The 69995-nt window shown below is 38.3% G+C and overlaps 8 protein-coding genes across 11 annotated transcripts in view; 4 read left to right on the top strand and 4 right to left on the bottom strand.

Moving 5' to 3' along the window:
• Nucleotides 1–3039, top strand: part of LOC131326591 (uncharacterized) — a 4073-nt gene extending 1034 nt beyond the window's left edge. Inside the window, exon 2 of the mRNA XM_058359425.1 lies at nt 2572–3039. Coding sequence (XP_058215408.1) covers nt 2572–2809 — 238 coding nt within the window. The 3' untranslated portion in view covers nt 2810–3039. The remainder of the gene's footprint in view (nt 1–2571) is intronic.
• Nucleotides 3040–4389: 1350 nt separating this feature from the next.
• On the bottom strand, nt 4390–10290 carry LOC131326587 (serine/threonine-protein kinase BSK5-like). Of its 2 annotated transcripts, none has more exons than XM_058359421.1 (10): nt 9918–10290; nt 9302–9522; nt 8590–8725; nt 7368–7501; nt 7181–7286; nt 6772–6857; nt 6266–6454; nt 5558–5722; nt 5091–5171; nt 4390–4858 (listed from the first exon to the last, which is right to left on the bottom strand). In XM_058359421.1, the coding sequence occupies exons 1-10, from the start codon at nt 9997–9999 to the stop codon at nt 4616–4618; spliced, it is 1443 nt and encodes a 480-aa protein (XP_058215404.1). In that variant the 5' UTR covers nt 10000–10290; the 3' UTR covers nt 4390–4615. The 2 variants fall into 2 exon arrangements, with proteins under 2 accessions (XP_058215404.1, XP_058215403.1); XM_058359420.1 differs by having other exon boundaries at nt 5091–5204; nt 9918–10267.
• Nucleotides 10291–19669: 9379 nt separating this feature from the next.
• Nucleotides 19670–24259, bottom strand: LOC131326590 (phosphatidylinositol:ceramide inositolphosphotransferase 1). Its single transcript, XM_058359424.1, has 12 exons — nt 23740–24259; nt 23189–23278; nt 22200–22286; nt 22026–22094; nt 21719–21799; nt 21533–21604; nt 21304–21364; nt 21119–21221; nt 20437–20532; nt 20299–20345; nt 20098–20213; nt 19670–20024 (listed from the first exon to the last, which is right to left on the bottom strand). The coding sequence occupies exons 1-12, from the start codon at nt 23770–23772 to the stop codon at nt 19935–19937; spliced, it is 945 nt and encodes a 314-aa protein (XP_058215407.1). The 5' UTR covers nt 23773–24259; the 3' UTR covers nt 19670–19934.
• A 5764-nt stretch (nt 24260–30023) lies between these two features.
• On the top strand, nt 30024–36976 carry LOC131325217 (uncharacterized). 3 transcript variants are annotated; one of them, XM_058357346.1, is made up of 4 exons: nt 30024–30085; nt 30117–30213; nt 31512–31701; nt 36163–36976. In XM_058357346.1, the coding sequence occupies exons 2-4, from the start codon at nt 30118–30120 to the stop codon at nt 36735–36737; spliced, it is 861 nt and encodes a 286-aa protein (XP_058213329.1). In that variant the 5' UTR covers nt 30024–30085; nt 30117; the 3' UTR covers nt 36738–36976. The 3 variants fall into 3 exon arrangements, with proteins under 3 accessions (XP_058213329.1, XP_058213330.1, XP_058213331.1); XM_058357347.1 differs by having other exon boundaries at nt 30050–30071; nt 30113–30213; XM_058357348.1 differs by having other exon boundaries at nt 30059–30075; nt 30113–30213.
• On the bottom strand, nt 36650–42524 carry LOC131325216 (uncharacterized). Its single transcript, XM_058357345.1, has 3 exons — nt 42257–42524; nt 37919–40577; nt 36650–37434 (listed from the first exon to the last, which is right to left on the bottom strand). The coding sequence occupies exons 2-3, from the start codon at nt 40514–40516 to the stop codon at nt 37159–37161; spliced, it is 2874 nt and encodes a 957-aa protein (XP_058213328.1). The 5' UTR covers nt 40517–40577; nt 42257–42524; the 3' UTR covers nt 36650–37158.
• Nucleotides 42525–48913: 6389 nt separating this feature from the next.
• On the top strand, nt 48914–49634 carry LOC131327026 (18.1 kDa class I heat shock protein-like). Its single transcript, XM_058359990.1, has one exon. It carries the CDS (start codon nt 49010–49012, stop codon nt 49487–49489), a length of 480 nt encoding a protein of 159 aa, XP_058215973.1. The 5' UTR covers nt 48914–49009; the 3' UTR covers nt 49490–49634.
• Nucleotides 49635–51224: 1590 nt separating this feature from the next.
• On the top strand, nt 51225–51668 carry LOC131327900 (copper transporter 6-like). Its single transcript, XM_058361021.1, has one exon. It carries the CDS (start codon nt 51225–51227, stop codon nt 51666–51668), a length of 444 nt encoding a protein of 147 aa, XP_058217004.1.
• Nucleotides 51669–51854: 186 nt separating this feature from the next.
• Nucleotides 51855–64597, bottom strand: LOC131326223 (peptidyl-prolyl cis-trans isomerase PASTICCINO1). The gene is made up of 20 exons (XM_058358914.1): nt 64295–64597; nt 63077–63161; nt 62548–62617; nt 62187–62284; nt 61578–61700; nt 60897–60929; nt 60212–60270; nt 60005–60089; nt 59641–59799; nt 58439–58496; nt 57021–57169; nt 56412–56509; nt 56129–56198; nt 54855–54914; nt 54376–54432; nt 53472–53540; nt 53272–53349; nt 52766–52867; nt 52610–52681; nt 51855–52457 (listed from the first exon to the last, which is right to left on the bottom strand). The coding sequence occupies exons 1-20, from the start codon at nt 64360–64362 to the stop codon at nt 52185–52187; spliced, it is 1866 nt and encodes a 621-aa protein (XP_058214897.1). The 5' UTR covers nt 64363–64597; the 3' UTR covers nt 51855–52184.
• Between the last annotated feature and the right edge of the window lie 5398 nt (nt 64598–69995).

Raw genomic sequence — 69995 nt, 5'->3', positions numbered from 1 at the left:
TATAACATTGGTTGCATTTAAACTTTTTTCCTCCCACATCATATGAGAGCAGTAATTCTGTTTCGTATTTTTCTTTCCAACTTTCTTAATGAATGGTGTAGTGAATCTTCTAAGAGGTTTTAGTGTTTGAACTTTGAATACTGATCTAATTTGTGAAATTGGTTAAGTTCAGAGCACAAAGTAGAATGTTGCTCCGTTTAAGGGGATGCATTAGTTTTTATTAGTGGAAGGAAAAGGTAAAGGGGTTGTTCTAATTACTAGAGAAGATAAGGAAAAAAAGGTTAAAGCAAAAGAATAAAGTAATGTAGGAAGTATCTGAATGTATTTTTCCATGTACACATGATTCCTTCCTAGTCTGTCCTCTTTTTGAGGTTCAGAGAAATTTCTGTCATACCTGAGATTCTTTTCTCCTTTATGGAAGTGGGAGATTTGAACCCTTGTGTAAACATTCACTTCTTGACAGGATATTCCTACTTCACTGTCTTAATACTACACCAACTTTCCTTTTGGATAGATCTATATCCGGCCTAATGACCGACTAATCCGTGGGACCAATTTCACCATCCACTAATGAGGTCCAATTAAACCTGGGGCAAAAGCCCCAGCATGGACTAGCCCAATACAGGAATTGACAGCACTTAGGTGGGAATCGAACCCTAGACCAAAGACTCCCCGAGGCCTTTACAAGTCCAAGGATAATGACACCTCAACGATGAGACCTGTGCGATTGATTGGTCACCACCCACGTTTTCTTTTCTATTGATCAAAGAGAGGATGAAAAAGAAAAAAGGAAGATCTACTGAAATCATTGTCTGCATAGGACTCGGATTGTATCAATTGAGAAGCTGGTTTCTACAAGGAAAGATGTGAAAGGTTCTTCAAACCTATCTGACCTCATCCCTTCTTAATTAATATGCACTTTACTCTTGTCCTGTCATGAAATAATGTATTCCTGTTATGTGGTGTTGGAAGATCCTGAGACCTCATTAGATTTTTTTAGCAAAGGATTCATCACCATAAGCTAGAGCATGCAGTTCTACAGTTTCTCAATACAAGCGCTTGAAATTTCTGCCTTCAATTGTGCAGATGGCCTCCCATCTCAAATGACCTTACATGTCGTGCATTTCTAGGGCTGCACTGATGACTAGGGCTGCAAACGAGCCGAGTCGAGCCGAGCCTCAGCATGTTCAAGCTCGGCTCGGTCAATTATAGGGAGGCTCGAGCTCGAATCGAGCTGGAAAATATGGGCTCGAGCTCGGCTCGTCAATCATTAGCAAAGCTCGAGCTCAGCTCGTCTAAACTCGGTAGTATATGAACGAGTCAGCTCGGCTTGAGCTCGAGCTCGTTAAAAGGTTCCACATTCATTTTTTAAAATCCAACTTTCACATTCGATTAAAACCACCACCTAATTCCATCAGTCCATCATTTTTAAGAATCAAAGTAAGAACATACATGAAGCACCATTCACAAAAACAATGGTGCAAGCCTGGAACAAATAAGATCCCCTAATATATCAAAGTTCACCAAAATATGGGATCTTACAAAAAAAAAAAAACAGTCAGTCAACCACCAATTGTCTTTGCTTCCAATCTCTAAACATATAACTACATATCAGTATTCAATAGCATCACAAAATAGAACAATCCTTCAAAAAACCCCAATGCCAAAATGTCGAGTCGATAGTTAGAGAGGTTGAGGCAGAGAAAGAGGTAACAACTAGAAATTGACTCTCACGGGCTCACAGCATGTTTGTGCAGAGAAAGACGTTGAGAGTTCGATCTTGCAGAGAAAGAGGTCGAGATCGAGAGAGAGAGAGAGAGAGAGAGAGAGAGAGAGAGAGAGAGAGAGATCACCCGTGCAGAGAAGGAGGAGGTCCAGGAAGATTGGCGATCGGCGGTGGAAGATCGGCGACGGGTTCGTTGATTTGGGTGGTGCGATCGTCGACCTTGGGGCAGGGTTGTAACGTTTTCCGTCGCATCCTTGTTTATTGTAGAGTGGAAACAGAAAACCCTAAGCATGTGAAAAAAAACCTAAACTTTAAGTAAATATATATAAAACCGGCTCGAGCTCGTTCATTCATCTTCCGAGCCGAGCTTGAACGAGCCAATAACGAGCCGAGCTGCGAGCCGTTGGTTCGTTTGCAGCCCTATTGATGACGTAAACTAAGCTATCAGATCTGCACTGATGACATTCATGTTGCAGATTGACGTTCCTGTCGTAAGTGATTCGTTCCGTCCTACACAGAAGGTTGAACTTCTGGTGTGTGACATAAGCTCCTAATATTCTTTTAGGACCCTCCAGAAACTAACTGAAATCTCAAGGACCTTCTTCGTTTCTGTTTTGAATCAGATGCCATTACAGTATCTACCTGCAATAGAAACCACATAGGTTTCTCAACCGACATTCTTTTACTGTTTCCTTGGTAAACTTCACTTTCTGTCATTGTAAAAGCTGGTAATCTTATTGGCGCATAATCTGGCTTCAGTTCTTGGTTTGATTTTAAAGCCATCCAGGTTTTATGTGCTTTCTTTTTTGGTTCTCTAATTGTCTGAATCATTTTCTATATTTCAGGACCTGCGAAATTTGTAATTCAGTCGCGCGCAACGTACTTAATGCGAGTGAGATTGAGTTAATACAACAGACGAATGAGGCCAATGTCACGTCAACAAATGCTGTATCAGCGCCGAACCCTCCCACTGCAGAGACCCGGAGATGCTTGAATGGTCACCGTCTTGTGAATCTACTTCTTGCTTGCATGGTTTGTGCATTTGTCATATCGTGGCTCTTCCACTTCAACATTCCATCATGAATTCCCGGATGCGAGCTTGTCTCTGAAGATGGTGGAAAACGTTAGATAAACTGACAAGTCACGAGATATTTCAAGCCTGCAGCGTTCATACGTATAGGTCCATATTATGCGATATTGTTGCTCCATACTTGTGTAGAGTTAGTTGGATCCATATTTTCATGTGTTTGTAATCACAAAACTTAGTCCAGGCTTTCTAAATCTATTTTATGAGTATCTCTTGTTGGTTTTCCTGTAGTAGTTTGATTTTTTTTTTTTTGGTTTTCTTTGCTCCAGGGTCTTGAATATGCTAGTGAACGCATCGCGTTGCATGAAGTATTATGCAACAGCATAGTTTGTAATGCAAAATACCTAATTCTCCCTATGCCCTTGAATAAGGTGAAAGGGGAATAGAGGAAAAGGAAATCTATAGTTCTTTTGATGGGATGATTAAGAAACAGATGACACCAACCACAGGAATTTCTTCTATCTGCTGTGTGAATTTGAGAAACTTGGTATGTGTCATGTTTAGTGTCTCATCTTTTACAGAATTGGTCACAAGAATAAAGACGAAAGGTTGTGCATTAGGTTGCCACCATCAACAAGTAATAGATTCTTATGACGAAAGTCGTCAACGCGTAAAAGATTCTTATGACGAGAGTTTACTTCCCCAGGATACCCATAAAGACCATATTGCTACAATGCCAGCAAAATTATACAGTATAAAGTGTTCTGCTACTAAGAAATAATAAGAAATAACATGCGAGTAAGATGAGTATGAGTCAAGATCACAAAAAGAAAATAAGAGTGTAAGTGGAATAAAAATGTTGAAATGAATGTGTGGTAAAGACTTTGCAAAATGTAATGAGAGACAAAAACCTTTGCGAAATGATTGGAGTAATGCCGACAAAAATGTTAGGGGTATTACTGAAAGATGATAAGATGGGAGAAAATAGATTTTAGTAGCTTACATTTATCGGAAAATGAGTAAATATGGTAGCATGGAGGAGTGTAATATTGCAATTGTTACAGATGCGATCGCTGTCTTGAATACCATTGAAGATGAACACCTTCCAGGCTCTCATCCCTTGAGTGCTTTGATATTCGATTGCAGGTACGTCATGGCGTCTTTACCGACTGTGAGGCTCAAGCATGAGCTCCGTGAGGCCAACATTTGCGCAGATAGTTTGGCAAAGAAAGCTCTCACTTAGCCATTTGGATTTGTTTCTTTTCCCCGTCATTCCTTTTGTATTGTCTTTTCAATTGCAACAAGACTTTGTAGGGGTTAAATACCCCAAACTTAATTGTATTTCCTAATTTATGTTAGCTCATTTCTGACAAAAAATAAAAAATAAAAAACACTAAGGAGAGGCGTAGACCAAAATTGATTACAGAAATAATAGTTCAAGTGAGCCAGATTTATTGGATATCACCGGACATGTTCATGCGGTCGGACCCAATTGGTCTAGCCTTATGTCTCGGCCAGATTTGGTATGTTGACGTTAATGGACTTGTAGCTTCGGAAAGTCTCTTCACCATTTCGTAGGCATTGTCTACAGAAATGAAAGGCAACAAATTGCAGCCTTTTTGGGGAGAGGTACAGATGAGAAATATATGGTTCTCATTGCAATAGCACAATTGCATACAAACAGGCCCTCATGTCAAGAGAGCTGAAACAGGAAAAAAATATAAACCAAGGCCGGCAATTGGCATACCCTTTGATCTAGCAAAAGGACCAAAATGGGGAACCAGAAAAACTTTAAAAAGTAGATACAATAAATTATAGCAAAAATTAAGAAAGTAATGAAAAACGAAAACCTATACAAACTTTCAATTTTTGCTCTTTTTGGCTTCCAAGTTTGTGCCATCTTTGAGTGATTCTTGAGCATCAGTCTCCATGCCGAGGCTGAAGAGGGCAGCCGCCTGAAGATAGAACGCAGTGGGCCACTCGGGAGAAACCACCTGGGCTTGCATAGCGTCTCCAAGAGCTTCTTGTGGCAAGTCACTCATCAAGTAAGCCAAACAGCGCCTAGCAAATACGGTCGGTGACACCATTGTCCCTCCATCAATGAACTACAACAGACATGGGATCAACTTATGCCTTGTGTTCAAATTAACCAACTACAGTCTAAAAACCAAAACTATATTGCATAAAGCAAAGACAGTTTTCTTTTATGCATTTTTTCTTGCTTATTCAGATCTTGGGAATATGGTTCTGCATTTAATTCTTCGGAAAAGATGTGGTCCTTAAACTGATTTTCAATTGGTGATGAGTCTTGAAAGAGATTCTAAACAAAGCACTCACTTCTGTGTAGCAATCGATGGCGGTTGCGAAGTCCTTGGCACGGAAAGCAGCATCTCCTTGCTTCTTAGAATTCAAGGTCTCCTGCATTTGATTTGTCCACAATTGAAAAGAAAGCTGCAAAGCCAAAGTACTCACAATTATATCAGCAATGAAGCCATTACCCTCTTTTTTAAGTCATTTTTTTTATTTAACTATAGCATCAAAAAAAATGGTTAACTTAAATTTCTTCAACAAAATTCTGCCATGACGCACCAACCACACTGTACATCCATACACGAGTTGCCTATGAATATTCATTTGTAACTTCTTGTTACATTTTCTGGGCTAATATTTCCTTTTGTTTGCTAAATAAGCTGGTCATCAATAACAATGTCACCATATGCCCACAACAAGAAGGCAGTGGAAACAATAAATAGATCAGAGCAGCAACAGAACACATAATTCAGCACTAATCAGCCGTAACAAACCTCGTTGGCAATCCCTTCATCGTCCTTGTATCCACTCTTGTCAAGCATTTCATGTATTGCAGTGAGATCCGTTCTTAAGCAAGCTTCACCCAATGGTGTCAATAGCAATGGCTGTTTCGAGGATTCATTTCCGTGCGGAATGCCCATCAAAAGATATGACGGAACCTGATCAAAAGCATCGACTGAAAAACCAACTCGTCGAATCTTTTATAACAAACATACTCAATTTGAAAAGGGTATGCAACAAATATATTTGAAGCAAGAAAATACTTCTACATCATCAACCAAACTCTTACAAGACAATTCTGATAAATATCCTGCAAGATGAGTGTGACTTGACCATGCAAATACTTCCTCTCAACTTTGAAAACTATGTTTTGTACAAATATGGGGAACCAAGTAGTAAGTTAGGGCTGTTAGGCATTTGAATATCATTTTTACCCTAATAAACAAATACTCTTAATACCCAACCGCTTTCCTCATGAGCGTAAACCAATTAGGTTAAGTCAACAGGTTCACTTCCCAGGATTAATTAAAGGAAAAGTTGTTATCAATTATGACAGCACAAAATAGGAAAAGGAGGGCGGAAAGGGGCAAATCTTGAAATGTTGCAAGGCATGAGTATCAACCATGGTTATGCTTCCAAACACTTGCAGACCAATCAAAAATAGAACGGGTGAATTCAAGTGTTCGGTGTCTACTGTCTACCTCTGCTTCTTTCTGAAGAGACATAAGAGCAGTTACAAGGGACTTTGCATTTGGCCTCTCGCGAGCTTCATACTGCAAACAACGGGAGGCTAAACGCACCAACTCAGTTCCATCATCATTTGTAAAATGACCCTCCAAACAAGAATCCATCAACATCGGGAAATTCTTGCCACGAATGAGATCAAGTGCCTGCAACAATGCCATAAGGAAAAAGGCATTTCAAAATCATACAATCTCAGAAGTCATTCTCTTCAGGTATAAGTAACGAGAACAAAAGGCCCATACACCTAGCTAGTCCCTCCCAACAAATAGTAAATTAACACTATGAAGAAAAAATATTGGAGTAGGGAAACGGATCATATCCTAAGTGTTAGTTGCAGTGTACCTAGAAGTCCCATTCAATCCAGATGCAGTTACAGTGTTATATCCAATAACATTTACGTATGATGGAATACCAATGGATAATACAACACCCCAAACATAATAATGTGAGGAAATGAAAGTACATGGCTTGGAGGAATATGTTTTCCACTCAGAAGATCTAGCAGCAGGGTCCCGAAGCTGTAAACTACACTTTCTGGCGTCACTCTTCCTGCGAAAAATAGACATGCATCATGTTACTTTGGGCTTAAATCACTCCAGAAGGAATAATGAACCATTTCGACGCATTTTTAAGAAGAGATAATTGGGAGAAAATTTCAATGGATTAGCATAAATGCAAACATAAGTAAGAGGGAAACTAAAACTTAAGAAGTACTGCACCATCCTATGAACAATCTATAGATGTATCAACCCAATCACAGGATGATCAATACAGATCAAATATAGGGGCTTGAGAAGTTGGAAAATGATGATCTAATAGGTATAGAAATGAGTCAAACAAGAATGATCCACAATCAACAACTGAATACTGACCGGTTCTTAGGTACTCCGGAGGGGTGAAAGCCAAGTTCGTACTATAACTCTTGCCATCTCTACTGTTTTTCATGAGGCCAAAGCAAGATAGCCTGGGATTTGCATCCTATAGAGAACCAGCTCAAAGGATGATTCATAAGCTAAAACAACTTTCAAATGAACAAAGTATCCCAGAAAACCAATTCACCTGATCAAACAGGACCCTGTAAGCATTGAGATCGTGATACAGGGCCCGCCCTTTACTACTGCAGTACTCCAAAGCTTGTGCCAAGTACAAGGCCACCCTCAACCTCATTGCCCATTTCATGGGTTGGCTCTCCCCTATGCCAATTCAATACAGTACATAACTAAGACAAAACAATAATCCAAGACGTAGACACATTTTGGAAGAAAAGCATGACGTGATTCATCTCAGAGATAAAACTACTTAAAATGAGGCCACTGTCAATTGATATTGTAGTCAAATTAAGAGCAATCCTATGGGCACTCATCTGGTTCTTCAAAACAAGCCTAAAACGAATTACTAGGGATAAATGTTCCCTATTTTAAGCACGTTGTTTTGTTAGAACGAAGGCAAGAATGTTATACAATGTATGCCAAGAAGTTAGGGCGAGTCAAGTGGGGAGGATAGTCAAGCACCCAAACTACCGAGCCAATTTACATGTTCTTTTTTTTTTTGCTAAATCGGAAATTAACTTACATCCCCAAGTGATTGGGACGTAAGGCTTGGTTTGGTTTGGTTTGGAAATTAACTTACATGTTCTTTAATCATGAAGTAAATGATTTAGTAAACTAACAATTATACACCCAGACCACACAATGAATGTCAGGAAAACAGGTTTAGTCCGAGCCCCAAAATTCCATCACCACAATTAGTATTGTAGAGCTCGATGAGTAGATCATTCTTGCAAAAAATCTAATTCATTGGACATCAATAACTCAGTGATCAAAAAACATTGTTCTCGAAAAAAATGAAGGGCAAACGTGATTTTGGAAATGCACTTTAAAATAAGTTTCATTTGGTCATCATCCAATCAAATAATTTTTTGTAACGATGTTCTACTCGTCGAGCTCTAAAACATGAACAGTACAGCTCAAATTTTTGGGCTCCAGATGAGCTCCGTATTGAATGCATAGCAGGCCTGCTGTCCTTAGCTGGCCCGCGAGTCCGATTTGGTTCATCTTTCCTTTGATCTAGATCCAAATCTTGTTTAATTATGTTGTATGCGTTTCCTTGCTTTTTATGTGTGTTTATAGTACTGCCCATATATGCTATTAGTTGACTAGTGGTTGAACCAAACTAATAAATAAAATTCCTTGTTGTTGTCCTCGGACCTTTACCATAAATAGCATTCAAATTTTCAAATTTTGCATACGAAGATAATCTATGATCCAGCAAAACAACTCACAGTGAAAGAGATGCTTGGCTAGGGTTTCATAAGGCATAAACTCTGCAACAAGCAACCTATTGTCCCCTTCGCAGCAGCATCCAATCAAATTCGCCAACCTTTCACTCCTCAAACTCCCCACAGCTCTTGCTTCCTCCTAAAAACCCAAACCAAATCACACCAATTCAAAACAAACCCGACATCAGAAAAACCTATTACATTAGATTGCTAACCACAAAACCATCAAAACTTAAGCTATTACTTGCACAACGTCACCAAAAACCCAAATCAAATCACACCAATTCAAAACATACCCAACATCTGAAAAACCAATTAGATCAGGTTTCAAGTCACAAAATCATCTAATCTTAGATTTTGGATAGTAAGTTAAAAGATTTTTGGATTATAATTAGAATCTATGATAGTGTTTGAATGACAAAAATATTAAATATATATCTTGCAGAATGAAAGTGTGTGAACTTGTAATGAGAATCTAAAAGGCACCTTCAAACGCGATTATTGGATTCCAGCATTCTCAAGTTCAATTTTTTAGAATGCATGCTCTAATATTGCATTCTATAATCTGCTTCCAAACACCTATAATGCAAAAATGCAGAATGCAAAAATGCAAAATCTGAGCTCCCAAACAGGCTCTTAAGCTATCACTTACACATTTTCAGCAAAACCCAATTGAACAGTAAATGAAGAAGAGAAATTGAGCTGTCAAACTAACAATGAATTGACGAGAATCAGGCCAAGCCGTCTTGTGGAACCGCTTAACGGCGATCCACGTGTCATTTTGAAGCTTCCCTTTGTACACAACGTTGGGGGCTTTTTCTCCGTGTTCTGATACAATGTTGTCCGAAGAAAAGCCGTTTGTGGCTGATTTAAGATCCTCCAAGTTGAACTCGCTGAAAATGGGTATCAAGCTTCGTTCATTTCTGCCTCCGTTTTCTGCAACAATTTCCAATCAAATTAGCAGGAAAACAACTCTTCTTGTATGTGTTAAGAGATGTTTGGGACCCAATTATATTTCAAATTCTTGATTGTAGATAGTAGATTATATAGATAAACAGAATATGTGTAGGTGTTCAGATTTTGCAGGAGACTTATGTGGGTAAAATATGGAGTAATCAGAATCGATGAACTCCTCGAGAAAAAGCTCGATGTGAAATTTTTAAATTTTGCATTTTGCAGATGGTGCAGTTTGACAACAGAACCAATTTTATAATCAATTCCCAAACAACAAAGATTAGAAAAATAAATGCAAGATGAAAATTGGAAAATGGGGCAGCCAAACAGGCCCTTATTAGACATACGGAGAGAGAGAGAGAGAGAGAGAGAGATGCCTGGGTCAGGGGATTCAATAGCAGAGGGTTTGAGGTGAGAGTGTAGCCAGCAGGCGGAGAACTTGGAGCAACGGGCACCCATTGGAGAGAGAGAGAGAGAGAGAGAGGATCAGACGGTGGGCATTGTCCTCTGACACCAAAAATGTGCCAATGCCTGCTAAAACCGAGCTGTCTGAGTTTCAGTTTGGGTGAAGAATGGGTGGAAGGAGAAATTTACACTCACAGAGAGAGAGAGAGAGAGAGAGAGAGAGAGGAGTGCGTGTAAAGAGCCAGGGAGAAAAGATTTTTGGATCCAATGATTTGTAGCCTCCTTTCCTTTCCTCTCCTCACTACACAGACACAGTACACTTGCTATACTATTCAAAATCTCTCTCCCTCTCCCTCTCCCTCTCCCTCTCTCTCTAGATACACATGGGTATGAAATTTCCGGACGAGGTTGAAATCTCATGGTTTTCGGCACTCATTATGGGTATTATTGAGCATTTACTGTAATAATTTGAAGCGTTTATTTTGTAGGATTCGAAAAATTATACGTCTACGTAAAAATCAGTTTTGATCGGACATCAAGAACTATATCAAAATTTAAATTTTGATTTATAAAATGACGGTCATGGATAGTTTAACTTAAAATACTAGTGACAAAATCAGGCCGTCTATTATATAAACCAAAATTCAATTTTTGACATAGCTATTGATATTCGATCAAGCTGATTTTTTGCGTAAAAATATTAATTTGCAGGCGCTATAAGATGAGCGGTTCGGATTATTATAGAAAATGCTCGGTAGGGCCCACAATGGGCCGTGGTAGAAATCGTAGAGTTTCCACCTCATCTGGACACAATGCAGACTCTTTGCAAAAAATTAGGCTTCTCTGCCTTCTCGACTCCGTGAAAAAAAAAAAAAAACACCCTACTTTGTAATCTCATCCGTTTAAAAATGTTTAATGGTGAGATTTTGTTGAAAGTTTCTTCGAGAGAGAAAGCTACTTTTCCCGTGAGTGTTTTGGATTGCAGAGAGCAGTCTATGTAATCTCATCCGCTTGCAAAGAGCACTCTGTGTAATCTCACCCGCCTAAACGTGTGTTTTCAACGGTGAGAGTAAGATTTCGTTGAAAGTTTCTTTTACGGAAGAAACTACTACTTTTTTCGGAAAAACTCTTTTTAAAATCTAAACTAGTAGTAATTTCCAGGATAAATGGTCAAGATAGACGCCTAAGATGGTACTGTAAAGAAGCAGGGTCGTTATTCAATACTCCCAAAGCACAGTGCATCCTCTTACATAAAATAGTGACTCCCACATAAACAGTGTGTGGGTCCGGCATTTTATATGAGAGGGAGCACCGTGCTCCGGGAGTATTGGATAATTAGCCGGAAATTTTGCAAAGGATTTTATTTTAATCAGATAAAATGGTACACGAAGACGACCAGCTTAACAACCTCTTTGGACATGACCATATGAGCTGCTTACCCACCGTGCATATTTTGCAAAGGTGAGGGCCTTTTATCACGCCCCTTCTGGCTTTGCTTTTCTATGCGAATATATCATCATCATCATCATCATCATCATCTCTCTCTCTCTCTCTCTCTCTCTCTCTCTCTCTCTCTCTCTCTCTCTCTCTCTCTCTGTAGTCTGTGCCTGTTTGATTCGGTGATTCCTTCCTGGCGCTCTCTCTCTCTCTCTCTCTCTCTCTCTCTCTCTGTAGTCTGTGCCTGTTTGATTCGGTGATTCCTTCCTGGCGTTCTGGTTGGATGCGGGTACTGAGCCAATAAACAATTGGCACCCATAAGCCTCGTTTCAGCTCTTATTATTTTATTATGATGAGAATCTTTCTTTTTAAAAACCCTGTCTGAGTTTATTATTCATTATATAAATAACTAAAGAAATCTTTCATTGTTAGTTTTTTAATACTATATGAAACGATAAAAAATTACATTATGGCAAGCCTTCTTATAGTAGTAAATCTACAACAGCTTATAAAAATAGTTCCAGTAAAAAGAAGAAATAAACTAACAACGAAATTAGTAACTAATTATCATTATCTCTATTGAAAAATAAAAGCAAATGTCTATCCATATCCAACTAAGCTTAGAGCCCTTTAGACTAAATTTTAGTGTTTTTTGTTGTTGTTGTTTTCTTTTGATTTATGTTTTTATACTTATTGTAATTCTCCTCGTGGACACAAATGATATGCTGTAAAAAATATGACGAAAAACTAACAAAAAGATAAATAAAAGTTTAGTAATAATGACTGTTTTATTCAAAAATTAATTAGTCCAAACTCAATCGTTATTTTTCTCTAAAAACCTAGAAATTAAGATCTGGATGATAAAAGATTCAAATCGTGATAAGCTACACAAGCCCACGAATTCAATTACTCTATTCAATTCATCTCACAAACATGATAGGAGCCTTTCTATTTTTTGCATTTACTCGATTTCTTCATCCTATTTCTATCCCCAACCAATGGAGAGATTGTTTAGCATATCCACCCCTAGCTCTCAAGTCAATAGCAGATTTCTCTTCCTTGATCAAATTGTTACTTAGGGTTGCAAACGAGCCGATCTTTATCGAGTTCGAACTTGGCTCATTTATTAAACGAGCCAAAAAACTTGAGTTTTAGCCTTAACAAGCCAGCTCGTTTTCTAAACGAGACGAAAATTTGAGTCCAAGCTCGGCTCATTTTACTAAACAAGCTGAGCCGAGCGTTAATGAGCTAAGCCAAGCCAAGCTCGCGGGCTGCTTGGTTCATTCACAACCCAAGTCATAACAAAAATCATTCATAATGTTCACTTTTGGGATAGGGCTCTAAAAACAGTCAAACACGTTAGGGGAATGAAGGTCCATGACAAGTTCGTTGGGGTCAAAGTCAAACAAATCAAAGTGTCGTGGATAACAGCCAACTACTCAAAAGTTTAGGTAAGGAATGTCAACGTTCATTTTTTTATAAGGGGGAATTGTGTATAGGTGGGGGGAAAATGGGAAAAGAATTGGGACTTTGGGTTGGTGTTCGTGCTGCACACTTTTGAGCTGTTAAATCGTACATTTAACTGCTTGGATTTTATCTCAGCAACTAACGATCTAGAGCCGTTCATTACCGAGATGAGATTCGAGGCATCGAATGCACGATCGACGGCTTAGATGTGTGCAGCATGGTGCTATGCACACCACTCCACAGCAGCATCCCCAATTGAAAGAATTGCAGCTTGACGGGCAAGTTTTTTGGATTCATCAACTCTCTTGGGAAATTAAACAATATTTGCACATATATGGCTTCTGATTCACTGAGACAACGTTATGTTTTTCAAAAAAAAAAAAAAAAGTACTCATATGTCGTTCTGCTTTCTTTTTAAACCTTATTTTTCAAAAAGAAGATAATTTCAAGTTTAAATATAATAAAAATAAAAAAATAAAAAATAATTTTTTTTTGTACCGTTTAAAAAATCTCAATGAGATCTATCAAACAAGATTTATATTAGTAGAAAAATTATTTGCGTAAACACATGATTTTTTGAGTTTGAAATTACCTTCATTTTCTAAAAGTTTCTTTTTTAAAAAAGTAGAACAGGGTTCAATGTAGTTCCATTAAAGGGTGTAATGCAATTTAATAGACGACGCAACATTATTTCATTCCCGAAGCAATCTTTTCTTTTCCCAAAACAAAAATGTTTGATTTAAACATCACAAATACGAACCCGGCTATCCTCAATTGGGTGCAATATAGTTCCACACAAAGCGCAATAATTTTGATTCTTAACTTTTTTCAGGCTACCCCCGAGAATAATACCAGTGGAGACAGGGTGGGGCCTATAACCCAGAGAACCCTCTCCGGCAAGGTTAGTCATAACCTACATTACATGATCCTTCAGTACGACTCTCGGCTCTCGCTCTCAATTCTTGTTTACGCTCTTGCGAATTTTAGTAGTTTAAGAAAAAATTTCGAAAGACGCTTTAGCGCTTCTACAGTCTCTCACGGATGTGCATTAGGTGGCTAAGATCTTAACTCTATGTATAACAAGAGGACGAGAAACCTGTCATCCAAATGGACCCTGATCAATTGTTATGTTGGATGGAATAAACTAAAAGATTTGGAACAACATGAGAGGGAACATGAGCATGCCTGGTGCTCTGGTCAGAGGAGACGATCATCACTCCACCAAGAAAAACCACCCCTCCCCTACAGGTCCATTACATGGACCCCCCCACCCCTCTATACAGCAATAAAGTGAACATGCAAAAGGAAAAGCGGTCGTTTTGCAGACATACCCTAATGATGATTATCCAGTTCCCTCTCTTAATAACCAGGTATTTTTAATTGGAATTATCAATGTGTCCGGGTTAATTTACGTGTTCACCTCTCCTACAAGACATGACCATTGATGCGCCTCTCTTACAAGACGTGACCATCGACGCTCTCTCTCTCTCTCTCTTAATGTATACTATTCTGGCAGACTCAAGATCGTCATAGGAATGATGTCATATATGAAGAAATCTTAGTGAAGTTCGGAGGAGTAAAATAAGATGAGGTATGGTACTACTCCCTTCGTCCCAAATTGTTGGTCCCTCTTTTTATTTTGGGATGTCCCAAAATAAATGTTCACTTTCCACAAATGACTAATAGATTTTAGGAAGATTCTTATTTTGCCCTTTCTCTCTCTACCATTTCTTAAACCAATTGTACTGTTGTACTGTAAAGAATGGACAATATAAAAAAATCAAGTATAAAGCAATCATACTGTTGTACTGTACTTAATAAGTTAGATTCTCCAAAAGGGACAAGCAATTTGGGACGGATGGAGTAGTATTGTTTTCCTAGAGTTTGTAGTCCCTAAAATTTTGTTTTTTTGTTTTTTTGTTTTTGTAAGTATGCACCACAATTCATGTAAAAGAGGCTAAATTCTTTTCCCCTGCTATGGAAACCGTGGCTGCCGCCGTCATTGTATCTCAACCGTACATTTACTGTTAATCCGAACCGTTCAATTTACAGGACAAGCAGAGTAATAGTTATATTTCGTACCCTCCTGCCCGACTGTGTCTGCGTCGGACCCCTGTATATACAGAGATATTTGCCGATCTATTAACTTTAAAACAGCTTAAATTGCGCCGCAACACTTTTGATGTCCTTTTAGTGACACAGGTGGGGCAAACACATTATAAGACCTCCATGGGATGTGGGCTAATTTGCTGTCACGGGCATCAAGTAAAAACACATAAAAAGACTAGTGGTCACATGGGGTAAGGCAACTCTAGCTGTACACAACCCATTTGCTCAAACTTTAGTACCACAACAAAAAAAAAAACAATAATAATGAGAGAGAATAAGAGATCAAATCTCTTGTGGGCACAATATATTATCCCCTGTTTCTTGATTTGAGTTCCTGGCCATCCAGCCAGTCTTGAGGAGGGATTTGGCTCGGCAAAACCGTCGATTCGGAGGGAGAGGCGAGGATGCTGGAGATGCTCTTAAAGCAGTGCTATTGAAGTTGTTTCGAAACCGATGGACGACTTAGTTTAAAAACCAATTGGTCATTGCCAAGTGGCAGAGTGGACCCTTGATTACCACCAATCATCTGTTCAACAAATCAGTCATTTCGAAATTTGTCGTGGCACAAAACAAATCAACAAAAGCTGAAACAAGTATTATTCGGTGAGCTTAGGATCGTATGTTGGTAGTCAAACCCTCGAGATTAAGGGTTTGTTCTCTCCTAAGTCTCGTGTTCGAAACCTCCTAAGTATTGTCAACTCTTATGAAAGACATCACGCGACTGGTTTCTGATTTAGATTTGCATCTATCCTGGATTCCTGGAGCTGCTAATCAAGCTGCTCATTGGATCGCTGCTTCTTTTTTGATTCTGTTAACCCATTTTCGGTTCTCTCTTTACAGGGCTAGCCCAAGCACAAGGCCCAAGAAGCCTGGGCCTTGGGCATCCCAAAAATCCCAAATTTTAAGGGCACTCTAGTAATTTTATTACTTGAATTTAAATAGAACTCTTTTTAAGCCTAATAAAATAAAATAAAAATGCCCAATTTGAAGTAATGAGTTAGCCCAATTCACCATTCATATTATCAATTAAAAATGGCTTGGTGAAAGAGGTGGATTATACAAATTTGATTGATACTTTTACTTCTAGAAATGTAACATGAATAATATTCAAGTATATCATGCGTTTTTTAGATAATATGTATTTGCTTATTTGGAGACTTACTATTTTGTATTCTTATGTAATGATTAATAGAATTTTATATTGGTTTGCCTTTTTCGTATTGTGATTTTTGCTATAAAAATTGTTAAATATTAACTCTTTAAAGACACATTTTTTCTTTTATTAGGCATTGAGCATTAAAAACCCTTGGACCTGCTCTGTCTCTTTACCTGTAAGGCTTAAGGCCATTTTGTCTCAGAATTGTGCTGTTCCTTAATACAATTTGAGATTTGGCCATTCAAGGGGTTCAAATTCCATAATTCACCGCAAGGACCATATATATACAACACTGTCAACACCACCTGTCTTGGACTTGTTTTGGAAGAAATTATCGGAGCTCTTGAATAACCGTCCACATTTTGACATCAACACAAACTAATAAAATCTCAGTCATTTGGCGCCTACCCAACCAAGAATTTGGTTGTTTAAGATTCCAAAATTTTACGAATCCGTATCAAATCTGTGAGCAAAGTAATAAGTTGTTGATGTACGTTAATTCATATAGTACGAGAGACAAAATAACGGTAGCGCATAACATGTACAACAACGAAAGTACCGAATGATACAACGAAAGTCAAGTGCAACAGGAGCGGCACTCAAATGATACATAGCACGAACTAGGTGAGGCGGAGCACTTAAACCCTTATATCAAAATACAAGAGCCGGAAAAAATTGATACGTAACAACCACACGCTACGTGGTATCTATTTAAAACCTTCATGTAGTTTTCTCCGACAAAGAGTGCACTAAGTCTACTAGCTTGTACATCTCTCAGTGGATCTCACATGTATTCATTGTACATAGTCAAACTCCTGAGAAGCAATTTACAATGTGGAAATACGAAAATGATAAGGCCACTGACAGCTAGAGCACCGATTGGGAGCCGACGGGCACGCATGAGATCCGGAATTTGAATGAAAAAATAGAAGATTGGATCGATCATCTACACATATTGGATTGAGTTGATTTTTCACAGACCCCTTCAGTTTTTTTTTTTAAATTATTGAATGACTCGAATCATCTGTGCAGGACTCAGAATGGGTCCCGCGTGCCCGTCGATTCCCGGTTGATGGCCGTAGCAGCGTTGGTGAAAATATGCCACAAATCTGATGGCAAGACTAGGCAAAATTCTCTCTCGATCGACATGGCACATGGCCTGGCTGAAAATTTTTCTTGAGAAAGTGAAATTAATTTTGCACAGAGTACAAGTTTTTTCACTGGATAGGAAGGAGGACTTTCTCATTTCAATACATACACAAAAATGGGCAGAGCTTCTGTTCTCAGAAGAAGGGCACGTGATGCCTGAATAATGTCTCCAACCAAAATGGAAACCTTGCCTGTATGGCTATGCTGCTGCTCCTTTCTCTGATTGCACGCTCCTTTCTCTGATTATCAACTTGATTGCACATGTAGCAGGGGAGTACATACCTTTGATTGCCCCTCTCTCTCTCTCTCTCTCTCTCTCTCTATGTATACATACGTGCTGTAATCCCTTTATTACTCTAGTTCGGATCCGGTCTAAGCTCCGTCTTCAGATTTAGAGCCCGATTAGCACCCGATAATACAATTATGGGTGCGCTAGTTATCTAGTTTTAGTTCAATCTTTTTGTTAACTTAGTCGTTTTTAATTATTTTTGTGCGTAGGACTTGTCAATCCTGTTTTGCAGGAAAATTACTTAATAGTAAGGTGTTAAAGCTTAAAGCGTATCCAAGACGTGTCAAGACCCAAAGGTGACCCGACGGCTCTCAAGCTGGCAAGGCAGAGCAAGAGACCAAGGGCTGGATTTAAGCTCTTCGGTATCGGTACCATTTAATACTTGGTATCGGTACCGAACACCCTCCAAAGCGACAGCCCCTAACACCTTCGGTATTGATACCACTTATTTTTGCCTATCGGTACCAAGGTCTTATCTCAGTAACTTATGGCCTTCGTGATCGGTACCGAGAGCCTCTGAGAGTAATTTTGAAGCATCTCCTGAAGAATATGCTAGGCGCGTACTACTAGGGAGTAGATTTAGATTTGCTTACATAATTTTAGATCTAGATCTAGATTTGGGTTTTGTTCTTAAATGTTCTTCAATTTTCAGCTTTGAATTTTTATTTTCTGTCTTCATTAATTAGTTTTTGATATTGTTATCTTTATTAAAGTTGTAGTAAATCTTTCGATCTATCGTTTAATTCAATTTTCTTCTAGTGTTGTTAATTCAATTATGCTAAGTAGATTTTTACTTGCTCCTATCTCAATAAATATGTGTGGGTAGTTTTCCAAGGTTAGGTCATGGGGTGATTAGCACCTCATGACTCAAGAAACCATAAAGTTTAAACCTTTGGTTCGATCATCGATGTGGGGTTCGGGTTTATTTGTCAAATTGTTAAGGTGTTAATCTCCTTGATCATGTGTGGGTAGGAGCATCGCCTACTTACCACACATGATGCTTGGAGCTCTGACGCACGAGGCATTTGCTAAATAAATTCTAGAGCTAGCTTGGTAATCAAACCATTTTATTTTCCGATTTAAGAACCTTAATTGTGTATCTCGAACCGCGTAATTGGATGAGAAATGCAGTTTAACTTGAATCGTGAGTGTTAGTAATTCCTAGACCTAACCTGCCCTTTATCTTAGTTTATTTGCTTTTCAATTTAACCCCTTTTCATTTTCACTACACACGTAAAACCAAGTTGGCTGTCTAAAAGCAGAAAGCTCTTGCTTGCATCTACAAATCCAGCAAAGCCGTATTAATTATTCCCTTGGGTATGATCCCGAATTTCCAGATTACCATGCTTCAACTGACGTATTAAGTCCTACGCTTGGGGCGTTATTCCATTTATCGGAGCAAACGAAGCAAAGCCCTACAGGGCAAGGAACCCGGCCGGTGACGACGATCAGGAAGGTACTCCGATCGTTAAGTAAGTACTTGATTGAGAAGATAAAAGTCCAGAGCTCTTAGGTGAATAATAAAGACGTACTCATTAGAGAGTATGGAGCCGTACTTTATATAAGATCTCTTGGCTTAACCTCCAAGTTACCTTGTGCCGGACATGTGCCCTAACCACTTGGTGTGATATCATCGATGACGTACTGAACCCAAGTGGTTATGCTGACGCGGCCGAATGGCTTATCCACAACATGCGTGGATCCCATAACCGTGGTTCTGGTCAATCAATGTGATCAGGGGTGACCCATTGGTGCCGGTCTGACCTACACGGTTCGGCCCAAGCGCCTAGCTTAATGAAGCTGGTGGTCCGCCATTTTTGTGATGTCCATTTAAGGAGAGACAGACTTCGAACATTTTGCCTCAAAGTTTAACAAATTAAAATTGGAATATGGTCTTCTGGGGATCAACGTGTATGAGATTGTGACCAATTATTGCTTTGCTTATGGATTTGGCTCAGATTATTGGACCCAGAAATATGTTAATTCTGTGCTAGCCCTTTCTTCTTGGTTAGACATGTTATATTGGCTTAAGAACATGTTCATATTCACCGAGACAAATGAAAATGTGGATGTTCACCCCGCACGCAATGGCAATACTATCATCGGAAGGAGGAAGATTGAATCAAACGCAAAATAAACACTCGAGAAATTTCCATGGTACATGTCGACGAAAGTAGTGGTTGCAAATGGCATCAACCATAAAAGAAGGCGCCCAGATTGATCCGCAACGTATTTGATTTGCCCATATCCGATTTCCACTAGAATACACACATCACTACCCTTCAATTCCAAAAAACCCGCCGGTGACTACTCTAAACCTGAAGTCCAAATATTGCAGAAGCAGCTCATATAATTTCAGCACAATTGATCTTTATACTATCTCTACACCCCATTCATCATCTTGTCAACATGGACCGAATTGGCATCTTCGAGAATCTTGCCGTTCACTGGACTTCTCGGACTTCTCAGCCTCTGGAAAGAAAGGGCTGTTTAAAAACCAGAACAACAGAAAATATAAAGGAATTTTTTGCTACTTCCATTGTACCTGAGCTAAAGGATCTCCAGAGTTCCCATTTACAAGCTTGTGAATCTCTTCTTTTGTCCGGGTATCCTTACTGAGCGGCAGCAACAATGCCAAACCCCCAGGCCGGTCAGGCATTTCTGAATTGAAACAACTCAAACGTCAATATAGATGTTTAAAATCAAACGATTCAAACAAAAAAAAGAAAGACGTAGAAATGCTAACCTGGTAACTTATGATCAATGAAGAAAACCACCAAATTAACAGTATACCTACAAAAGAATTTTATTCGATGGACTTTATCAGATGAGATATGCATGTTGGTTCGTAGATGCAAACGGAAACTAAAATCACATGCTTTACCAAGCCACAACAACGTCAACTGTATAATGCTTCCGGGATGCTACTATCAACAAGCTCTGGACCACCACAATTAACCATGCGCACTGCTTGATGAACCTGCTTAAGAAAACTTCAGGACATCAGAGGAGAAAATTTTCATACAAATCCAGGAGGAAAATTAAAAAAAGCACTCTTAACTCTAGAAAAAAAAAAGGAAACACTCCTGTTTTAGTTTGGTTTTTTTCCAACAACGAAGTTGACAGTGCTAAAAAAGAAAGGGTGAGCAAACTTTCACCCCTTTTTTCACCTTTTTTTCTTGATAATTTTGCACTCGCACATTCAAAGTAAGCAGTGATCGAATGACCAACAATTCTAACCGTATGTCAAAACCAGATTTATCCAAGGGAATGATAGGCGAAACCAGGGATCTATATATCCAGCAGAAATGTATATCACAAGAACGCAAGGGAAGACGAAGATTAATTATAGCTGCCAAAAGTCAAATCCATGCAATCTCTATTTGTGAAGCTTTCCTTGGAACGGTGAATATGTGCGATAATTTGAGCAAGGAATAAGTTTTCAGCTAACTACCACAAAGAAGAAACAAGTTCCATTATACCTACACAACACAAATACTACTCTTTGTAGGGCATACTTCAAGGAAACAAGAGCGATATGTCCCATTATTAAAGCTTCCCCTCACCTGTGTGTTCCGTATTTCTGATACGTGCGCACAAAGACTAGAGAGAAGATCATGTGCGATGAAAATATCAAATCACCACAACCGTATATCACACCCCGAGGAACTGCACATAAAAATCCAAATGAGCGTACGTAAAAAGGGCATTTCTTGCCAAAGGAAATTGTAAGTCAATAGTAGCAACTCACAGTTGATTAATAGCACTTCAAGTACACTCTCTGGACGAGGGAGCGTGGCAAGCTTTGAACCCTGTACGTCCATCGTTTGATAGAAATGCAAGTATATTCAGTACAAGGCAAAGTTGCTCACTCTCAATATAAAACATGAAATTGGACAGTTATAATTCTTAATTACAGGTAAAAACAGTATCAGATCATGGCTAACAAAAAAACACGGTGTAAATCTAGTGGAATTAACCTCGCGACAATGATAGTTCGGGCCAGGGAGCTGAGTAGAGTAGAATGTTATGATCCGGAGAAACTGACAAGCCTGCAGTGAAAACAGTTGCAAAGACAAACTATCAAAGGGATGTTCGAGATTCATTATTAAGGTCAAAGGCAGAAGAAGTACCAAATACATGAGGAACAAAGAACAACAACTTACAACTAAAAAGGCCAGAACCCTGCACCAAACTAGCACAGTGTAGATTTTTTTGCTCTTGAAAATGAAAGGATGAAAGGACCACTGCACCGGAACACAAAACATATGAGGAAAACAATGATTATGAACCCTGAAAGCCTCAAACTTATAAGGAAGTAGCAGTAACATGATATGTCTAGTTGTCTACTCTTACGTTCATCTCGTTTGACCCTCAACTAGAAGGGGCAGTAAGGGACATAAAATCTAGGTTCGCGAGTGTGTAAGTGTGTGCAGGGTTACGGGGGTTGCAGAGGAGGATTCGGAACCGTACCAAGATAAAGGATAGAAAGATGAAGGAGAATACAGTCTCACTGATGTAAGCGTTGTCTTGCCCAAGTTCCTTTAGTCACAAAAGCCCCGTAAATGAGAAAAGGTGCCTCATAATAGTGGAAGCAATTCATGAAATAAAAAGGAACAACACAAATGAAAGAAAGGAGATACGAACCGGAAGAAGAAAGTACCCAACATCCTGAAGGGTTGGTCCAGGCCGATGGATGTAATGAACTCCTCGAGCAGCTAGTCCATGGATGTACTGAGGAGAAAAGAGAAGTTTATACCACATGTTAGACGAATACAACGTTTAAGCATTAGGAAACTAAAGAAATGGAAACACGAAAAGAGAAAAAAATAGTTATTACTATTACCTATCCCGAATTAATGATACACTAGCATAAATGATGAAAGTCTTTCGACCATCGCAAAAAACGATTATAGCATGTGTCACGCGTTCTTTCAGAAAATTTATCTTTCTCCTCTTGCTTCCACATTCGGAGAACAACGACGAGATAGTGTTCCTTTTACAAAATGTTTATTGAGAAATTAAAGTAGAATAGCAACTTTAAGCTTCAGCCAACCCAAAAAAGAAAGAAAGAAGAGGAATGAAAAAAACTGACAAAATAGTTCACTCTAGAATCCAGATGGGTTTAATTAAAGAAATGGCTGGAATCTAAACACCAATAATTAAAATGCGGAGGCCAAAAGCGTTACACAAGTTGTTCAAGTACACCACAACGAATTCAGCATTCCACAACACACACCATATTTTAACAATCAAATCTGAAATTCAAATCAACCCGGAAACAATTATCCGAAAAGAACACAAAGTAATGCCCAGTTTTGAACACAAATACGCAAATACGGGTCTCGACCCATAGAAAAGCAAACATTTTCAACAATAAGGATGTGTTTGCTTCATCGGCCTGAAATTGGAAAGAATGGTCATATTCCCTGGAACGGTCATTACGACATTTGATTCGCTAGAATACTCGAATGCAGATTAAGAATGGAATCATCCACCAATTTAGGTGCGTGACCTTTTCATGAGTTGGCTGGCTTCATTCATTCTAGCGAACCAAACACTACCTAAACATGCAGAAAAGAACATGAATTAAACATGGCATGTGCATTGATTTAATCTCAAAGGCAAATGTAAACCTGAAAGATTAGCCCCGCGAGAAGATACTTCCAGTTCTCGGCAAGAAGGTTGATTTCTGTTGTGGTTTCTGCGTAAATCCTCTTCCATAGCTTCTCATAACGACGACGACAACAACAACAACCACCCAAATCAATACAAGAAGCAGAAAACAGAATCGAAAGAAAAGCAATTCGAAGCATGCTTGGGAGACCCTTTTTTCCATTCTGCATTCAGTTTCGAATATTGGGTGTCTGGCCGCACCTTTTAGAATCAATTCTACCAAGGCAAATTATCGAAAAAAAACCCGGAAAATAGAGAATCCACGAATCACCAAACGAAGCATTCTGAATTCTCGTTTATACTTTTACATACACGATACTTGTACAAAGTGTATTCTGCATACACCGTCGAAAAGCTCTTAATTGTGGTTGTAATTCAAAAATCTATAATTTACTACTCAAAAACTAGAATCTATTTAAAATAAAAGGAATCCCAAACATGCCATTCCCCCCCCCCCCCCCCCCAAAAAAAAAAAAAAAAGGAACTTTTTCTACGCAAGCATAAGACGAACCTTTGAAGCCTCGCGACCAATGTAAAGCGACATATTCTTCTTGTATTAATTACTACCAATGCGTCCATATTACATCAAAGAACCACCATCATTCATCGAAACTCTCTCAAAATCTCTCTCGTTAATGCACAATGGTCCTCTGTAATGGCAAGTGAAGAAAAAAAAATCCGAACTTTTTGACAAGTACGATCCACCGGTGGGGACCCAATCGCCAAAACCAAGAAAAATCCTCGAAACCCAGAAAAGAGAAAATCTTGAGATTAGTTTTCGAATTGTAGACCGCCAAAATCGCCTCGTAATTGGGTGCCCAATTAATCTTCGAGACTTTATTGGTTTCCAACAATGATTACAACTATGAGGATTCTATCCCTCTCTCTCTCTCTCTCTCTCTCTCTCTTGTCTCTTGGAAGACGGAGGGAGAAGGGAGAAAAGAAAGAAATATGGGGGCTCCGCGATCCTTTGCGAGAAACGGAGGAGAGAGGGAGTTTGGAAATTATGAGAGAGAAGAAGTGTATCGAAATTCCTCTGTTTTTCTTATATATAGGCGCGAGGAATTCGGACCGGACTCTCCCATCCAGTCTGTTATCTTCCCGTTTGGCTGTGTGGGCTAGAGTAATGATTGAAACCGTTCGTATTTGTAAACTTGACAGACATGTAAAATTGCCGTTTTAATTACATTACTAATTTTTAAAAACGAAAATGATATAGGTACCGACGGTTTTCATAGGAAATCGTACCGACGGCTGTGCTGAATTGTCTCCGGCTCCCGTACGGCCGATCCGAGCCGTTCAAAAATTTAAAAAAAAAACGAGAGGCCCAACATGGAAATCAATGACATCTGATGTGTGTAGGGTGCTTGATCCAATCACCCTACACACATCGATGCTAAGAGTGTTTAATTAACTTTTTTTTGGGTAACAACCGATTTCATTAACTTGCTCAAATAGAAACGAATTTTGTGAGACCTTAAACAATGAGTCAATGACCAATCAACTCTATTTCTGAGCTTTTCAATTGGAAAATGATATTGACACTCCAAAAATTGATGCAAGCACTCCAGAATCAATGTAATTCCAAAGTCATTTTCTTTTGTTTTTTGAGTGCCTGCATCAATTTTTGGAGTGTCAATATCATTTCCTAATTTATTCAATTTGATCATTCCACACATAATTGTTTTTTAGCCATTAAAACAATGTACGATAACAACAAATAAATCGCTCGTGGAAGGCTAATCTCTAAAAATTTCCATGATAATCAAGATCCGGTTGCGTGACCATAAATAGCACGACCTCGTGAACACGTCTAATGGTTAGTACTGTATGTGTGACATGTTAAATTTTGGCTCAAAGGGTTTGGTTCGAAATAAAAGATGGGATTATATATACTAGATGATTAGTTGTACTGTGATTAATGATGCGGATAAAGAGGACTTGTGAATCCCAAATAAAAAGATAAAAAGATAGAATTGCATGTCTTACATAATTAGTTGTACTTTGTTTGATTTGGTGATATAAATAATGGGACAGGAGATGGATCGAGAATCATTTTTGACTATTGAATGAAGACGAAAATAAGACCAATGGTATTGGATAGTATAGGGTAAGTAGCCCAATAATCTCTATTCAATCTCACCTTTACGTGGGACTAGCTATCTAATCTTGAGAAATATGTGGCCTCACATATTCCCTTGTACCATGGGTGGGGATTAGCAAATCAGGGGAAAAGATGTGTAATTTTTGGTTTAACAAATTAAACAAACTTCATAAATAGATTCTTATATTTCTTTATACGGAAATTTAAAAAAAAATTAAATTGGTGTGAAACCCTTTTTAGAAATCAATACAAAATAATTTTTTTTTGGTTAAAAACTATACTTCTTTTTGTAGAGGGCTAACTTTTTTTTGGACAAAGAGAGTATGTTTTTGCAAAAATTAATTAGATTAAACATCGGTAGCTAGATCAACAGTTTACATTTGCCAGTCCGAATGGATTGCAAATGTCATCTTTAAATTTTCATGGTCTATATTGTTTTCCACAAATAATGCAATTTATTGATATAGAGGTCTATGTCCGATCGAACCTTTTCTTTTCTTTTTTTTGTGTTTGTAAAACATTTACGATACGAACGGTTTAAGATAGCCATTTTGACTCGGCAGCTACAATTTGCGGGCCGCCTTGTCTAATGAAATTAAGCTCTAGCTTGAATTTTTTTTCCATTTTTCAAATATTTAAAAACATGGTGATCTGTAGAATAAAAAAGTCCGGTCACACTACGCCACTTGTGGTGCATGCATGCCTGCATGAGCATGAGTGAAATCATAAAATCCTCTTTCGGAATCTTGTGCTACTGAAGTTCATGAGAGTGAGAATTGAGAGCGATAACGTATACCACGTATTAAAAGCAAAAGTACTAATGAATTCTATCGTTGGATTACGTAACCTAGGTCACATATAACAATCCTTTCATAGTGATTCTTTTATTATGGTTGGTTTGTATTAGCTCTTGTGATCCCATGTTTAGGAAGTGCATGCACCCGATATTCCAATTGAGAGTTCACGAGAAGAGCATGAGGTTTATCGGTATCTGGATGGATTGTTATTTTTTAACACACAATGAGACTTGATATTTAGACGTGTTGTGCAAAACATTGTGCGTGTTGTTGTGTTCGTAACCTTCCACTTCTCCACCTCTTAAAATTAGGTTAATTAGATAAAGTTTTTTTTTTTTTTACGTGTAACTCCAAACCCAAAAAAATAAAGGAAAAAAATTAAAATTTGAAAATCTATCTGTGGAGCAATAACAAGGCTCAAGACAGCTCATAGGGAGAGTAACAAATAGAGGGTCCAATTGGACATTATTTGCTCATAAAAGCTGCTTTAAATGATGGGATATTTGGCTAATGCATGTAAACAGTTCTGTTATATATTTTGCATTTATTCTCTCCGTCCCCATTTTTTAGTCCCTCGTTCCATTCTAACTGGATTTTAAATTAGTTATATTTGTCCAAAATTGGGACGGAGGGAGTATTTTCTGTACTTCTGGTGTCCAATTTGATTAAAATAAAATCATAACAATAAATGTACGTATGTCCAATGAATCTGATTTGATCAGTTGTCACACTTTTAATTTGCATTCCTGTAATTTTGTTTTTATTACGTGGTTTTGAGCTTTTGGAGTAATATATAAATGCGTTGGTTATAGTAATAAAGATCCATTTTTAATCACATTCATAATTCACTAACTTTATAGGAAAACATGACAGCTAGTGACAGCACAAGAAAATTAAAAGAAGCTAATGTTGTACTTAATTCGGCTCTTTCAATTTCCATTTCAAAACGACCTCGATTTCATATTTCATGAATGTGAGATTCTTAAAAAATTACGGCGTGTGACAAATTATCACCGATTGATTTTGAATTCTAGTGGGGTAACTTATTACGAGGTGAAAATAAAGATATGGATTTGAAATACGTGTTTTTTCTAATGATGATTTCTTTATCTATTTTTATGCTATGCAACCGGCTCAAATGGACCATCTAACTCGAGGGATTAATCTCAATGTCCACTAACTTCACCGATCTCGTTATTACCAACTAACGAGACTAGTCTTGTTATTCATTCTGCATAGGAGTATTTCAATTCTAACTATTTCCACCACCAAATCATTGATTTGTGGAAATACTACCAATTTGTAGGTCAAATTTCATTCAAAGATTTGGCGAAACAGGCAAAACTTTTAGTACGATGGCGAGACTTGCAAAATAGAAGTACTAGCACTTCGGAAACTACATTTTGATGCTTTGTGAATATAACTGACCAACAAAGGGCTGACTTGGCGGTCAAGACCTGAGTTTAGGGGTAAGGTCTCTCCTAAGAATTTCAGGTTTAAAATTTCTCAAGTGGTATCGATTCTTTTGGAGTTTCGATTAGGCTCATGTAAGTAGGCATTGGCATTGGTCTCTTTAGGATTAGTCAAAATGTGCATAAGCAGATCCAAAGTGCCGAGTTATCAAAGAAGAATTGACCCAACACCAGTCAGCACAACAGGGCTGAAAATGAGTTTTTTGGCATTGGCGTGCTTTTTTGACAGATAAATTGGCCAAATTCCGAATTGGTGTAGTCCAAGGGAAAGTTGTCTCCCACCAAATTTTTCAAAAGCCAACATTGACCCGACCGGTCAAGCCGCCTCCTTTTCTTCGTTTTATTTATTTATTTATTAGGAGTATTTTTGGTTGTTTTATTTCAATTTTTACTACTAAATCGGGTATAGTTTTTACAATATATTTGTTATGAGAATATAGAGAAAGTAAATATTGTAATAAATTGAATAATCATGAGAGTGCTAACTATGGAAAGCCGATCATAATCAAACCGTGATGGGCTCCTAGTTATAATTAATCGATAATCTTCTACAATCTTCTTCATTATTCTAACAGTATTCTTCGGCTCAACGAGAGAATTGAAAAATTAAAACAATTTATATAAAACGACAAAATTATATTTTCTTAGTATCCTTTTTTATTTGAGTTATTTTTTAAAAAAAATTGAGCTTTATTTTCGTACTCAAATAGTTGGCCTTTTCAACCAAAACTTTCCTCCCCGTGGCATTTATTTCTTGACCTAGTCTTAAATATCTTCTTCTTTTTTTCCAATACAAGTGTGACATTTCGGTCCACATGATATCGATTATTGGGTCAAGTTCTTGAATATCTGGTTCAGAAAGTCTACAGCTACCGCATGCCGTGTGGGGCCCACTCCGGACCTCGCACAGATGATCCGAACCGTTCAATAATTTAAAAAAAAAACCGAGTGGGCATCGCGTAACATCAGCTCGATCCGATATGTGTAGATGCTCGGATCGATCATCTCATCTTTGGAAAATTGGAAAAAATGGAAAGATTAATTTTCAGGTGTATAGAAAGATGAAAAGGTTGATCCGAGCACCTACAAATGGAAAGTCTACACACTAGGGTTTTTTTTCTAAAATTATTGAACGGCTCGGATCATTCGTGCGAGGCCCGGAGTGGGCCTCACACGACGTGCACTGGCCGGCCACCGCATTTTGGTGCGGTGGCTGTAGCACTGCTCTATCTGGTTTGTTTTTTTTTCCCTTCAAATTACTTTAAGAAAAAGGCTTGACTGTAGCCTGTAGGTCCAGTTTTGGAGTAATACTTTTGTCATATCTGTGTGGTGTAAAGGTTAGGCATAGCTGAGAAATTTATGGGTGTCCTCGTAGGTGATCCAAACTTAATGTGTTTTGAATTATCCGGATTTTAGACATACAAAAGGAGAAGAGAGAGTAGTTGGATGAGGAGAAAAAGAGAATAAATCTAAAGGTCTGGATCGCTGACAGATATCGCCACGTGGTATCCGCCTGCCACCCAAAAACTTCTCGTTTCGACTTCGAAGCTATTTTATAGGCTAATGGGGCCACATCACTTGTAGGTTTTAAGTTTTTCTGTTGTACATGGACCAGATCCACTCACTCAACCCGACCCATATCCGGCCCAACTCATACCTAAGGAGCCTATTAAGGGAAAATGACGGCCAAGGATGTGTTTTGATAATTAATATCCGCCAATAACATTTTCAGCATTAACAAATGTTCTTAACTTGTCATTGGCATATATTAATTATCAAAACACGTCCTGGGCCGTCATTTTCCCTTAAATAGTTGGGAAAATGACGGCCAATGACGTGTTTTGATAATTAATATCCGCCAATGGCATTTTCAGTATTAACAAATGTTTTTAGCTTGTCCTTAGCGGGTATTAATTATCAAAACATGTCCTGAGCCGTCATTTTCCCAACTATTTAATTGCATCATAGTGTAATTTTATGGGCACTGAACCCATGGGCCGGTGGGTCAACTGATCCAACATCAAAACCAATATTTTCACCTATAATTACTACTATCGGTTTTTAATTTTCCCCATCCCCTTTTCAAAAAGTAGACAACCAAATAGCAATTTGTGGAATCTCAGCCATCCAAAAAATCAAAAACGTTCAATCGTTCAACTTTCTTGAAAATATCCTTTCAAAAAGAATTTTTTTTATCGAATCATTAATTACCGAAACGTATTAATTACCGAAACGTATGACCGAAAAACGACTGCAGAGACTTCTCCGCAGACGGCCCCTAAATTTTTCCGTAACAACACACTTTTCTAACAAAATTGATGGAAGTGGGCCGGACCTGAAAATCCATTTTTTCTGGTGACCAAACAAACAGGCCTGCAAACTAATGAAAAGGCTAGTGACAGGCTGAAAGCCACTTCGCTCTTCGTTTGAGACTTGGCAAAGACTTCTCTCTCTCTCTCTCTCTCTCTCTCTCTCTCTACAGTTTTTTTTTTTGATCCGCTCTCTCTCTACAGTTGATGTTTAACAATTCGCTGCCTTCAGCTATGGAGGTTTCAAGTCTCCATGCGCCGTCACTGAAGCCTCAGCTTAATCGACTTTTTCTTCCTCGAACGGTGAGTTTTCATTCCTACACAGTCAAGTTACGACCCGAATTCTAACACGTAGGCATTACCTGCTTTGGTACCCTTAGGTGCGAAAATTTCTGATTAAGATTTCAGTATAGGTGTAATTGATACCTTGGTTGAAGTATATTTGTGTGTGATTATGTGAGGTTGCTCAAGCAAATTCCTTTAAGGAATAACGTTTGGTTTACCTATGAATCTATAATCTCCAATTATAGATTGGGCTTTCCATAGTAGGAGGGCGTAGCGGTCGCTGCAAAACTTTAGGCATGAGCCTGGGCAGAGCGGCCGTTGGTGCGGATCTTGGTGGTAGTAGCAAATATTCAAATGAGAATTCTGAAGGCCGAAGAGGGGAAAGGTTCCATGTGAGCGGCACTTGCACATGGGTTAGTCCGTCGACCCTAAGAGTACAGTCAAGTTACGACCCAAATTCTAACACGTAGGCATTACCTGCTTTGGTACCCTTAGGTGCGAAAATTTCTGATTAAGATTTCAGTATAGGTGTAATTGATACCTTGGTTGAAGTATATATGTGTGTGACTATGTGAGGCTGCTCAAGCAAATTCCTTTTAAGGAATAACGTTTGATTTACCTATGAATCTATAATCTCCAATTATAGATTGGGCTTTCCATAGTAGGAGGGCGTAGCGGTCGCTGCAAAACTTTAGGCATGAGCCTGCACGTTCAGCGCGAATTTCGAAAGGGAATCAGTTTTTTTTTTTTATTAAGTAATTTAATTAATTGATAAGGCATCAAGGATTCCACACATGTCCAAAAAAAAAAAGAGGAACTTTCCGTACAAAAAAAAAAAACATGAAATGTAAGTTCTTGTGATTCAGCTTTTTAGCGCGTGTTTGTGTTGAGATTGAATATGAAATTTTCTATCTCTAAAAAAAAAATCTGGTAATGAGCAGCGTCGGAGGGCGATCACATTGTTACTCACTTTCCTATTGGTTTGATGGGTTTTATTGAGAAGTCATCAAATCAGGCTTAACCTAATATACAGGTTCACATATTTTTGAACTTACTAAAATGCATCACATTTATATCAGATAAAAAGAATGTATAACTTCAATAAGTTTTCCAGTGGTTTGTAACTCCTTGGTTGATTTTTCATTTTATACATAAGTTCTCTTCTTGTTGAAATGCTTTATAAGTACTTGCGTAGTTGATTATCTCTCTTTGTGTTTCTCTTTTTATGGTTTTGTTTTGTTGTTGAAATCACCATCAACCATTGCAGAACTCATTTCTGTGTAGAGTCTTACAATTTTAAGCCTTCATTCATCCAGGGAAGTATTTCTAATATCAGGGATTCTAGTAGCTTTCCATGTCCATGCATCAAGCGTTCTTCGATGCTTCATCGCCTCTCATCACTATCTACAAACCAACAAAATTTAGTTTTAGCTCGTAGTATTGGACGAGGAGATGGCATGGGGGTCTTGCTTAATCACAACCCCGATTCGAGAACTGCAGCACTTGGTAAGTTGTCTTTGCCTTGCAATTCTAGTGCTTATCACGTGAGGGCCTGTGAGTAAATCACATGATATTTGGTTATACATTACATACAAGATACAATATCTCACTGACGTGTGGAGGGCGAACATGTAACAGTTTCTAAGTGACATCTATGTGACCGGTGATAGAGAACTAGTATACATGTTTGTTGAAATTCAAATTCTTTTGTTCTATCACATAAATGTCTGAACAGGAGCCTGCTGAGAAGTAGTGCTCATCTATTAACCTCCCTGCAATAGAAAGTGCTAAATCTCGTCTTTTCAAGAAAGTTCCTGCAGAATCGCTCACACTTTGCAGATGCCCATTAATTTGTTTCCCCTGATTCAAGATGAACTTTCGAATTGTTTTGACATGGAAACTTGATACATAGACTGATAGAAAATTTATGGCTGCTGAGAGAAGCGGATTTAAGGTCTCGATGAAGGAGAAAAAAATGGAAAGCGCAATGCTAGAACATGTCTAACTCTATTCTTTTACTTTAGTTAGTTAATAGAATCGACCAATAGTTGTAAAAACTACTCCCGCGGTCCCGTTTTGTTTGATGAAGCAACTTATTTGGCATGTCCATCTAATTAATTTGGAGAAGTCTGCTTTCTATGAGAATACATGGTTAAAATGCTCAAGACTTTGCCATGTTCAATGCTCTTCTTGGCATTGAACATTGACCAACTTGTTTGGCATGTTCTATGCTCTTCTTTCAAAATCTAGGTACTCCTTATGTGACTTTTACTTAAACACATGGTAAGTAACCAATAGAGGTGATTACACCCTTGGATGTTGTAGACTGAGTCTCTTTCATGTTAAGTACTCCAACTATTGGTCTATTTGGCTTTTGTCATTATATACTTATTGTCTCCAGCGAACACATGGAAAACAATTAAGGCTGACACATTAGATGGGGCTTAAATGAGGATCGTCAGGTAGCTCCCACGACACAAGTTTTTGAAGTTATCTTTTTGAGAACCTTGTTTTGTCCAAAATGCTTTTGATGTCAACTTTTAGTATGGCACCTTGCGGAAACACTCTTTTCAGATTTTCTTATACCAAACTGCAAATCACCGTGATCAAAAATTGCTTATCACAAATATTTGGTTTGCGGTTCTTTGTGTTGCTCATTGTTAGCTTCCAAAGTAGCATGCACATTACTCTGAATCTACTCTGAATCTGATAAATGTTAATTCACATAGTATGTTCTTCCATCTTCACTACACACGTATCACGGAAGGGGGACAAGAACCAAAATGTGTGGCTTATGACCGGAAGCAACATTTATTTACTCTATGGTATGGTTGACTAAAATGTTGCAAGCAAATTCATTAAAATTTACGTGGAAAGACCATGTCCCATATCTTCACAGCCACAGTGTAGACACCCCAATTTGGACTTATTAATCATCCTTAATTTGTGGCCTTGAGGTCCCCTGATGATAAATTTGGATTAAAACAAGCCTTGGTTAATTTGGACCTTGCTTCTTCAACCTTCAAAAAATCAAAACAATTTGCTGAAAATAAGTCCTGAGCGCTCAAGACCACTCCCGAGCGCCCTGGACCCTTTTTCAAAAACCCAGATCAAGCTCACTCTCGAGCGCTCAGGAGTGGCTGTCCCAAGCGCTCAGGACCACTCCTGAGCACTTAGGACCACTATGCTGCCCAATGGATGCTTGAGCATTCAGCTTTTCAGAAATGCATCATTATATTCGTTCAAACCTGAGGTTTCTGAGCTGAACACTCCATCAGAAGAGTGCTGAAGACTAATGATGATATTTTTCCCCCTAAAATATTTTCCATTTTATTTTTGATTTTATTTTCAAATAAATAAATCTTATTTTCTACTCCCCCTATATAAACAGCACAATGCTGCATTAGAGGGACACGAAATATTCTCCCTCTCTAACCCTTTGTTTTCAAAAGTAAAAAACCAACACTTCACTCTTGTCTTCAAAAGTCATCCTCACTCAAACATTTCCAAGAAAATCCAAAAAAAATACCAAATACATCAAGAAAAATTCAGGAAGTTGAGGATTACATCTGGTTCTGACTTTTTGCATTTTCCCATCCTTTTCCATCCATTAAAACCATCCAAGAAGCAAGGTTCTAGTTCAAACCAAGAAGGTAGAAATTCTTCTACTTTTCAATCAAAGGGCTATTATCCTTCTGAGGGAGGTCACCCGGCCCACTCCAATTCCTCATACTGGATGCGTGGTTGAGTGGCCTTAGTGTAAAAACAAGGGCAAAAGAGTCATAAAACAGATTTTCAACCTGCTCAGGAACACTCCCGAGCGCTCAGGACCTCTCCCGAGCGCTTAGGACTGGTTTCACCCCTATTTCTCACATTTCTGGTGAATATACAACAAGGAAAATGAAATTTTTTCACAATTACAATGGCTTCACTTTGATATGTTGACATAAACAATTTATTTTCTGAAGATGGAGGCACACTTCTCCAACTTTTTGTTCAAGGACATATTTTCAACCATTTTCAGGGTATCTCATCTTCAGAAAACAGAATGAAAACATGTCAAGATGTGTTAGCTTTCTGTCTAAAATAAGACCTAAATAAGACCTGTGGTGCAGCACACTCCTGAGCGCTCAGGACTGATTCCGAGCGCTCAAGAATGATGTCATTGCAGCAAATCTCATTTCCTCTTGTATATTGCCTTTTCAATGCTCTTTAAGCACTGGGTGTGCACTGGTCCCTTCCAGAGCCCAGTTGGGTTTGTTTTCAATTGCAAGGAAGCAATGTTTGGATGGTTAGGACCAGTTCTTAGTTGTTTAAAACCTTTGTTGAGCATTAGTGTGTATTGACAACTCTGTGTTCCTGTTTCAAGTACCATATTGCATTTGTTCTAACCAAGGTTTGCAGGGTGATTCAACAGAGCTCCTGAGCGCTCAGGAGTGCAGTCCCGAGCGCTCGGGAGTGGTTCTAGTGGCAGTAGTTGAGTTCCTGTCATTTTTTGCTTTGTATCATTTCATTATCATATATTGTACATTGGCACATGCATGCACCATTTATTTGATATACCTGTGGATACCTGCTAGCTGCTTTTATGAAACAAAATATTTTTTATAAAAATCCCACAAATGTCGAGTAGAGACCGATTTCGTATCGGGCGAGAGGAGTGCCGTAAAACCCTTTCCCTCTCGTAACGTGGCTTTCGAACCCGAAACGATCTCTGGTTTTCAAATTCAAAAATCATTCTCAACCAAAATGGTTTCGCTGGTGGCAAATCTCAAATCCGGGTGGCGACTCTTCCATTTTTCAAAAGCATCTCTTTTTCAAAAACTCTTCTTCTTTTTCGGGCGGGTAGCCCACACACAGGTACAGAAACACCATGATGCCATGTGGCAGATTACCAAGACTTGGTTAACCACCCTTTTTTCCCCATCTATTGTTGTTGTGCTGTGCTTAGTAATGCTAGTACTTGGTTGCATTCTGTCATAGTAGAAGGATCAAATTGCCCTTGGAATTTGGCATCATAATTCGGCATGTTGCTGATGGGATTCCCACATCCCTATTGAAAAGTTCGGACACGGTCATGTTTCACGCGTGCGTGGATGAGGATTAGATTTAACCATTTCAGGAAGGAAAAAACCGGTGCAATAACAAAAATATATTTCATGCCTTTTCGATGCTAAGATGAACCCATGCCAAAGTGGGAAATGAAAGCAGAATGTATAACCTAGTATTCTGCAAATACCCCTCAGCATATTAGCACGCACTAGCAGGTAATTAGTTTCTGGTTTTTGTGAAATAAGGTTATGTGATGGATTGAAGTTTTGAAATCAATCACAGTCTGTCACCGTGTTGCCTATTCTATTAGGTCATATGCAACAGTATCTTCATAATAAGGTCTTTTACAATATCTGGGGAAAACATGATAGATTGAAATAAAGCAAGAATAGTTTGGATCTATTAAACAAACGAAATACTAGTTAAGTAAACAATACATTGTGTATAAACCACTATTGCAACACCATACGGCATTGTTTGTCTTCAATGTAAAATATATCAAGAAATCGAGTAATGGAGGCAAAGCAATAGATCTTCATCGGCATTTGGTTTTTGGAACCTGCCTCTTGCCATCATGCTATGTATAACCTACAGCCTTAGTAGCTTGTCATATTGCAATAAAATGAAACAACGTAAGAGTCGTATAGAGCTATACATGCTTGATATGGTCTACTTATCCAACATTACTTGTAGTCAGTAGTCACCTATAAATTATGCTTGTCTTGCCACATGCCACCGTATTTGATCGGCCTTCTTTAGCCCAATTTGGGTCGGCCAACTATTTGAACATTGGGATGTATTGGCATGTTGAATCTCATTGGGATGTATTGGCATGTTGAATCTCTCTCTCTCTCTCTCTCTCTCTCTCTCTCTCTCTGATATAAGATGGTCTAACTTTGCATCTTCACAGTGCAGCCCCATTCGGAAAAGCTTCTCGTTCGCATTCACATAGACTATGTGTTGCTAAAAGCGAGGGCTCAGGGGGAGCTTTAAGCAGTGAAAGCATCACACTAGATGAGGAGACATTAAAGCGGGACCTGCAAATCGCCATTCAGGAGGAAAACTACGCACGAGCTGCCAAACTCAGGGATACCCTCCGATTTCTCCAGGAGGATGGCAAAGCCGCGGTACTATCAGCAAACACTCGATTCTACAACTCGTTCCGGAAAGGTGACCTGGCATCCATGCAAGCCCTTTGGGCTAAAGGTGAAAATGTTTGTGTTGTGCACCCAGGTGTGGGTGCCATATCTGGTTATGACCTTGTAATGGGGAGCTGGGAACTTGTTTGGGCTGATTATGAGTTTCCACTAGAGATTGAGGTTAAAGATGTTCAAGTTCACGTGAGAGGCGATTTTGGGTATGTTACTTGCTCTGAAATGGTTACAACAAAGGGAAGCAGCTGGGGGAGACAGATCGCAACGAATGTGTTTGAGAAGATCGACGGTCAATGGTTTATCTGTGTTCACCACGCATCACATGTTGACTTTTGAAGCAGAGAGATTTGTTGGACATCTGCCTTCTGAAATTTTCATATATCCTCCTACTTTCAGCCAGTGGAATGATTTATACAAACATTTGCGTAATGACTCTGAGTTGGCAGTAGTGTATTCAGATTGTGTTAGTGTAAACTTGTTTGCAACTCATGATGCCATGGTTCACTAAGTTTCTTCTGTTCCCAGGAAATAACTGCCTCGTTGCTTTCTAATACAAAACAGAACCATTACAAAAACTGAAGTGGTAAAGTATTTCTTCATCCACAGTAGACTCTAATTCAATATCATCCCACAAATTTGATGCGAATTATGACAAACCGATGATTTGTTGATAATGCAAGACACCTCTTCGAGGTTTATATTTATACTTCCTTTCGTGTATTCAGAACAGCCACTGAAACAGATCCCTTGAACGGTACTAAGCTCTTCCAACAGGAGATAGAGGGGGAGGAGGAACATATTTGGTGGGAGTCTTCTTTCTATCACATCCAGTAGCATTGGATTCATGAAGAAGTTCTGCTTCAGAAGGGTGGTTAGCTTCTGAGAAATCAAATGACTTCTGATTACTTATGACTGCAACACAAACTGAGAATGCTTGTAGCAAAGAAATTGATGGGCTGAATTGAACCGAGTAAATCCCCTTCTCGAATGGTTCCAGGCTGAAGATTGGCCTATTGTCACTACCTCCTCCTCCCTGTGCAGGAAGCAAATTATTAACTGAACAAATGTATACACAAAAGTAGGTGTTTGAGAGAGACGTTTACGATTTTAGATTTTTGAATAATTAGAAGCTAAAAAGTGTAAGGAACTTGGAAGAGATTTGGAAAATAAAACACATGCAACAGAACAAGTTTTGATGCTTTAATCCGATAAATAGATTTTGAATGTGAATTTGACCAAGATCTCTTTCCCCATTGTGAAATAACACAAATATTTGGCGGGGTGGTGGTGCGTGGTGGTTGTTGGTCGGCGGTGCATGCGGGTGGCAGTTTCATGAGAATCTTAGGGATAAGGAATTTTTTTCGCTCAGTAATTGAAATGAGTATCTGAAAATTCCTTCTTATCGGAAAAGAATTGGATTCCCTGTGCCAAACAGCTCGGAGGAGAATCCAGAATGCATAATCCATACAAATAAATCACATACACTAACAGAAAGAACCAATTTGACAAAGTTGTACCTGATTGAAAAGATCAAATTGATCTGGGCTTGAGCAAGATATGGATGGTTCCATCAGATTGCAGCTCCGGTCCTCATCGGTAAGAATTCGCAATTTGCAACCAACATCCCAGCCGCCACAATCACACGATCCACCAGATTTCCATCTTTCTATCAATGGTGAAGGAGCCCCATTGTTTGGCAAGCCATGAACACCACCAGGAAGAATGACTGTTGTGTTACCGAATCCCTTCCCTATCAACTCTTTTCCCTTCTTTCCCTCATCTCCATTGGTATCAGAATTCCCCATTGGGATCCTCACAATTACGGCAGCAACCTCCCTGTTTACTGCTAACTGTACTGATTCGTGGTCTCGTTGTCTATCATCAACACTATACAGTACAGACTCTTTCACTGTAAATTGGTCATTGGGATTCTGTACTGTCAAATCCAGATAATTAGAGCCAGAAAACTTCATCTGACCTACGACATTGTAGCCAAACCCATGATTTTTTCCTTTATGCCCTTGAGAAATCCAGCTGCCACTCTTCTTCTTAATTTCACAGACGGTGTAAAATGTGAAAATCCAGCTAGAATCATCCTTTCCAGATGCAGTTGCGTTTTTAACAGCAACAAGAATGTCATTGTTGTTATTGGCAACAAGTTTGAACAAAGGGAGTCCATTCTTGATTGTGAGTTGAAGAAAAGCTTGGATTGTTGATGTTGTATCATTTCCTGTCAATGGATGATTGATATCAGCAGAATGGCATGAATTTGTTGGCCTGCCCTTTAATAAAGGATCTAGCAACCTTCTTAGAGGGCTGGACCTTGATCTCCCATGAAAATTCGTCTTGTGTTTGTTTGCATTGTCCAAGGAATCAGACACTTCGGATCCCACTGGACCGGACTTGACTGTAACATATGTGGAACTCAACTGTGGAACTGTTGAAGCTTCTTTAAAACTGAAACTTCGGCTCATCCTACCGATGCCAAAGTCTAAGAGGGGATCTGGTGACGGATGCCTTCCTCTCACAGCTTCAGTAGCTTCTTGATCCACTTGCTTGTAACCCCTGATTGCATTTGAATATGATGGTGTGTTTAGTGTTTCAATTGGACATGTGACCATGTGAGAATCATCACAAGAAAGCTCCATGCTCTGAGAGCTAGATAATCTGTGCCGCCTCAAGTCAGACTCACCTTTGGTCTCTACTCCAACATAAATTGGGCAAGCATCCACAGAAACAGACTTGATGTTAGCAAATGTGGAACTCAACTGTGGAATGTTTGAGCTGTCCTTAAAAGTCAAACTTCTGCTGATTCTAGCAAGGCTAAAGCTATGCCGACGATTTGGTGAGGAATGCCTTCCCTTTACAGCAGCAGGTTCAGTAGTTTCATGATCCAATCTCTTGGAACCATCACTTCCATTTGCACCTGAAGGCTTCACTCTTGATGCATTCTCATCCATGTATTGACCATTGGATAATATGGCTGGTGTTTCACCAATGCTTCTCTTGACTCCAATAGGCAGTGGGCATGAGTGTGGAATCCCAGAATACATTTCTCCTGAGTGAACTTCTTCAGAAGAAAACCAATCTGAAAAACCCTCCTGGTTTGCTTCACCCGGTTTCGCATCAGATAGTATCCCGGGTTCAGAACTTTGAACACTCTCGAAGCAACTTTCTCTGGGAGAGTGTTTTGGTAAAAGGAGAACAGTGCTTCTGTGCTCTCCAGGGCAGTGCTTTTGACCAAAATAATATTTCAGTGCTTGCAAATCCTCCACACCATTGTTTACTACCCTATATTGAGCACGTTTCTCATCCTTAGAAGGGCGCGAGTACTCATGTTTTCTTAAATCAGACAATGTTGTTCCCTTTTTTGATCTGATCTTTCGATCTGAACCTTCTCTCTTGCATCTCTCTAACTGATTTCTGCCAGAAGACTGATTTCTCCTGGGCGGTTTTCGCTGCCCTTCCAATGTGTACTGTGAAGAAGCTTTAAAATCTTCTCGTACATGGGATTGTTTAATATCATGAGAAATACCTTCCCTTAGGGATGGACTAACTTGCTTCTTGTGAGGAGCGAGAGACTTGCTGTTAATGAAACCAGACTGTGAAATCGACCCCCCAACCTTGAACATGGAACTACTGCCAGAGGAAGATGCACTAGCGTCACCTCTTGGTTGGGTCACTTTTTTGTGCTTCCATGTTTCTAGACGCTCCCAATCTAGAACTCCAAAATTCAAAGCCTTCTCCTGGAGATTTTCCCCTTTCTCCACTCGCTGCAGATAGCCTGGCAAATTTGACATGTTCTTGACAAGCTCGTCGTTTTTATTTGCCTTACTCCCAATCAAAGGGTTTTGAGAGTTCTTTGAAGATTTTGGCAGTAATATAAGAACGTCACCTGCCCTCCGTCTTGTTTCATGATTCTGATCAAGGTAACATTGACCAATTGGAATGGCAATATTGTGCTTTTCTTGAAACTTGGGGCTCTGATTTGCTTGGGGTGACAGGATCCTCGGCTTCATGACTTTTGAGGTTTCTTGTGGCCTTGAACTCCTTTTGACCTCTAAACTAAACATCGTGTCCCCAGCAGGTCTTGCGTATTGATTACTAGTTTGCATCTTAAATTGCACGGAATCACACTTCAATCGCCATATCAAGCGTTGTTCACATGCATGTTACCTGTCAAAACATGTTACAAGACAGTAGTTCTTAGTTACATCCCGCATAAGTTTAACAAGAGATGAGTGCTTCTAGTGCTTGTAAGTTGTAAGAACAAAGTTAGAACTGCATTAATTAACTCAAGTGAAACAGGCAAGGATTTGGAAGAACCATGTTCTGTTCCTAGTATATTGTAAAAATCAAGATGTAAGAGGGTATTACCAAAGAAATATGTTCTCTTTTAGTTTGTAAATATTCCATTTCACCCCCAAAAGAGAGAACCTTCTGCACACAAATGACATTATGCAAAAGGCCCCTGTAGTCCGTTATGGGTCATCATAAAAAAGCAGCCTAGGTCCTAGGACCAAGTCCAGTACATTTGCACGCATACAGTGATACAGAAATGTAAATAGTTAAGTAGGACAGCATACAGAAGCAACTAGGATGGCCTTAGAAGCTTCATTCAAGCAAACACTCATCACAGAAATCAGATGCTGTCAAAAATCTCAATAATTATATCAAGTGCACGTGGCTTACTCCTAAACTCAACTAATACCAAATGTTAGGGTCAACTAAGCGAGTTTGACTATCTAACCAACGCATGGATCTCATTAATAGCACAATATTTTGGTTATTCCCCAGTCAAAATTCTCAAGTCAGCGTCTGATCATCGGACACAGAACGACTGAACAATTTGAGGCAGGATGTGAAGATCTTTGATCTGCCAATACACAATTTTTTATAGCTTGAACTGAATGCGTGAACTAAACAGACTATTGTTTGGCCCTCGATTAGCCGAGCCATGAATTTTTGTTCTTTACAACGAAGCGAAAGCAGGATCACATGATCTTGCAAAGTTGCAGAACAGCGAATTCCTTAAGAATGCAAAGAAGTGAAAAAGTTCTGTGCAATCTTCATTTTTCTCGCTTTGCAAAAAATGTCCTCGCTTTCGTTGAAAATCAGTGAACAAAGTTTGGGACGTTGAAACCAGTGGCGGACGCTTCATAGTGGGGGCCCAAACGAGTGTATTTTTATAGTGATAACAAAAACTATATTCTACGCTTATATATTGCTACTCGATAGATCTAAGCTTGTGTTTCTATATACGCAAGTATAAAAAAAAAAACATTTTATTTTACACCCGTGACCAAAAAAATGTTGATAACATAGAATTATAGATAGTTTTTTCCACTCACATATATAAACTTTTTTATAAAAAAAAAAAATACATCCAAGAGAGACCAATCCTAAATTAACCTGGAAAATTAGAACAATTAAAAAGAATACTTGAAGTCAGAACTCATGCCAGCATATGGAAACACTTTTATGTCGATATAAATACTAGCATACATTAACGCATACGTGAAATCCATTAGTATAGCGGATCCAAGAATGAGAAAACGAGATGAGTGAGATGTAGTCACTTCAGAAACAAGAACATTGTAGCCTTAGCGTCCACTTGCAATCGAATGAATCAACTCAAAAGGCCGTTTTCTCGGAATGGAAACACAATTTTTGCAAAAGATCAAGGTCGCCCAAATTCAAACTCAATTGCCTAAGCGTCCACTTAATGGAATTTCCGGTGCAGATTCAACCCGCAACTGACGGATCTAACCCCAATTGACTAACATTACGTAAATCGATACACAAACAAGCGAGCAAGACGCATGTATGGAAGGAGAGAAGGCTAGAAAACGTACTTGTGGAGATCGAGGAACAGAGATCACGGGAGAGGCATTGGCGAGTCGGCTGCATAATTACCGCAGAGTCTCGTTACTAGAAGTATAATGTGCAACGTACGACGCACCGAATCCAAGAAAGAAGCAAAGCGAAAATGAACTAGTCGAAGAACAAGGAAGAAAGAGAGCTGAATTATTCTACAAGTTGCAGAGAGAGAGAGAGAGAGAGAGAGAGAGAGAGGTTCCACAGTGGCAGTGTGGTGTGTAGAGAGAGAGAGAGAGATGGGGTGGGGGAAGATCGAGATTTTGGGGTTTTACATCAGATCTTTGGGAGAGCGGTGGAGGGTAGTGTGGTCCCCAGTAGGAATTGGAGGCAAACAATTTCTTCCATTTGGCGCGAATCCCAACGGACAGATATGGGACCCAACTATTGGGAGTAGAGGTCGTGAACGACGTGAAGAATGTAACGTGGGCCCTACAATAAAAAAGAGAAATTCGGGTCATTACACAGTGCTCCGCAACTACATGGTACTCCATGAGTTTGTGGGATCCGAACACCTTGCAGTGGTAGTGCATATTACACTTATTATTAGGCAGTGTTTCCGCTAATCTACAAGTTGTAGACTACATGCTTTTTAGTTCGTCATCATTGGAATTTCTTTTCCTGTTTGTTAATTTTGCGTCTACCTTTTATGTATTATTGATTCGTCTCGACGATAAAAATAAAAAAAGTAAGAATGTTTTACTTTTACACAAGTATATTTTGAAATATCCAAGAAAAATCCCCACAAAATCAAACGAACCAATAATATATAAAAATTTGATACAAAACTAACAAGTGCCAAAAATATTTGAATAAGGACAAAACAAAAAATCCATAGTCTACAAGGTGTAATTATTCAGTAGTGACCCAAGTTCCCAACGTACTCCACCACCATGGAATCACGTGGGTTCTATATATTTAGTCTTGGACCATATGATTAATATGTTGTTTGTTGAGAGTATTGAAATCCTACATAGCGATTCTCCAAAACCAACTAATAATTTACCAAAAAGATAATTTATATTAACACTCTATTTTTTGATAATCATACTTAAATATTTGTCCTTTACACACGACAAATTACAAATAACAAGAACACTGAAAGACAAATATTGGAGCTTGATTATTAAAAAGTGAAGTGCCAAAATCACGACAGTAAAAAAAAAACACATACATGTTGGGTTTTAGTCCAAAATGTGAACTCTGATAAATTTTTCAGTGCTGGGTGGGCACGGTGCCACGTGATGCCGAGCACTATCTTAGCCGTCCAAACGTGTTTTGGACGGCGCAGATCTGTTTGGATAATTTTTAAGTGTAAAATTACCAAAACGCCTCCTCAAGCCCAAACAGATCTGGACCGTCTAAAACACGTTCGGACGGCCGAGATGTGCTCGTCACCACGTGGCACCGTGCTCGCTCGGCACAGAAAAATTTCTCGTGAGCTCTACATGGAAAAAATCTGAGAGAGGAATGCTCTATGATATGAGCACCCAATAATCTCTCCCAAACCAAAAAGTCTTAAGGTGATTACTTTAGTGTTTGTCTCATCCGGACCTTATAATTACCACACCTGTTATTATGGGAAAAAGGTTAAAGAAGAGGACAGACTGACAGCAGTTGAAAAATAGGATTCCATCCACCACTTATACGATGCCACGTGTCCACAGTAGGTATTTAGAGTAGTACACTTTTGCAATTTTCGGAGATTTCTGCTGAAATGCCAGGCCAGCCAAACAGGTTCGACGACCGGATCCGATAATCCCACCCTTTGTGACGCCATCTGGGAAATTTCTTTAAAAGTTTTTTGGACGGTCTGAATTGCTTAAAAAAAAATTTTCAGAGAATTTACAGAAGAGCTTTTTTTTTTTTTTAAATCCGAATCGTTCATTACATTTTTGATGAGTGAGATTGGATGATGCTATAGACAACATTCACGGAGAAGCCGTGAATAAGTATATCGCGAAGAAAGAATGGTACTCCCTCCGTCCCAAAATATTTGGACTTTTTCGATATTGGTGCCGTTCTTTGAACTCTTATATCTTTCAATATAAATCTTAAAAAATATACAATATGGATCTTATTTGATAATTCTTAATTAGATTTATACTACAAAGTTTTCAAAATTATGAAAAATATTATAAATTTGAAAATATAAGAGTTTAAAGAATGACACATATATCGAAAAAGTCCAAATATTTTGGGACGGAAGGAGTAATAATAGTAAAAGCTTGTTTTGCCTTTTGGCTTACAGTCAAAAGTATCAAACAAACAAACAGTCAGGACTTTAAACAAGAAGGGGATTCCCCCCTGTCCTTCTGGGACTGGACTATCTGTATTCTTGTTCAAGCTTTTTTTGTGGGACTGGATTCCCCTGTCAAATTCGTGAAGCGGTGGGGGCTGCTGCCACCTTGGGGCAGCAGAGTGCTGCTGTGTCCCGTTTGTGTATCCACCCCGGTCTCGTTCCGATGATCGAAAGCGTTCATTTTGTAGAGCTCGTCGAGTAGAACAACTATGCAAAAAATCAGCTCGTCGAAACCTTTTTATCTTGAAGAGAATGGATCAAATCCACTGTAACCCATGGACCGAGAGTTATATGGACTCCGATCAGGTACTTAATAATATCCAATTAAGCTGATTTTTTGCATAGTTGTTCAATTCGACGAACTCTACAAAGTGAACGCTTCCGATCATCTGAGCGAGACCGGGGTGGACCTACAAACGGGGCACAGCAGCACGCAGCAGATCATGTCGAAAACATGTTCATCGAATATCAATTTATATTTTTCACAAAACCAATATGTTTTTATGTTGCGAAAAATTGGGTTCTAATTCAGTGTTTCGGACTTCGTTTTACTCATTTTTCATGAAATTATTCTTTTCAAAAATATGTCAATCTATATTCAATGAACATGATTAGCTAATGTACGTAGGCAAGTTCTAAAATATGAATTCGACTATTCTGATTATCGAAGTTCACATCCGGAAAGAGCCTACAAAAATAAATCTTGTTTGATAGATCTCATTAAGATCTTTTAAACAGTGCAAAAAAAATTAAAAAAATATTTTTCATTTTTATTATATTTAAATTTGAAATTACCTTTATTTGGAAAAAAAGAACTTTTTAAAAAAGTGGAACACTCCAGTCCCCCGCAAGGGAATCCGATAGTTAAAATATCACTTCCATCGCAATTTGGATAGTTTTTGGGACAAAAATGCTGCTTAACCTCCATTTACATTATCTTATTAGTACTTTCTTAGAGAATTTGAGTTTAAACTTGAGCTCCATTAATTTATATTTGTCGATGGTCAAGGGTGTATGAGACAACTTAAGCGCACTTCGACTAATCCTCTTTTTGCTTTTGTCAAAGACAGATCATCTATGCCGAGACTAGAGGATTGACCAGAAATTTCTTTCTTGCGACTTAACCGTAAAAATCGAATGCTGACCTATTGTATGGGAAGCAAACCCACCAACCAACCGGATTAACTCTTGGAGCTATCCATCTGCTTAATTATTATTGGTAAAACATGCCCATGAAAAGTAGAAAACAAATTGTACTAGATTGAGATTAGGACCACCATCACGCTCCCATTGGGGGTTGCTATTACGCAATGATATTAGGTCTTAGTGGTTTGGGGGCCCAATGAAATGAGCCAAATTATAGTGGCTAGCTTCATTAAGACAAGTAATTTGCCACATTATTCTTGCATAAATAAAGCTCTTTAAATCACGCCTTTAAAGTATAATAGTAAAAGAAGAATACCCCATTCCATTCATCACTCTACCCGAAGGGTTGTTTGGTGAATCTATAAACGTCAAAGAAACAGAAATTACTATTTAATCTTGCATCATAACTTCGAAAAGACGTTACATGCAGTAAGCGTTTCATCCGTATCAAGAAATGTAGAAATTTTTGGGCGCCCATGTAGTGGTACTCGTCGGCGATTCTAGCCATCTAAACGTGTTTTGGACGATTCAAATTTATTCTCTCTCTTCTTTCATCCGACCACTATCTCTCTTCCTTTTCTCTCTCGAAATTCAGACCGTCCAAAATACGTTTGGATGGCTGGAATCGCCGATGAGATACCACGTGTGTGGTACTGCCCGGCATCCGAAAATTTCTCCAAGAAACGTGAGATATATGATTTGCATTTTATATCTCCTGCAATCTCAGGCATTCAATGACTATGTATTCAATGTGTTGTCACCTGTGCAAAGATCTCGTGTGGGATTTCCTTTCTTTTTCCCCTCTTATAACACTCAAGCCCACGTACAGATTCTCTAATTAATTGTCCGCGAAGTAAAAGATACCGGAGACCGAACCGATAATTAAAGTTTTACACATCAAAAAACTGAAACCGACCGAACCCCGAATTTTCCAGTCGGGTTTTCGGTCGGTTTGGTTATATTTTCACTCATACCAAGTATTTTGTACCCATGCTCGTCGAGGGAAAACTGAAAACCCAACGTCTAGCTCGCTCGCTCTCTCGGAAGATCACGTACAGCGCATTTTTTAAAAAAAAGAAAACGAAAAAGAAGATCAAACCCCCAAGCAGGCATAAGAAAATTATGGCACGCTTATGTTGCGGGCATATCTTTATTCCTTTTTCCCTTTTTTTTATGTATCTTCCCTTATTTTTAAGGTTTGTGTATTCCAATCTTGGCATTTACATTAGCAAAACAACTTTATGAGGAAAGGTTGTTTTGTTGCTATCTCTATATCCTTGTTCCAAAGTAGATAGAATATATCTTGGTAATTGAAAATAAATAAATATTCAGAATTACTAAAGAAAAAGGCCGTCCTTAGATTAGATTGTTGTCCTTCTTCTTTTTTGAAGCTTGCATATATTCTTAAGAATTAATAGCTGATCAAAGATAATGCACCAAAGTTAATTATCAAATTTAACCCAGAGGATTTTGTGAAGTGGTAGAAAAGAAGGAGATAAGTGTCTTTTGAACATGTCTCTTAGCTCAAATCCCACCCGAAAACGTAGTTATTTGGGCCACGCTGCGAGAGTTTCTCTTGTGAATTTTCAAGTCCTGACATGCCGCTTTTGATTGGATTGGAAAAGAAATCAGTCGAGAAGGGCATATTATTATTAGCTTGACCTCATTTGGAGTTTTCTCAAATATCTTCTCCAACAATTGCGAATTTCTTTTCCATTTTACGATGAGAATATTAAACTGGCCATGCCATATGCGTCTTGCGGAATGGGTATGCTGCCAAGCAGCACTCTAAAAGCAGCCCATCCGACTGCTCATCTCGGTAATTGACGGCTAAGATCTTAACCGAGCAATGAACGATTCAGATTTGTATGCGTTCAGATTATATCTGAGCCATCCATGCTGAGATGAACGACCGGATTTGCCGCTCTACACCCATTCGGCAGCATTCCGGGTCTGCATCTTGCTAATGTTAGAACTCAAAGCTGAATTGTGGCCAGCTAATAGAGAGAAAGATTTGGAAGATTTTGATAAAGAGAATAAATTCTTTACACCGCCGGTGTAAACATTTATTTCCTCCAAATCAATTACATCCTGCCACGTTGCAAAACAGTGGTCTCAATCAATAGAACATGGCGACGTGGTGCAATGTAATTGATTTGGAGGAAACAAATGTTTACACGGGCGGTGTAAAAAATTTATTCTTTTTGATGAATACTCGGAAAGCATTTTTATGGGCCACAAAGGACCCTGACTTGATAGCCCAATTGAAGGAGCCCAGCTCATTAGTGTTCCCAAATACAAGGGGCCCGAGGAGTGGACTTGGAAATGGTCCATGGGCCTACAAGACCGTGTAACTGGACAATGGTGTAACCTTTTTTTTTTTTGATCCGCATGGTGTAACCTAATGCAGGGAATTATTAATTCCTCCTAGACAACCGGCCCGGGGTGTTTCAAAACCTTTCTCTACCACATATTGATGTGGGCTCCACCATCTAGTGCGTGTCTCCCACGCGGATGTGGGGGTTCGGAAGTAGGTGCAAATGCGAGAACACGAGCATCCTTTATAAAAACCTCTTAACAAACAACGGAAGCATCTCTGTGCGCAGCAGCGCATCTAGGCTTTTTGACATCGATATGCAGGATTCGTGTCCAATGACTCGAACCTATAATATCAGCAGTTATCAGGTGGTCCATGGAATGCACCATGCAAGTGCCAAAACTCCCAACATTTTTCATTTGTGGTGTGTGTGGATATATACGTATACACTTGTACATTCTTTTCGTCCCAACAAACTGATAAGTAATTCATATCGGACACAAATCCTCTCCAGTCTCATTTTGAATTGAACGGTCCAATTGGGCCTTTTTTAGGCTAACTACGATCAATGTTCCAAATTTTTTTAACTTTTAGAACTCGTCGAGAATATTGACCCTAGACCAAATCATAACTCATTTTTTTACGATGTTCATGTAAAATAATTATTAGCTGATATTTTCGTAGTGCTCTAGAAAATGAACACTTCCGATAATTTTAAAATGCCGAAGTGGGACTGGACCCTTTTCCGGATAGATAGATTCTCCATGCACTAACTTTATATAAAGGAAATTCTGCTCTGGAAACATCCCACAAATATACCTAACGAATTATCCGATCCACATTATTACCCATTTGGCTTATAAAATACATGACCTTCCCCCAACCTTTTACCATCAACAAGCAATACTCATTCCTAACTATTATCCATCCTCGGAAAACCTGTTTTTCTAAACCAACCACCAAACAATGTCTATGATCATCCCTGGCTTCGGTTATCATCGAACCAACAACTACAACAACAACAACGTTTACGACCCTTTCTCTGTCGAACTTTGGAACCCATTCGAGGAGCACTTCTTCCACATTCCAACAATCCCCAATGAAACCCTAGGCTTCGTGAATGCGACAACCGATTGGAAAGAGACCCCGGAGGCCCATATCTTCAGGGCGGACCTTCCGGGGCTGAGGAAAGACGAGGTGAAGGTGGAAGTGGAGGAAGACAGAGTGTTGAAGATCAGCGGGGAGAGAAGCGTGGAGAGAGAAGAGAAGAAGGATAGGTGGCACCGGGTGGAGCGGAGCAGTGGGAAGTTTGTGAGGGCGTTTAGGCTGCCCGAGAGCGCGAGGGTGGATCAACTGAAGGCGTCCATGCAGGATGGAGTGCTCACTGTGACTGTTCCGAAAGCGGAGGCGAGGAGGGCTGGTGTTAAAAGTATTCATATTAGCTGAAATTTAAATCTTATCTATGAGTGGATTGAGAGAGAGAGAGAGAGATTACAACTAATCGTAGCTGGTATATGTACTAGCAGTAAATAAAGTACTCTTTCTCTCAAATTAAATTCTGTTAGCAATATACTACTCCCTTCGATCCAAATTGATGGTCATGTTCGGTCTCCAATACAACTTTTAAATTGTTAATATCTTTCGATTTATACGAGACTACAATAGCAGTAGATTACTTTCTCGTAGAAAATTCAAAAGTAATAGGATTGCTACTCTCCGACAGAGATGACACAAAAACATAAATGAAGGAAGAAAAATAAAGAACAACAAAATAAAGAAAAAATATTAATTATCAAAAACCTTATAGCTAGCATATGTCGTACACAAGATCGATCATGTGTCACTAGTTGAAAACATATACTGTATAACATCCCTTTAAAATATTACTACCATTAATATTGTTTTCTATCATCTCTGCAGATCGATCGCCTCCATTATTGACAATTCTAATTAATGATGTTAAATATGTACGTATATACTCCTAGTTTATATACGATATATATCCGTTTACTTTTTTTTTTTTTTTTGAACCAATATTCAGAGACTTTGATTACTCAAAATCTGCCCAAAGGGCTACAAACTCCAAACCGGAGCCCGTCGATGGGAACAAACCCACGATAGTCGGGTTATCCATATGGCTTGGATAGGAATCCACTGAGTACAGAAGAACGCTACCCACAGATGGTAGCAGAACCAGTTTCACGCAGGGAACAAAGATACCCATAGAGGGTAGTAAGAGTTCCACGCAGGGAACAGAAACTAAACAAAATAAAACAGCAAAAAATAAAAAACTCCGGTCACTGAAAATATCGCCGGAAGCGCCGCCACGGACCCAGCAACTTAAGTAGCACTTTTTTTTATAGTATTTTCTTCTCATCAAGGAATACAATCGTTTATCTTTCGATACCACTTCCAATCACCACAAATCTCCTCGGAAGCAACAATGTATAGGCTTCATTTTTGCATCCTCGTATTGTTTGTACATTAACAATATTGTCATTAATGTAGCTTGTTGATTTTGTCACGTACTCTTTTTTTTTGTTAACGTCACTCCCCTGCAAGTGTATTTTTGGTGTAAAAATACACTTGCAGAAGAGTGACGTTAACAAAAAAGAGAGTAACAAAATTATTTCCCTTAATATAGAGTATCAAAGTCGCTGATCTTCTCAACTATCATTATTGGTTGCCTCCATCGTATTCTAGAACATAACTTGTAAATAGGCTCTTAAATATTGTGGTTGCATCATTGACAATGATTAGCACTGTCAATAAGTATCAGTATCGTCATCATAGAAATTAAACATATATACACACATATTTTTTGGCCCGGACACTGGAGTTATTAAATAAGAGATATGTATAAACGTATTGTATGGGTCCAACGAAGTCGGCGCAGAATATTAACAAACAAAAACCATGAAAAAAAGATGATACTCATTAGTTAAAAATGCCCAACCCTAACGGGGACGTCGTCTGTCCTGCCCTCTTTGTCCCGTTCACGAAAAGTTATTCAGTGCTTTTGGACACACCGCTCATCTTCAGTTCTCTCTCCATGTATATATAAACCGATAATCCTAAAAACAATAACCTTATATACTTTACCCATTTGGTGTCTCTCTCTCTCTCTCTCTCTCTCTCTCTCTCTCTCTCTCTCTCTCTCTCTCTCTCTCTCTCCCACAAAATGTCTCATCAACATGGCAATGGGGGCATGATGCCCTCAATGGACAATAATGCCACCAACATGAACATGGACACGGCCATGCACATGAGCTTCTACTGGGGCATAAACGCCACAATCCTCTTCCCAGATTGGCCTAACCACAACCTGCCCATGTACATACTCTCTCTCTTCTTCATCTTTTCTCTCTCTTTCGGCATTGAGGCCTTCTCAGTCCTTACCACGGCCAACCTGCCTGGGTGGACGGGCTCAGGCCCGGTCATGGGCGGGTTGAAACTGGCAGCCGCCTACGCCCTCCGCACCGCTCTTGCGTACATGGTGATGATGTCCGTCATGTCTTTCAATGTCGGGATCTTTATTACGGCCGCGATCGGACACACCGTGCGATTCTTTGTTGTCGGGATCTTTATTGCGGCTTCCGCAGCAGACATCACTCTTAAAGTTTGATCAACGTTTTAAAATAGCAGTATCAGAAAATGTAACAACATCCGATATAGTCAAGTATCAGCTCATATGCAAATAGGATCGGTCAAACACATGCATAGGTAAATAACAGTATCAGATATTCAAAATCTCGTTAATGTTTGCTGATTTGATCGTTATTAAGAACGACTCCATGGGAAGAAGTAAATGTTTCTACCGAATTTATACTTTAATTACTCATTAATAAGTTAAAAATATATTACTACAACAATGAAAAACGTTTTATTACACAAGCGATGAAGGGCCGAATGGAGAACACCGGCAGCAGCTCTCTCTCTCTCTCTCTCTCTCTCTCTCTCTCTCTCTCTCAGAGTGTGTGTTCTGTATCCTTGAAGGGCTTCTCCTTGACAAATTAATCTGATTTAAACACCACAGATTAGTCTAAATCAAAACAATTGGCTAATTTCAAGTGTTCTTTTATCAGCAGCTAATTTCAAGTGTTAGGAGCGTTCGTTTCCGACATAATCTATCATATACTACTCATAGGATTGAACATCGTTCAACCCCGATCGCTCTGAATACTCTTCTACCAGTGGGCCACAAATGGGAGAAGAAACTCCTTCGAGGAGGTGGAGCATCTGCAGCCACGTGATCTTCCTCGTTATCCCCATCTAGATCCTTTGAATCACCACTCTCATGATTTTCTCCCGAAACCTCATCTTCTTCCTTGTCAATCGCTCCAACTTCAGCAATTTCCCCTGGCCTCTTGTCAAACAGTCCTTTAAACTGTTTCCGGGCCTTCCTCTCAATTTCCTGTTTGTCAGGTGAAGTCCAATAAGAATTCCTATTTAGAAACACACACACACACACACACACACACACACACAAATATGAGGTGATATTCACAAAGTTCTTCCACCTCATCCTAAATGGAGAAGTGAAAATCCAGTGTGGTGGAACCCTACCTGTTCTTTTTGTTTCAGTTTCAGAAGTGCCGCCTTAGCATTTGGCTCAGATGACTTGTCAATGCTCATCATCTATGATCACCCAGAATCAACTTAGAACCATGTTTGGTATCCACCCAATTCGCTATTAAACCATCAGCACTAAAATGATGTTACCTTGTTAAAATCATTCCTTGCTTCCTCAAAATCTCCGGCTGACATGTAGGCCATTCCACGACGATAAAGAGCTTTAACATGAACAGGATTTCCATCTAATACCTGTCAAATATTCCATTCGAAACGTATATCAAAATCCATGTTCAGAAATATAGCTTGGCAACTGCAACTGCTTACTTTTTTTCATATACTGATGACCGGACAAAAATGTGGACTAATATCTCATGTCACTAGGAAGTTTCATTCTTTGATTGAAAAAAAAAAAAGGAGTGAACCAAATGTTCCTTATATGCTGGTTGTGCATGTTCATTTGGTAACTATTATCTAATAGAAGGTATAAGAGAAATAGTCCAATTGTCCACTGTTTATCATTCGTGAAGTTCAACGTAAGACCATATCACTGCACTCATAGAATGCACATCTCAAGCAAAAACGAACATGAGGAAATCCCTCTTGTAGTGAATCGAACAGAGCAGGTGATTATAATTTTGTCAGAATTACTCTACCTTATTGCATGCTTCAATGGACTTTCTGCATTCTCCCATCTTGAGATAGCATGCAGCCACATTTAGGTGTAATAGATTCTTCACCCATTCAAAAGAACAAAGGTCAATTAATCAAAGGAAAAAGATTCTATTCGACATTAAGAAACGTTGTTAATAGTAAGAGAATGTGAAATAGTATCTCACTTTACAAATACACTTACTCTTGTATCTGCGAACTCTTTCCCTTCGTCATCATCTTGTGGATGAACATGATTAAATTCCCGAAGAACCTGTACAGAAATTAACACAGTTTTATCCCCGGGCAACCTCAGTTGCACCTAATTCCAAAAGAGGAATCTGCATCGTCATTTTACAAGCAACAGATTTTCAGGAACCTATAGAAGGTCGTGTAAATAAGAAAATTGTCTTAGATTCCATTGGGATGGATGTTAGTTTCAAACAGAATAAAACATTCAATTTCCCCAGATATAAAATGTTTAGCTATAGCGGCCTGTGAAAATACCTTACATTAAGGATTTCAAATCACTCCTATCACATAGTCATTCCGATCTAGGGTAAGGCTCTCATATCAGCATCGGAATTCAAATGTAGACTGTCAGATCTAAATTTGAGCTATTCTCATTTAATAGAAATCTCAAATCAATTCAGTTGGGAACAGACAGATCAGTCGAAAAGCAATAGCCACAAAGAAATCCACATCTATCGACACGGACCCTTGTGCCCCTCCAGGAGTAGCAACTGGAACATCAAACCGCATGCCTTTAGGCAAATGGTTTCCAATGAAACATCTCCAACACAAACAATACAAACTTCAGTTAGCAATCTCTAGCTGCTTATTGAGCCCTGGATACCTCAAGTTGCTAAGAGCCGTGGGATTACAGCGTAAATAAAATAGTATGTGAACAAACTTCCTACTTTCATAACTGCCGATCAAAAGAACTTCCAACTTTTACAATATAAGGACCACAGTATTTTGCTTAGGGAACAGTTCGCACAAAAACAAATGTACAATCCCAACTGCACCAATAATCATTAGATAGAACAGACAGCTGCCCAACAAAAGAAAGAAACGGTGAAAATGAGGAAAAAGAAGTTAATACTTGCCTTCTCATACTTTGCCCTGGCAAGTTCATACTTTCCTTCTTTGAAGAGCCTGTTCCCCTGGAAATGGAAACAACAGGTTGATGAGATTCCAATCTAACCAATATAGATGAGTCGCTCATGGATGCATAACATAAACCTACTAGATGGTGCCAGGTTAGAAAGACTACTGCACTGGATGTGGTGGACTACATTAAGCCAATCCCCAACCATGGGGCAAAAATTACATGAAAATGGCAATTGTAATTGCGCTCTCTCCAAAAAAAAAAAAATTACATGAAAATGGCAATTGTAATTGCGCTCTCTCTCCAAAAAAAAAATTTACATGAAAATGGCAATTGTAGTTGCTCTCTCTCTCTCAAACACAAGAACAATTGCACAATAAATTTTCCTCAGGTAATAGGACATTTGTAAAAAGACAATCGGAAAAGCACTAATATAAAACAGTGTCTAAGGTTTTATTATCGGTAGTGGCCAGTTACCGTGCCTTTGATCTTCTCAACGTCCGCCATTATCTCTCTGAAGTTGAAACCTTCCCAGTCCTGCAACAAGAATTAGATTACACACAACCACGTAGTTTGGTGCGCTGATGTTAAAAAACGGAGAAGAGGATGTCCGTAGTGCAAAATGAATATCTACAATTGCAATATTAAAAGACAATAACTGCATCAAGAGAACCACATGAAAAGACAACAAGACTAGATGTGTCCTATCGGGGGGAATTCAACTTTGGCCCTTCATTACAATCCAAAAAGAGATGATTAAACAAATAAGGGGACCGGCAACATATTTAAGTACCATATGGTTAAAACAGCCAGAAACTTCAAAACCCATAACTCTTTCTTAAAGCATACTTTCAAGGGAACTTAACAGCCAAACAACATGTAGAAGGGGGGGAAATCTATAGTTTCTAAAGAACAACGAGAGCAATAAAAAATTTACAAGGCTAGAGAAGAAACACTAGCAATAGTTTCTTTTTTCCTGGTTGTAAATTTAAAGAACTTTTTCTCTCTTTCTCTCTTTTTTTTTTTTTTTTTTTTGTGTGTGAAGATTCTCCTGTATAAAAGTTTCAAATACTTAAGAGCCAAAGAAAATCTGAAGGCAAGAGACTAAGGTATTTAGAAAACCATGTAGTTTCTGATGACGATAAACCTAATATGGAATTGCAAGAGCAACCCCGCAATATTAAATAAAAATCAAGACCTTTCCTTCCAATCCACGTAGAAAACTTGAACAGCTCAATAAATTTGAGGCATGAAAATCTCATATCATCCCACGTCAATTAAACTTGGTCTGACAGTTGCGGAAAGATATTCCTTAGTGTTTCTCTTTTGCACAAACATGAGTATCATCACTCTATGATAGGAAACACGAGCTGTACCAAATCTAGCAACCACGATAATGGACTAAGAACACAGCAATATGATTGTTAAGATCCCCATAAGTTGGAGATGTGATCAGCAAAAGCCATATGACTGAGATAAGAGAAATCAAGTAACTTCAGAACACGACTTAGATCTAAGTTCGATAGTGAGTTATGCGCTCTTAATCACAGATGAAGCATACAACCGATGAACCAACAACACAATTAGCTTACAGTTATCTAACTAAATTGGAAAGTTTTTTTCCGAACAATTCTAATAGCTACAGAATACAAGCACCATTGCCAGCTATTAAAAGATCTTAAACTTGAAACCCACAGTATTGTTTTTAGCCATTTTCTCCTGGCAAACTCAATCAGGATTAGTAAGACTACCTTAGGCATCTCAAAACCAAGAAGTTCTATCTCCCATTGAACATGAGCACCTTCTGGAACAATGGCAGGCCTGTCATTCAAAAAGAAACAAGAACATATCGTGGAATTAGTTAAGCAACAATGAAGATGATGGAAAAATAATAATAAAAAGACAAATGATGGCGGCGGTCAAGGTGAAGGTGAAGGTGATAGGTATCATCATGCAGTCTACTTCATGAACCCACAACTTATACATGCAACACCTGGACAGAATATAAGGAAAAACTAGATTGGAAATGTTAACCTTGCAAATTTGTCATACGCATAATCAGGAGGGCACGTCACAAGAGATATCTCTCCGGGCAACATCAAACGAACACACATCTCAAGTCCTTCAGGCACCTATCACACAAAGGAAAAGTCCCTCCAACATTAGGTCTAGAAGAACTCTTTGCCCACACCACACCAACCCAACCCGCCCCCACACACACCCCCCCCCCCCCCCCCCCCCCCCCACAACACACACACACACACAAAAAAAAACAACATGAGTCTGCAATCAACTTTCTCTGTCTGAACACAACCCCCCCCCCCCCCCCCCCCCCCCCCCACAACACACACACACACACAAAAAACGACATGAGTCTGCAATCAACTTTCTCTGTCTGAAAAGGTAGAAATTTGGATATACTCTAACAACAAAAAAAGAAAACAAGAATTACCACAACAAAAAAAGGTGGATATTTTCAAGATTTATAATCAAAACTTGGTACTCTATTATCAACACAGAGATCTGCCACTGGTTCATGTTGCTTCACCACTTTTAGTCTGACAAATTAATCAGCTCTAATTTCGACCATAACCATGAAATCACAAGCACAATTCATTTTCCTTCACAAAATGTACAACTTACAAGCCCTTCTCCAGAACTGAATTCCAAAGGCTGGCCATCGTTATCGACTCTTGTATCATAGAATACAGTCTTTCCTTCATTAAGAAGCATACCCTTGTAATGGACGCGCAATAGACTGTCATGAAGAGGGCAATCCATAGGAAAATCACCTATAATTTCAGAGAATGAAAAGCATTAGGAATCAAGTACCCAGATATAATTAATCAAGAGAAGGTGGAAAAAACTAATGGAAGTTTTGGTACATATTTTATAGCTCAGTAATGGTAAGCATATATTGCCTGCCAGAAGCGGTCACTTACAGACAAGCGATATCGTAATTGAATTAAGTTGGTCCACAAGACGTGCTTTCGTTGACCAATAAACAAAAAGAAGGGAAATTATTGACTGAGATATACTTTTTGTACATTATCTTCATGTACCATAAATAAACAAAAAAAAAGCCTCCAAAGTCAGTTCCTTGATGTCAGTGAACTTGTGGTTATACGTTATACAAAATTTTTAAAACAAGAAAATGCTATAGAGAATATCATCGACAGTATGAAACGAAACTTTTGACTAGCCTGCTCTCAATTTCCATCGCCCCTAAGTTATTATTTAACTTATTCTAGCCTCTCTTTTGGTCGTGGGTAAAAGTAAAACAGCACAATAACATCTGGAAGCGGCACAATGACAATAAAGTTTTCAACAAGTTCATGCCTAGTGCATCGCAAACAAACCATTTAATCTTTTCAAATCCAGTTTTCTTTTACAATATGAATCTAAAATCATGTTGAGACGTGAACATGAGGATATGGTTCAAGACAAACTATATCAACCAATGTTCTAAAAGTCACTAGGCATTAGTCGGGCGGTCGGCCACCTTCGAGCGGTTAATTGGATTAATAGGTGCATATTTATTAGTAATCGGCAATTAATCATTAGTCGGACCTAATCGGATAGGCCCTGCCAGCAATTAATAGGCTATTAATCGCCGATTAATTCCTTGTTTTAGAACACTAATATCAACTGCCCACTACATTGAACACCCAGAGCATTGAGAAGCAAGTATTACTATGGCAATTGGCATGAAACCAGGTGCCTGGCATGGCCCAATAGTATTATAACGAAACAGAAAGCCAAAAAACTGTCTTTGGTGCACAACTTCATAAAATGATCATACTTAACCAATAACTTAAGTGGTATTCCAAAATAACCCACATTTTGAAATGGGTATTGGAAACGCTTAATAGTTAACAGTCAGAACCATGTCTAATTAAACCCAATTACTATTACATTATAATCATAAGAACAATAATCATGCCTGAACAAGTACGGAGTCGTGTCACATTCTTCTTTAGGGGTTTAACCTTTTTCTAAGTTCTACTTACTTACACTATCCACATAATAGTCAAGTTTAAGCTTAAAAGTATAATTGAAACCTCTTCCATCACGGACACGCCGTTTTATTAGACGCCCATCTCCAAGCATATCCCGCACCTGTGAATGAGAGCAACCAGGTAAATGTCAATAAGAGAAACTTGAATCTCAATTAAAAAGACAGTGAATAAAGGGGGCAGGAAGTATATGGACATATAAATGGATCACTCTTTCAAGTGCGGTGAAGTGCAGTAAAAGGGAGAACGAGTAGAAGTCAGGAATGCCCTAGCAAGCCTAAGCAGTGCCACTACAGTGATAAGGAGTAAGCCATCGGTAGAGCTAGAGTCACAGACATAGTGTGTTGCATAACTATAACCAAATTGATCATTAGCAAAGGCTTGCTTAAGCTATTGTGTAGCTTATTACAGAACACAGAAGCATATGGTATAAGCCCACTGATAAAATCGTCTTAGCAACACCACATAGGAGAAGCAAAGAGCACCATCAGTTTGGACATTAGAATGTAGAGACAGAGGCACCATATATATGATGACCAAGCTTGAAGATAATATGCGTTTCGAAAAAATGACTACTCGTCTCATCTAAGTATGATCAACAGATGACAAACAAAACTTTTGTGTAGTCATGATTGCAAGTTACTCAAAGAATATCACAACATGAAAACCCACATTCATATTAGTCATTGATGAACTATTAAGACCACATTCATTCCCTTGGAATATGTCTTCCCTTATCTTTCTTTCTTAGCTGATGCCAAAATGTCCACATCTTATCGAGATCGAAAACAAATTCCTAGAGAACCACACAGCCACCACACAAACACACACACGTCAACTTCTAGAAAGATTGAACCCCATGAGACCATTGGTTTGTGAATCATTTCTAGTCAAATTCACCTTCTTGTGCATATTTTCTTGTATGCTCATTTTCATTACCTAATAAACCAAGAGAAATGCAACAAATTGAATGTTTAGTTGCATTCTAAAAGGAGCACCTGATCTGGTATTGCTATGGTTCAAGTGCCCCATTTGAATAAAGAAGAAACTTCTTTCTTCTCTCTCATGAACCAACAAGTAAAAAGCAACTATGGCATGTAAAATGCTTTTTTATCATCTGAAAAATTACTCATACAAGATAAATGAAAATAAGCTCACCGTACAAGTACACATAGTTAGCCGAACTAATAGAAATAAATGAACCAGAATCAACTAAGAACTTCATACAGCCCAAAATTGGGTCTAACCTGAATAAAATGAACCAGCTCCACTTCAAAATGAACTTCTTCAAGACCATCTACCATAGGCATGAAAGGGGACTTGGTTAAGTAATGCTTGGAAACGTAAATTACAGCCTTCTCTCCACGTGACATTGTTCCAATTCCCATCTCAAGACCTTTCGGTACCTACCATGCACCAATGAAGGCAATGGTTAATCGAAGGTAAGTGTGTATACTCCACGGGTCCCACATAAATAAACTTGCTTAACTATGACCGTCCACAAATTTAATTTTGCTCTCCGAGGAATTAGGAAGAGACTCCTTTGTGGAAGCAGATTAAGTGGGCCAGTAATGCAGTAAAAGGAAGAAATATAGAAGAAACAGAACCAACCTCAGAGTTTCCAAAAGTAAAGCAAACCGGTTCTCCTTGAGTATGTGACAGAATCAATTTCTCATCCCCTGCCTTTGCAGAAATCCTGGAAACCAAAATAAATAATTAAAAGCTCAATAATATATGGTGGAATCCAACATTGTCGACGAGGTCAAATACAACCAGTGAAAAATGTAAAAAGGATATGGGGAAAGAAAGCGTTTCTACCAAGCTTTTACTTCATAAGGTTCTCTCGGTGATTCCCAACCCTGCCCTTCATCTGTTACCTATCCAAATGAATGGAGATATGTTTACCGTACAACACTGAAAATGAAACAGTGAACCAATATCATTTTGAATTTAGGCCATAAATCACTCTAACACGATCTCCAATTCATTAGCACGTTCTCAACAATCTATCTGTTTACAAATGCAGCTGATTTGATTACCATATGCATTTCAAAGCTTCTAAAAGGAAATAAGAAGTGAAGTTTAGGAATAGTGAGAATAAAAAATGCGTCCAGGAAGATGGATACTAAAATCCCAAAGGCATCATCAAAACCACTCCCAGCCCAATCAATATGAGTGAGGGGAATACAGAGATAGATAGAGAGAAGAAACCAAGACACGCATGCAAGTGGCAACAGTGCCCCAAAACAGGCCTATGTCACAGAAAACCTAAAAGTTTTATTTAACATCCAGATCTAGCAGACAAACAATTGAGTTGATTTTCCTTAAGTAATAACCCATAGACTCTTCACTTTAGTTTACCCATACTGTATTATCTTAGGGAAGTCCCATGCTGAATTATTTAATCATCCAACAAATAAATATTTCAACTATGTAGATCTCACATACCTATAACAACTTTCTTCACCCCTAAGTTAGGAAATTGAATAAAGCATCATATTACCTTCTTCACAACTCCCAGATCTTCACTGATGACCTGAGAAAACATGAATTACAAAATGAGCTAAAAACATACTCTAATAAAATTCCATGACTCTGTAAAGGGAAGGAACCAATGGGTGAGGATAGTTGTGTGCAGTCTTTCAACAGAAGGGCTATAAATACATGGTCGTACATAATCAGACTCTAGTTATGAAGATTAGCACAAAGATGAAAATCTTTGATTAAAATATTTAAGAAAGCAAACTGTGCTCCTCTAAAAACCAGAAAGAGTTTATGCAGTAAACGATTACAGAGTGAAATTTTTATGAGTTCATCTCACAAGCTAAGCTCATTGTGCACTCTCAAGCATGACAACAAAGGTAAACCCAACATGCAAATAAGTCCCAGTGAAGTTTAACCTTCACATGCAAAAGCAATAAGAAAAATGTAATGAAACTGAACCAACCGGAGGACGACAAGACACTTTCTAAGCAAGCGTAATTGAGGAGAAAAAACACATAATAGCAGAAGAAACTCCACTTGAAGCAAGAAATGTCCTGCTTTATCGTCATAAAATCGTCGATAAACAGAATTGGGGATCCCAGCCATCAGCCTTTAGGTTTAGATACATAAGGGTGGTTTATGGTCATTAAAAGATTGAAATTCTACTGTTAAGACGAAAATAAGAAGACAACAGTCTTGCCTTGACTTTAGAAAAATCAATCATCTCAATCTCAAAATGAAGTTCAGCATCCACTGGAAAGCTGTCAGAAACTGAAAGGGGACAATCCTCCTCGCCATAGTGCAGTTCAGGTTTCATCTTGAACTGAAACAACAGGTACCAGTGAAAAGTTAAAATCTGCATTGAGAGATCCCATGGAACATATGCATTATTCCTGAATTTAGTCCCTTTGACCTAACTGTGTCTGAAAGCACATGTTGAAAATACAAGGATTTAATTAGTTAAGAATTTACTATAGCAGTTTTTCTATGGAAAAAACTTATACAAAACTGCTATGGTGATTATGAAAGAATTGTGTTCCTCTGCTTTTTTGTTCCATTCCAGAAAGAAATGATTTTGGCCTCAGATGTTCCCTTGGTCAGTGGGAGTTGATGAGCAATCATCACAGCCTCTAGTCTCAAAATCTCCATCAGCACATGTCTAACTAAGTATGGGACTTCAAAAGTTGCAGGGCAGTATAACCCATCACCGAAAATGAACTAGACAAGGAATGCAGTTATATTTTTATCCAAACTGTTTGCATCCTAAATAACAAGCAATTTTGCCAAGAAAAGGAGGAAAAAACTCTACCATTGCAATTTCACCCTTCTGCATTGTGGGAATTCCTTCTAGCAGTCCCAATATCATTTTGCTTTTACCCAAAACATGCCTTGTCGGTGTACCATTGCCTGTAACATGAGAGATAGGGGGACGTGTTTATCCAAGATCGTTTCACTTCAGAAATGGATAAGCAAATTCAAACACTGACTTCTAAATGGTGAATCCAATATAGTAACACCCCACCCCCCACCCCAAAGTCCAAATAACTGTATCTTAGCCCCTCCAAATTCTGAAGCTGCAACGTAAGTACAATATCTTCGGATATCTACCACCATGAATTACAACTAGCTTAATCACGTTGTTATATTAAGTCTATGATTGAGACACCCACCTCCCAATCCCGATCTTGTGGACTCCACAACCACTCCGTCCAGAGTCCGAACCGTGCAATGAAATATGACCTGCAAAACACAAGGAGCACTACACAACTTAATCAACACTACATTCTTTTCTTCTATCCTCAAATAAAGCCACTTCATTACACCAATAAATTGTTTCACTAATGCAAAAGAAAATATTCAATCACAAGAATTCAAAGCGGAAAATAAGAAGTAATGATCTATAAACATAGAAATTGCAGAATTTTCAACAAGCATGATGTGTGGGTGTTCGTGAACCTTCCATTTGAAGATGAAACTCCAGTTACTGAGTTTCGTAGTTTCAAAATTGCCATCGCAATACCATTCTGATACTAAATTCTGCACAGAATTATGGAAGAATAACACTTCCCTTATCCTGTTATCCGTATGAACTTGATCATTGAATCTTTGAAATCCAAGTAGTTTCGCACATAACCTCCACATCAACCGAAAATAATCATCAAACATATAATTCCAGCAGAAAAATGGAAAATAGCTTACCTGATCACCGTCGGCGGGACTTGAATCACCCCCACCAGGCCTGATCACAGCTTTCATCAATCCGCCAGGCACAAGCTTCTTCCTCCTACTTATCCAGAAGATTCAAGCACATAAATGCGCAAACAAATACATAAACTTGTATAAACCTTCAACTTATAATATCCAATAACACCAAAACAAGCCTCAAGTCCCAATCAATTCAGGTCAGCTACATGAATCCCTTTTCTATATTGAGCTCTATTGAAGACATCGTATTCAGTAATATCAACAAACCTAGATCCTTTCAAACTACAGCATCAAAGTAAATTCTGGTCTATTCCTCCCCTTGGTGCTACCATCTACCTTAACCAAATCACTCTTCCTAACTACTGCCAAGGGCGGCTTTACCACTATATAAGGGGGTTCAAGCAAACCCCTAGCATTCAAAAAATGCAATGAAAAAAATTATTTTTTTACATATGAATTAAATTTTCTTTAGTATTGTGGGGCACTGGATCACTTGTGCAGAGTTAAAAAAAAGTGAAGTCCAATTAAATTTGGATGATGAATACATAGAGATTAAATTATTTTAAGTATTGTCGGCGTTGGATCACTCATGCAGAGCTAAAATTAGTGAAAGTCCAATATGTGCATTTATCGTTTTTAACATATGAAGAATCGTCGATGGATATTGTCAGATACTAAAAGCTTTACGTTGCAGTATCCTTTTGTGAAACTTTGGAATCTATATGTACATTTTCCTTTTGCGTATAATATATCGTGCCAAGTTAAAGTTTATTTTTTGCGTAGAGGTTTTTTTGTCACTTACGTATTATAAAATTTTGTCACCGCTGGATAAAAATCCTAGAGCCCCCGCCCCTGAGTACTGCATCTGCTGATGTACCAAACCACCTTGTTCTAAACTCTCTCATCATATCTTTTAGTGGTGCTACCCTTTACCATTCTGCAAAGATCTTCATTTCTAATTCTATCTAGATTTTCATGTCTAATTCTATCTCGCAAAGTCGAACTGCAAATTTCTCCCAAAATTCTCATTTCAGTTACACACATCTTCCTCCTATAGCCGTATCTTACTTCTCAGTAGCTCAGCACTCCATGCCGTATAACATGACTCCCGTTGTAGTAGTACGGTAGAATTACCGAATTTTGCTATCCATAAACACCAAATGAACAGTAAAACACCGTGGGAAAGAATACAGGCAGACAGAAAGAACTAACCTTTTATCGTCATCGGATTCGGTCTTCTTCTTCTGAGGCACTTGTTCAGTTTCTTGGTCTTCAGCCATTGCAACGAATTCTTCCCCTGCTGTAGAATTCCACTGACCAGAGAATTAACAACTTGGGTTTCTGTATAATTCAGCAGAAAAGATCAAAATCGGGTAGTCCCGGCTAAGTAGCGGAGAACCCTAATTGCAAAATTAAAAGACTTAATAATTGTGGAAAATTAGGTGACGCAGAGATTAGGTGGGGGAGAGGTTGACGATGATGACTAGAGTCGTTGATAGCTCTCGCTGGAATATTGGTTTATTTAAGTATGATTTTTATTTCTTCAAAATGGTTTATTTATTTTTGTTTTTGAATGATTTTTTTTTTTTTTTCCTGTTTTTAAGTTTTGGATTCTCTTGGGACAAAGCAAATCACAGGAGAATTCGAACTAAAAAAAAAAAAAAAAGGTAGTAATTGGTTTGGATGGGAATGAATAAAGTTATTGCAAAAACAGTCGTGTTTTTTCGTCTCGGAAATATTCTCTTCGAAATTTGTTTGGTTTTTCTCTCAGAAATATTTTTTTCCAAAATTTTTAATTGTTTCACCATCCGTGTTTTTTCATCTTTAAGAAATTTCTATCAATTTTTTTACTTTTAGATATATGTAGAGTACATCTATTCAAAAAATAAATTTTTTTGTTAAACTAAAAACAAAAAAATACGCAAACTTGTCAAATAAAATTATTTCGGACAACCAAACAAAGTCACTACTGTATTCGTTTCCTTCTTAATGTTAACGTCTATTAATTTTGAAATTAGGTACATTATTAGAGATGATTATTGATTTCGACATTTAATACTCCCTCCGTTCGAAAATGAGTGGCCTTTTTGGAATTCCGTGCCATTTTAAAATGCTTATATCTTTCGATTTATGAAGTTTTATGTGATTTTGAAAACTTTGTTTAATAGAACTAATTAAAATCTATCAAACAAGATCCATATTGCATATTTTTTAACACTCATATTGAAAGATAAAAGCATTTGAAAATGACACACTTTTCCAAAAATGTCACTCATTTTGGAACGGAGGGAGTAAAATATTGTGTCCTCCTAAACCATGATTGGCTGTTGGATTGGAATCATTTTTATTTTGATGCTAATTAATATAGCATCTCATTTTATCCGCTACTATAGAGGATATCAAGAGATGGGCGGAGTCAACACAATTGTCGTTCATCTGGTATAGCCGTGTTCTCAACAAAGCGGCACATTAGATTGCTTAACATTGTCTTAATAGAAAACTTTTGTTTCATATGGGTTGTATTCAGCCCGAATTAGAGTCTATTTTGATTGAAGATTTGTCTTAGGTTGCTTGTTTCTCTGGTGACATTTTCCAAAAAAGATAAAAATAAAATAAAATAATAATAATTCTATCAGCTACTCTAACTAATTCTTTTTCTAAAAATAAATTCTCCAAATTACAGCATCTTGTAGGTCACATTGAGGAAGCCCAAACCTGATGGCTAAGGCCTAAGGGCCCAAAACGTGAAAACGTACACAATTCGAAAAAGCACAACCAAGTGGGCTTACTTTGTACTATATAACTACAAGCCAATTTAGCTGGCCCAAAAGAGACTCAAAGCAGTCAAACGAAACGATGCATTGATAGTACTTTGTGTGTGTGTGTGTGTTTGATAACACAGTTGTTTGATAACTTACGCACGTCTCTATTAATCCTAGAGGTCCCATCTTATCGTTCACTTGCGAGGGAATGGGAGGGGCTGTAGTGCACTTGTTGCACTACACAGTCGTGTAGTGCGGCCGATCCGACCATCCATCTCGGTACGGATGGCTTGAATTTAATCCAAGCTCTCACAAATCCTAGCTGTCCACTGTTCGGATGAAAATCCGAACTGTCCATTGCAGAGATGGACAATCAAATTGACCACACTACACTGCGGGGGTGCACTACAGCATTCCCGGGTCCCTTGCAAGGATTCCAACTAAAATCAGAGCAAAGCTCTTTACGGACTTCAAAAGAAGTTGAAAGCAGGTTTTTGAACATAAGACTTAATAAGGAAACAAACTTCTAAGTCTCAGGCTTAACCATTAGACCAACGACTCTATCTGAACAATCAATTGCGTGAATAAATACGGTAACAAAATTAAGGAAATGTTTGTTACTGTAGTTTTCTTTTTTCACAAATGTACCCTTTTTACCTAAGGAAATTAACCAAAGAAAATAAAAAGGTACATATCGTAAACCACTTTACTAAGTCAACTTCAAATTCTACAATCATCATGGTTGAACATTTTGAGCATACATTGTTTTAGTAAGAAATCAGCAAATTGCAAAAGATGATCATGTCAACGGCTGAGTGAGCGATATATAGTCATTAGAAAATTTGAATGTTCCGAATGATAGATGTCATGACTTCATATGGCGACCGGCCCATTAGTACATATATATCAAACGCCTGGAGTCGTATATGTGTTTATTGTCTAGCATGCACTGCGGAGCGGACGATCCATCATCATTAGAGAAAAATTACTTTTAAATTAACAACCAATTCGTCTGGGAATAATTTGAAAAAGCTAGAGCTTTCACTGTCAATTATGTAATACTAGTAGTAGTTAATTTATTAAGTATCTTTCTTAAGCACATTAGTTGGCCATGATTTGTCGAGTTGATCATATATACTTAAGGCTGGCCATGTTCTACGCCCAGTGTCAATGTATATTCAAAATTTTGAACTCTATATATTCAAAGTTTATAAAATCTTATAAGCACAAAAGTCAGTGCACAAAGATCTAAATACAGATATGTTCGGGATCATCCGATGCACGTGGCTTTACGAAATAACGAAAGACACATATGCATCGAACTAACTCTGAACACACCCATCCATGGGTTGTCAACATGGTAAGGGCGAACCTGCGCTTGGAACATAGCAGGGTTCGATTCCCCCTGGAGACAAATCATGATTTAAGTGGGGGGCCATAGCGGTGGGTTGTTGTGCTAGTCTCCCCCGAGATTTGGATTACGCAGTCGGGTCCAATAGTGGCTCGACTGCAGGGTTATTCCTCGGTTACCAAAAGAAAAAAAAAAAACTATGAACACAACTGTTTCCAAGTATGTGCACGGAAATTTGTTCTTTTATAATCCTTTGGTTCATTAGCGGCCATGAAATAATCATGATGCATCACAAATATTACTATAAACGACAGGTGTGTTTGAAATCGTCTGATGCATGCGCTTCACGCAAAATAATGGAGAGTCCATATGCATTTAGACAATTCAGGACATATATATGTATTCGAATTTACGCATGAAAATTTGCATACGTAAAATTATATTGGTCTTCGTTTATAAAGTTTTGGTTCATCCGTCCATGAAATCATCATGCATCATGATAACTATAAATGCAAGTCTCAATTATTCTTGCTAGGCGATATTATTAACATAGGCAATATTCTTTTTGCTTTTATAATCTTTCTGATGTTAACAGCCACCATACTTTGGGGTTGTTTGTTAGTTGAGCAACCGTGGAATTTGTGGAGAGAGAGAGAGAGAGAGAGTGGGTTGTTATTTGTTTAGGTATTAGTGAAGCCCATGAAAGCTACAGAACGAAGCAGGGCTAGCTCTTCTTATGGAAACAAATGGCAGATATAATTCGTGTGGATGATGCTCAGATTATAGTTAATTATAAATCAGAAAGGAGGCTAATTTTGGCACTCCGGTACTTTTGTAGGTGGGAGTTCCACTTTTTACTTGACTTCACGTTAAAAGTGGAGCACGAAATCAGGAAATATCGTGACAAGTGTGGTCACTTGATCTCACTTTTGCTGTGACTGTGAGTCTACTCTCCCAATATTGGCTTTTTTGTAATATTAATTCAATAAATTCAAAAGTGAAACTATCATAAATGATGTAATGTACAAGCAACAATCACGTGTTATGCACGTGATATAAAAAAATGTGTAAGAGGCATAAATTTTGGAAGAAAAAAAAATAGTAGGAAAATGGTTAGCATCGTATATAGCTTAATTTATAGTTTAGAATGATTGCGAAAAAAATTTAGAAATTGAATTGTCAATTTAATTATGAGAGATATTTGATTTTAGATTTTAGAAATTGAATCTGAAGCTAAAATCTGTATCCAGAGTTATCGTAAACACGTTCTAAGCTACTTGGCAAGTGAATAACTGTACCCTTTTTCTTTCTTTCTTTTTTTTGTAGGAAACATTAACCCAGAATATAATAACTGTACTCAATTGTTTGTTGAAATCAGTAATGGAGACAAATTAGAGCATTGTATAAAACAAAATTGGAATGGTACGCAGGACTCCATGTGAAGACAACTTAACTACCACATGAAGACAGCTAGAGAAAGTACTAAGTACAAATGATAGGGTACAAGTAAATAAATCAAAATGGAGGGCCTTTCTGAAAATAACAAGAGTAACTACCCAAAAAAACAAAATTTGATCAACTTTTTAGATAAATTAGTAAATTTATGGTATCTGATTTTGTCACTTCTCTATTTGTTAACCCCACTTCTCCTATTGTTTTTGTGAAGTGAATTCAATAAAACACCCAGCAAGGGTGTTTTGTTTTAGTAAATTTTTCTAATAAAGTGTAAAGATATTTTAGTAAATTCACTTAAATAAAAACAAGGGGAGTGACATTAACAAACAGAGGAGCCACTTCTCTATTTGTTTACCCCACTTCTCCTCTTGTTTTTGTGAAGTGAATTCGGTAAAACATCCAGCAAGGGTGTTTTGTTTTAGTAAATTTTTCTAATAAAATGCAAAGATATTTTAGTAAATTCACCTAAATAAAAACAAGAAAAGGAGTGACATTAACAAACAGAGGAGTGGCAAAATCTGCTGCCCAATTTATTTACAATGTAACTAGTCAAAGTTTGAAGGAAGATTGACCTTAAAAACTCAGTCTCCAACATGTTTAACTTATTGGATTGCTCCCAATGTATGATTCAAAGTGTCCAATTCGCAATTAAACAAAAGTCAAGGGGAAAATCCAAGAAAAAAAATCCAACACCAACCGAACCTAACAATGGACATTTATATTAATTATTATTACTACTATTATAGTGTCTAGTGACTGTTGCAGCGTCTGGAGCTTGAGACAACTCATAAAGTTTTTTAAACATTTGTGCCCTATTACTATTCCAAGCAATTTTCTTCGAGTGCTATTTTATTCACCTCTTGAAAAAGCGAGTTTACATTATTATGAGGTCTATGCGGAATTTAATTTTGATGATCTGAATCGTTTATTTTATAAGAAAACTTTGTTGTTAAAATCCCTCGAACTTTGTAACGCATTTATCTTGTTAAAATCCCTCGAACTTTGTAACGCATATATCCGAACCAACTCAGCACCCTTGTAATCTCAATGAGAGCGAGGGAGTCAAAACTTGTCGAATACAAGAATTACTCTTTTTTTTTATTATTAGGAAACCTTTCCAATATGTTGTTTCTTCCTTCCCGACTCTTTCTTGGATTGTCGTTCATTTTTATTTTTTTTTATAACCAAGTGTCCGGGATTGCGCTCACCTTGAGTAATCGTGCAGATTCCTACATGGTTGATATAGTGTTTAATATAAGTTGTAAAATTCTCTTTACTCCCAAGTAAAGTTCATTACCCTCTGTCAAAACGAAAAAAGACAACAACAAAAAGAAACGCATGGCCC

The sequence above is a fragment of the Rhododendron vialii genome, chromosome 5a (assembly GCF_030253575.1).
Source record: "Rhododendron vialii isolate Sample 1 chromosome 5a, ASM3025357v1".
Taxonomy (NCBI): Eukaryota; Viridiplantae; Streptophyta; class Magnoliopsida; order Ericales; family Ericaceae; genus Rhododendron; species Rhododendron vialii.
This window is presented reverse-complemented; position numbering and strand designations above follow the sequence as displayed.

Excerpts from the sequence above, each read along its gene's own strand:
- LOC131325216 (XM_058357345.1), bottom strand. The coding sequence starts at position 40,516 with ATGCAAACTAGTAATCAATACGCAAGACCTGCTGGGGACACGATGTTT. Across the intron at positions 37,435-37,918 it reads AATTTGATCTTTTCAATCAG|GGAGGAGGAGGTAGTGACAA; the intron begins GTACAACTTTGT and ends CTTCCTGCACAG.
- LOC131326590 (XM_058359424.1), bottom strand. The coding sequence starts at position 23,772 with ATGTCGCTTTACATTGGTCGCGAGGCTTCAAAG. Across the intron at positions 21,605-21,718 it reads GGGTTCTGGCCTTTTTAGTT|GCTTGTCAGTTTCTCCGGAT; the intron begins GTAAGTTGTTGT and ends TTTTCACTGCAG. Across the intron at positions 21,222-21,303 it reads TGAAGTGCTATTAATCAACT|TTCCTCGGGGTGTGATATAC; the intron begins GTGAGTTGCTAC and ends TTTTATGTGCAG.
- LOC131327900 (XM_058361021.1), top strand. The coding sequence starts at position 51,225 with ATGTCTCATCAACATGGCAATGGGGGCATGATGCCCTCAATGGACAAT.
- LOC131326223 (XM_058358914.1), bottom strand. The coding sequence starts at position 64,362 with ATGGCTGAAGACCAAGAAACTGAACAAGTGCCTCAGAAGAAGAAGACC. Across the intron at positions 60,271-60,896 it reads ATCTGGGAGTTGTGAAGAAG|GTAACAGATGAAGGGCAGGG; the intron begins GTAATATGATGC and ends TCATTTGGATAG. Across the intron at positions 59,800-60,004 it reads TTACTTTTGGAAACTCTGAG|GTACCGAAAGGTCTTGAGAT; the intron begins GTTGGTTCTGTT and ends GGTGCATGGTAG.
- LOC131327026 (XM_058359990.1), top strand. The coding sequence starts at position 49,010 with ATGTCTATGATCATCCCTGGCTTCGGTTATCATCGAACCAACAACTAC.
- LOC131326587 (XM_058359420.1), bottom strand. The coding sequence starts at position 9,999 with ATGGGTGCCCGTTGCTCCAAGTTCTCCGCCTGCTGGCTACACTCTCAC. Across the intron at positions 9,523-9,917 it reads TATTGAATCCCCTGACCCAG|AAAACGGAGGCAGAAATGAA; the intron begins GCATCTCTCTCT and ends AAATTGTTGCAG. Across the intron at positions 8,726-9,301 it reads CTGATTCTCGTCAATTCATT|GAGGAAGCAAGAGCTGTGGG; the intron begins GTTAGTTTGACA and ends TTGGGTTTTTAG.
- LOC131325217 (XM_058357346.1), top strand. The coding sequence starts at position 30,118 with ATGTTTAACAATTCGCTGCCTTCAGCTATGGAGGTTTCAAGTCTCCAT. Across the intron at positions 30,214-31,511 it reads GACTTTTTCTTCCTCGAACG|GGAAGTATTTCTAATATCAG; the intron begins GTGAGTTTTCAT and ends TCATTCATCCAG. Across the intron at positions 31,702-36,162 it reads TTCGAGAACTGCAGCACTTG|CCCCATTCGGAAAAGCTTCT; the intron begins GTAAGTTGTCTT and ends TTCACAGTGCAG.